This window comes from Meriones unguiculatus, chromosome 18, assembly GCF_030254825.1.
Source record: "Meriones unguiculatus strain TT.TT164.6M chromosome 18, Bangor_MerUng_6.1, whole genome shotgun sequence".
NCBI classification, from domain to species: domain Eukaryota; kingdom Metazoa; phylum Chordata; class Mammalia; order Rodentia; family Muridae; genus Meriones; species Meriones unguiculatus.
The window spans coordinates 55319779-55372121 of record NC_083365.1 but is presented as its reverse complement, the minus strand read 5'-3'; the positions used below and the strand labels follow the sequence as shown (position 1 = coordinate 55372121).

The 52343-nt window shown below is 43.6% G+C and overlaps 1 long non-coding RNA gene across 1 annotated transcript; it reads right to left on the bottom strand.

Annotated features, from left to right (window-relative positions):
* Window positions 1-13710: 13710 nt before the first annotated feature.
* Window positions 13711-45244, bottom strand: LOC132648930 (uncharacterized). Its single transcript, XR_009587323.1, has 2 exons — window positions 44827-45244; window positions 13711-14014 (listed from the first exon to the last, which is right to left on the bottom strand). It is a non-coding gene; the product is annotated as an uncharacterized LOC132648930 (long non-coding RNA).
* Window positions 45245-52343: the final 7099 nt, after the last annotated feature.

The window sequence follows — 52343 nt, the reverse complement described above, 5'->3', positions numbered from 1 at the left end:
CAGGGAGTGTGGGTCTCCCCGGGCGTGCTGGGAGCTGCCCTCAGGAAGAGCAGAGTGTGTCCGTAACCACGGGCCTCTCTACAGCCTCACGGCACTTCATCGTCGCACGTCCGCTCGTCCGCTCCCACAGGTCCACCAGCGTCTGAAAAGGCCAATTACAGTCTCTGCTAATCCTCTCGCTCCTTGGCTCACCTGTTGCTCTCCACATTCTGCGCTTTGCCACCCTTCTTGCTGATTTCACTTCCCGGGAGTCCCAAGGGTCTGCGGCTAGAATGCCTTTATCCAGCGAGGACTTGAGACTTGCTTCCGCTGGGGGAGCAGGTCTTATCTCAGTACAATGCAGGAATCCAAGTTGCCACTCTCTCCTTTCCCCATGGCCCCTGCTTAGACCACTTTGGCTCCGGTGGATGGCAGTTTTAGCTCAGGCAAAATTCTTCTTCCCCTCAGAACATGGAAACAACCCAGATGTCCCTCAGCGGGGGAATGGATACAGAAATTGTGGTATTTTTGCACAGTGGAATACTACTCAGCAATCAAAAAGGAGGAAATCATGAAATTTGCAGGCAAATGGTGGCATCTAGAAAAGATCATTCTGAGTGAAATATCCCAGAAGGAGAAAGACAAACATAGTATATACTCGCTTATATAGTCCTATAAGATATGATAAACATAATGAAATCTATCCACCTAAAGAAGATAAACAAGAAAGAGGACTCCGAGGGGTAAGATGATCAATCTTCACTTAGAAAGACAAATGGGATGGACATTGGAAGTAGAAGAAAACAAGTAACAGGACAGGAGCCTACCACAGAGGCCCCTGATAGACTCTACCTCCCAGTGTATCAAAGCAGATCCTAAGACTCATAACCAAACCTTCGGCAAAGTGCAGGGAATCATATGAAAGAAGGGGAGCTAGTATGACATGGAAAGGATAGGAGCTCCACAAGGACCAAATATATCTGGGCACAGGGGTCTTTTCTGAGACTGACACTCCACCAAGGACCATGTATGGATATAACCTAGAACCTCTGTGTGGATGTAGCCCGTGGTAGCTCAGTAACCAATTGGTTTCCCATAGTAAGGGGAACAGGGACTATTTCTGACAGGAACTCAATGGCAGGCTCTTTGACCTCCCCACCCCCCCCAAGGGAGGAGCAGCCTTGCTAGGCCACAGAGGAGGACTTTGTAGCCAGTCCTGAAGATACCTGATAAAACAGGGTCAGATGAAAGGGGAGAAGGTCCTCCCCAATCAGTGGACTTAGAAAGGGGCAGGGAGGAGATGAGGGAGGAAGGGATGGAGGGTTTGGGAGGGAATGAGGGAGCGGGATACAGCTGGGATACAGAGTTAATAAAATGTAATAATAAAAAAAAGAATTCTTCTTCCCTATTCTTCATCCTCCATGTTTCTATTCAGATTCATCTCTTTTCCTGCCTGGTACTTATTTTAGCAGTCATTATCAGACACATGTCCTTCTTCCATTTAGCCATGTGATTGTTCCCTGTATGTTGTAGGGGGAGGAAAGATACTCCTCCCCCCACCTACACACCTTATCTGTCAAGCACAGGCCTTTGTAGAGGAAGTATCCACCACATAATTAATGATTTGTTAGTTAATATTTAAATAGGGACCTAGGCAAATTAGCATACCTCCTGCCAATTTTCCTCCGGAACCAATGCCCTGTCCTGTGCGGCTTGGCCTTTCCCAATTATCTGAGCTTGTAATTATTGGAAGAGCTTCCTCCCTTCACTCACAAGTGTTTAGTTCATTGTTGGTTCGGCTTTGACCACCACCACTACCTCCAGCCTTTGCCAACAGTGCCTTACAGTGGCTGGACCCACATCCATTTGTTTGTCCTAGTATTCATTACTGTTTGGCTCTCCTCCATCTGCTGCCAATGCAGAACTATTTATATCAACACAGAAGGGCCTCGGCGAGCTTCACTGCGTTAACTCGTATTCTCAGAGTGCCTTTCATCCCAAAAGACTTTGCCCCAGCTCTCCTCCTGGAGCCTCTCCCGGCACTGGCCCAGCGGGCACTCCTGGCTTCCCTGGGGATGTGGCATCCACTGGCCCATCAGCTTGGATGATAAGGTCTTTAAAGGCCTTCCAACTGTGGGCCCTGGCCAGCAGACATACTGTGGAAGTTGCCCAAAGAGGTCATGAGAGCTGAGTCACAGGGAACAGCACGGAGGGAAGGAGAATGCCCCCTGGGAGTGCAGCCAAGATGCTGAGTCATGGTCCTGGGCTCTGCATTCCTTGCTGCGGGTCAAAGCTTCTAGAAGAAGGGACCGTTGCCCTCGGTTGAACACATACCACAGAGTCACATGCCCAAACATTACACAGCACCCAGAAATATGTACAAGTTTGATGTGTCAATTATTAAATATTTGTACATCTGTGTGTGTCTCTGTGCATAGGTCATAGGACAACTTGTGGGAGTCTGTTCTCTCTTTCCACCATGAGGATTCTGGGAGTTGAAGTCAGGTCATCCGGCTTTGTAGCAAACACCTTTACTCACTGAGCCATCTTACTAGCCCAAGTACTGGTTGTTTACAAAAAAATTAGTTGATCAAAAAAGACCATCATTTACCCTCAAAATTTATTTTTTATTGTTATCTTTTTTTATTTAAACAGAAAGAGGAGTTGGAGGACAGTGGTTAGAGTCACTCATCTTCCCACTGCCAGGGTGTGGCTGTGAGTTCTATAGTTCAGAGGCCAACACAGTGACCTTGTGAGAGTAGCTATTGTCAGCATATGGCATTCGGGCTATAAACTTTCCTCAGCTCTAATTCAATCCATATAATTCATTACCTATAGTCAGTGGTACCACTATCAGGCTAATGTGGTTCCGACTCCCAGGAAAGCTGCCTCATCTCTGGCCTCAGGCCTGTGTTCCTAACGGGGAATTTCAACATTGCACCACTGGGTCAGGGTTGACATTCAGTGGGCGGTGAGTTTCTAAACACCAGCCTAGGAACAGCCACAGGGCTGCTCCCAGATTCAGGGTTGGTGGAATACTGGTGCTGTTTTCATGCCTGTGGCAGTTACTTCTCCTGCCACAGAGACGTGAATTCTGTAAGAGCAAGCCTCCCTCTGCTCCTGGCCCATCTTTTTCCTCTGTAGCCCTGCCGCAGCACACTGTCCTTAGTTAAAATTGTCCCTCTGCTCTGAAAGGGTTCTCTCTCTCTCTCTCTCTCTCTCTCTCTCTCTCTCTCTCTTTCTCAAGGTTGACTGAATCAATATGACAGTGTGGACTTTCAGCTCAGAACAAGCACATGTCAGTTGTCCCATTCTTCTCATTTCCAAAGGTAACTAGGTGGGAGTCTGGAGGATCCGACCCAGTGCTTAGAGCAACTGTTCTCAATGGAGCAGTGACCCCAGGGAGAAAAGCAGTCAACAGTGCCTCCATCCTGCTTTTCTTCACTAGTAAACATTTTCAGGGATTCTTTTCATTTAATTTTTACCATGGACTACATTAAAAGGAGGGATAAAAACATGAGCCTTTAAAATCTGATCGCCGACCCTATTTCTTTCTTGCTCTTAAGCCTCCCATGCTGTTTCCTTTCTTAATCATCAACTATTAACCTTCTTTTTCTGAGACCAAACAGTAGGAACTGGGGGGAAAAACCCATGCCTCACCTTCCCCCATGCTCCTGAATCTGTCCCCAGGCACTATGACCTCTCTTCATTGCTCCAAAGAGCAAGGCTTCACCAAATCATGCTGTATCCTGTGCCTTCCTTTACGTGTATACAGGTTCCCCTCAATTCTTCCCTTTACAGCGGCTTCTCCATAAGGAGGAGGCTATTTGCACCACCTTTCACCTACTCCCTTCTACACTCAATCAAGCCAGTTTTCTCTTCTTGCTTCAACTGTATAACAATCAGCCTGGTCACAGTCATCAGTCCCCAAATGCCAACATCAATGTCCAGTGTACAGGTTGAGCTATAATGTCTGTAGCCAGTGGTGTCTTAGCCAAGGCACTCCTATAGGTGACTATGGGCTATCTTTCCTGTTTCTAGGGCTCCTGTCCACACCTGGGTCCTCAGCTCTCTCCATCCTTCTTGCAGCTTTCAATAAATCCAATTGGAGCTGGTGAGATGGCTCAGAGGGCGAAGGCAGAGGCTGCCAAGACTGATGACCTGAGTTCAATCCCTGGGAAACACACACACCACACACACACACACACACACACACACGTGTGCACATGCAGACTCACACACTCGCATGTACACATAGACTCGCATAGATGACACACACACACACACAGACAATGTTCTTCTTGTAATCCCATCTTGTCTTAAGGTAGCCGGAGTTGCCTCTGATGCTTATAGTAAAAAGTTCTTAACCAGTTTACTTCTGGGGGGAGGGGTGGCTGACGGAACTACCAGAGGTGAGGGCCAGCAGCAGTAGTTTCTAAAACATATAAGCAGGCTGAGGGTGTAGCTTAATAACAGAGGACTTGTCCAGCATGTGAAAGGTCATGGGTTCAATTTCCAACACCAAAATAAGTTAATTAAAATAAAATAAAGTAGAGAAGATTCGGGAGAGGTCGCTGGTCCTCTGCCACCAGAAAGAGTTGGAGAATCACTGTCTTTCTGTGGTTAAATAACCATCCCGTGTGCCCAAGCCGTCAGCTCTCCTCTCAGGACTGCTGCCTTCTTGTCATAGGTATATCTGTCAGGCTTGACCACAGTGCTCATTTTGTTCTAATTTGCTCACTCCAAACTGGGACAAACAACCTAAATAGCATAATGGACAGATGCTATGAACACAGATGCTTTCACACTACCAGCAAAGCAAACCACGCACAGGAGTTACAACTCCTTGATGACTAGGAACAAGCAAAATAAATCTCATTCCATTAATGAATTTTAAATCTGGCTCCATCTGACGAGGATGGAGGAATGCCAACACATCTGTCTTGAAGAGGAAGTGAGCAGCATTCAGAAATGGTTGCCACAGCTGAAGAAAACCAGAGGAACCCACACAGAATGTTGTTCAGAGCGACATATACCACCTTCGTTGTTGATAGGGAGAAGCTGGAAACTTCCTAGTACCTACCACTAGGAGACCAGCTACATAAACAGTGCAACCAAGTACCACACAGCAGTGAAAGGGGGACTTCATGGTGCTGGCAGATACACCAGTTTCTTGATCTGAGCAAGCACTGGAACTGTACCTTGGATACCCAGAGCCCACATAAATGCTGGCTGATTATGGCAGCCCAACTGTAATTCAAACCTCAGTAAAAAGGCTAAAGAAACATCCAAGAAGAGGGAATGGAAAGGCTGTTGTCATAGGACCAGAAAGTTGGATTCTAATTCATGTCTTCTAGCTAAGTCAGGGCAGCTACACCCATGAAAGCTCAACAACATGGATGCCTAAACAAGGCCTGGACAATGGCCACACCAGTTGACATCCCAAAGTAGATGGGAGAAATCTCCTAAGGCCCCGCTCCTACATGGTAGCTACAGTAGCTTAGCACTTCTTAGAGAGGGTGAATTAGTCTTCTCTGGGGATGGGGCCCATAGCTGCTTATCCAGCACCAAGTGGTTAACTCTAAAAGCACATATATACAAGAAACATGAGATGGACTCAGCAGGTTGTATTTTGAGAGGCAACAGAGGGGAGGGGGCATAGGAAGGATTAGAGGACAGAGGAGGGAAATGACATAATTATATTTAATTAAAAATAATAACCACGTGTTTAAAAATAATCACATGTTTAAGGGAGGGGGGAGTTTAAGAGTCCCAGAATGAGGGAAGGAGTGAGCAAGTCTGATAATGTCATTAATATTTTATTTAACAAGCTAGATTGTGGACACATCTCACAAAGTAAAGAAATGATTGAAATGAAGGGATTAGGAAAGGGGGTCAGCCGGGGATGTTTGCCCAGTTCCTCAGGGGCGGTAAACTGGTATCCCTACAAATGGTCTTGAGATAAGTATGAGCCCAAATTACCCATTCATACCGCCTAGTTTCCCTGATTCGTGAAATCCAAGTCTGTTGACACTAAGGATTTGCCTTCCACTGTTTATGTTCCATGATCACTGGAGAGAAATGTGATCGGCTATCAATCAGGTTATCTCATTTCACTTCCTGCTTCCTGTTATGGGTGGGACCTACTTAGGATAACAAAACGGGCAGCTGGTTTCTGGCAGTGATTTTTTTCTCTCTGAGTTCCTGGCCTTGTGATCGTAACCTACAACAGATGGCTCCAATTGTCCACTTGGCACAATTGTGAATTACCTGGGTTTTAGTAAGGGATCATCTAGATCACGCGAGGCTACAGGTTTGTTTGCTGGGTGCAGAGGGGAGCAGGTATCTCAATTACGGCAACTAAGGGAGAAAACCACCCCAAGTGGGTTCAGCATTCTCTAAGCAGGAAATCCTGAACTATCTGAGTAAAAGCTGAGCCAAGCACTAGCATGGATACATTAATTTCTTTCGGTTTGATTGTGGATGTGACTCAAATCCCCACAACCCTGACTTCCTGGGAATGGCAGACTGCCACCTACAATTTTGAGCGAAATAAGCCCTTTCCCCTTGATGTTGCTTTGGTCAGGGTACTTCATCACAGCAACAGGAAAAGGAACTAAGACCCTGCTCTTCCCCCCAAAACCCAAAATATCTGAGTGGAGGAGTGTGTAGCTACTGTAGAGTTCATGATGTAAAACTTTGGGGAAATTAGCTCTCTGTTCCCTCCATAGTATAACAATGGTCATTGACATCTCATGCCATGAAGAACTGTCTGCACACGTGGACAGCTGTAACACAAGAACCTCAATAGGACATAGCAGGGACACTAGGAATAAATTAGAATTAGCATATTTGTCAATGTTCCACGAACCCTAATTCAGCCAGTAGGACATTAGCCAAAGCTAATCATTAAGTGTTTTCAAATATTTTTCAAATGTTTCCCTGAATTGTGAAACAAAGGAACAGTTAATGAAAACAGAGATCCTGTGAGGATTATTACACCGTCATATAGGACATACATGAATGTTGATGGCCGAGAGAGAGCTCCATGGAAACAGTTCAACTGGAACAAACAGGATGTGAAGGTTAACGTTTGTTTTACAGACAAGATCTGCTTTTTTATCTTCAAAATTTTAGTGTGTGTGTGTGTGTGTGTGTGTGTGTGTGTGGTGTGTGTGTGTGTGGTGTGTGTGTGTGCATGTACACGATGAGTATGTGAGGCACAAGCCAATGCATGGATGTGGAGAACTGTCGAATGGTTCTCTCCTCCTACCTTTACGGTCTAGGGATTGACTTCGGGTCACCTAGCTTGCACAACACACACCTTTGCCTTTGAGGCTTTCTCACAAGCCCAGGATCCTCTTATGAAGCTCAGGTTGCCTCAAACTTGAAATCTTCCTGTCCCCACCTCCCAAGGGCTGGGATCATAGGAACATATGGCCACAGTTAACCCTTCAGAGTTTTATAGACTAAACAATCTTACCTGTTTAAAATTATGGGGAGAGGTTCTAAAGGAGACCCAAACAGGGTGTTGGGAATGGCCAAGTCCAAAATGCCCCAGGAAAGGAACATACAAATGGTGGGGTCGCGACATCCTCAGAGGCAGAATGTTTCAGAACCCACAAATGTGTGGTGAGGGGCCACCATGTTGGCACTTAGGAGATTCTAGTTTCTCATCCAAAGGGAGGCATCCCCATTCTCATTCAACCTCAGCCTTCAAGGAAGATGCAATTGGATGTGAGGCATGAGCACCTAGCTGCATTATGGGGGCAGGAAGGCTTACCTTGTAACTGGGGTGTAGCCCACCCCTGCTTCTCAGCCCCCCAAACTCTAGTCACCACGGCCCAGAAGACCACTGTGGACCTTTGTTCATTGTGCTTGAAACATTGATGCCTACAACACCTCAGGCACTGAATTCTAAGGTCCCGGAATAGGTAAATGAATTTCAGATAATTTTCCTATTAAAATTTTGCATTAATTATCTATTTATTTACTGTGTGTGCATTATTTCCTCAGGATACAATCTCAAAAAAAAACAGGTATATGAAAAGATACAAAAAGTCTAAAGGTCTTAACTTTTTAAAAATTTACATTTTTATTTAATGTGTGTCTGTGTGTGTACACAAGTGTGCCACGGTGTGTATGTAGAGGTCAGAGGTCAAAGGACAACTTAAGGAGTCAGTTCTCTCCTTCTATTGCCTGGGTTCTGGGAATCAAGTTCAAGTCATCAGATACAGCTGTATACACCCTTACCTGCTGAGCCCTCTCACCAGGACCCAGATCATTCTTAAACCAAGACTGGATAGAGAGTGAATAAGAGCAGCAGCATTCTGCTAAAGGAGGCATGAAAATAGGGTCAAAGCAAAGACAATGCTGCTAAGATGAGGTCCTCTCGCTAATAATGCCTGAGCTTCCCACCAACTGGATATTTTCCTCCCCAAAAGATGAGCGTGGGGAAGACAGCCAGGTTTTGTTTGTTTGTTTTGTTTTTTGTTCTTGTTTGTTTTACTAGGGTTGAAAACCCTATGGCCTATGGGACAACTTAACTGAGGCTTTTGTAAGCAGAGCTTGAAGGCACAAGGCTCATCTGGGTGTCAGTTGAATTCTGTGTTGTCCCGATTCCCCTCTTGAAACCTTTGCCCCCTCACCTCAGAATTAGATCATATTTGAAGGTAGAATTTTTGGAGAAACAATTAATGAAGACTGGGAAATCTGGAGAATGTCGAGCCCCTCATCCACTATTATTGAAGTTCTTGTTAGAAGGAGTCATTTGGGAAACAGCAGACTAGAAACTGCCTCCATAGGATGCAGTGAAGGGGAAGAATCAGAATGCTTAAAAAATGCATTCCAAATAGAGACAGGGCTTCAGAATATACAACAGATTCCTGAAAAGTGTGGAAAAAAGAATGGTCAGCGCATGAGAAAGAAGCCAACCCAAGCATGCTGTCACTGCATGGCACTCAAAGAAGTGTGGGAAGCAGAAAGACAGCCTCCATCACAGACTCCCAGAAAAGAGTGGATTTTAAAATGAGAACTAAAAAGGAATCCACTATATCCATCATGGTTACCAATAAATCCCTAAAACTAATGGGAGAGGGAGAGAAAAAAAAAAGAATAAACAATAATCTAGCCAGAAAAGCAACCTGTGAAGTTACAGAAGACAATAAATGTCTCTCATCTGGTTACCTTTAAGGCAAATGATCTCAACTGACCAATAGACAGACACAGACAATCCAGGCACGGTGGTGCACAACCTTTAACCCCAGCACTTGAGAGGCAGAAGTAGGTGGATCTCTGTGAATTCAAGGCCAGCTTGGTCTGCAAAGTGATTTCCAGGTCAGGGCTGTATAGTCAGACTGAAGACCCTGTCTGAAGGAGGAGGAAAAGGAAGAGGAGGATTAGGAGGAAGGGGAGGACAAGGAGAAGAGAAGGAAGAAGAGAAGGAGGAGGAAGGCACAGATTGACTGGCTAGATTGAAAAAACTAGATCCAAGCTGGGCGTGGTGGCACACACCTTTAATCCCAGCACTGGGGAGGTAGAAGCAGGCGGATCTCTGTGAGTTCCAGGTCAGCCTAGTTGACAAAGTGAGTCCAGGACAGCCAGGGCTTTTATACAGAGAAACCCTCTCTCAGAAAACCAAAATTAAATAAATAATTAATTAAATTTAAATTTGGGGCTGAAGAGATGACTCAGAGTTTAAGAGCACTGGCTCTGCTCTTCTAAAGGTCCTGAGTTCAATTCCCAGCAACCGCATGATGGTTCGCAACCATCTACAATGAGATCTGGTGCCCTCTTCTGGTGCGCAGGTGTACATGAAGGAGTACATGCAGGCAGAACACTATACATAATAAATGAATAAATCTTTAAAAAAAAACTTTATAAAAGGAAAAACTAGATCCAACAAGCTATTTTCTTCAAGCAGTGCACCTGCTGGTGAAGACAGCCAAAGACTGGCAGTCAAAGAATAGAAGTCAGTTTATCAAGGGAATGGAAGTCCAAAACAAGCTCAGTATGATTATCTGCTAAGCTAGACTTCTAACCAAAATTATATAAAAGTTATTAAAAAAACTACTGCATATTAATAAAGGGAACAATCAAGAAGAAGATATTAGTGCAAATATATTCACTGAATATTGAAGCTTCTATTTCATGAAAGAATTAGTAGCATAAAAAGTCCAGTAGATTCTGACAATGATAGTGGATGTCTTCAACACTGAACTCTCATCTTTGATTGGTCATCCATTTCCACATATACGTAACTGAAAAAATTTCAGTCAAGAAGATATAAAACCTTAAATGACGCATAACAAGTGACAACCTTAAGTGGTAAGAAAGTCTGCCCTCCAAGGGCAGTGCAGGACTGGATGGATTCACTGCTGAGTTCTATCAGACCTCATGAAAGCACTGTTGTCAGCACTCTCTAAGCTGTTCCACCAAATTGAAAGGGAAGGCACACCTGCTTCATTCTTTCATGCAACCGGTATTGCATTGATACCAAAACAGTGTAAGAGCACAGCATGAGAAGAAAACAACAGAATAATATCTTTGACAAATGTAGATGCAAATATTTTCAATAAAATTCTTGCAAGTTGATTGAAAAAAAAAACAAATTAAAAAAACCATATGTCACAACCAAGTTGATTTTATCCTAGGGAGGCCAGGTAGCTTCAACAGATACACACACACAAATACATATGATTTATGTATATGATACATGATTTATATATAAAGCATATATATTAAGCATATACACACATACACACATATATACATATATAAATTATACACACACACAACATAAATAGACTCGAGGGTAGAAATTACATTAACATCACCCTTAACAGACTCAGAAAAGGACTTTGACAAAGCTCAGCATCCCTTTATGATAATAGAATTGAGGAAACTAAGAAGAGATGAGGAAAATATCTCAACACAATTCAGGTTATAAACAGCAAATCTATAGTTAACATTAGAACAAATGGGGTAAAACTGAAAATATTTTCCTTGAACTCAGGAAAGAGACACTGACACCCCACACTTAAGCTCTTCTTGTTCAATGCAGTGCTCAAAGTCTTATCTAGAGCAATAAGGAAAGGGAAGAAAACAAAGTTGATGCACAACAGAAGTGCCTATGTTACTGAAAGTGTTCTATAGATGTAATGCAAGCTCCATTGAAATGTCAGTTACGTTTTTTACAGAACCAGAAAAATTAATCATAAAATTCATATAGAAGCCCAAAAAGATTGCAAACAGCCAAATAATCCTAAGCAGAAAGAATGTCACAATCTGTGATCTCAAGTTGTACTATAGAGTCATAGTAACAAGGACAGCACGCTATGGGCACAAAAGGACATGCAAAGCAATGGAAGAGACAAGAAGGCCCTTAAATAAACCATACAGGCATATCTACCTGATTTTAACAAGGTATCAAAAACATACACTAAAAAAGCTAGGAGCTTTACCAAATGGTGCTGCGAAAGTGGATATCCACCTACATAAACATGGAATTAAATTCACATCTCTGACCCTGAACACAGTTTAATCTAAAATGGATCAGAAAACTTACTGTAGAAAATGGAACTTTGAAGCTTCTAGAGAAAAATATAAGATCATTTCAAGATACAGGCATTGGTTACTGAGCTACCAAGGGCTACACCCGAGCAGAGGTTCTAGGTTATATCCATACATGGTCCTTGGTTGAATGTCAGTCTCAGAAAAGACCCTGTGCCCAGATATATTTGGTCCTTGTGGAGCTCCTATCCTTTTCCCATCATACTAACTCCCCTTCTTTCATATGATTCCCTATACTCTGCCAGAGGTGTGATTATAAGTCTTTGTATCTGCTTTGAAAAGGTCTCCCATAGTAAGGGGAACAAGGAGTATTTCTAACAGGAACTCAATGGCTGGCTCTTTGACCTCCCCACCCCCAAGGGAGGAGCAGTCCTGTTAGGCCACAGAGGAGGACTTTGCAGCCAGTCCTGAAGATACCTGATAAAATAGGATCAGATGAATGGGGAGGAGGTCCCCCCCCCTCAGTGGACTTGGAAAGGGGCAGGGTGGAGATAAGGGAGGGAGGGTGGGAGTGGGAGGGAATGAGGGAGCAGGATACAGCTGGGATACAGAGTTAATAAAATGTAACTGATAAGAAAAAAATAAAATTATTATGAAAAAAAGAACTGCATTTGCTAGGTCATTATACGGGAAACTTTCTTTATCTGTTGCTTTTGTATCACAGTGACTAAAATTCTTGCTAGAACAAAAAAGACCTTATTTGGGGTTTCTGATTTTGGAGGATCCTGGTGAAAGTCTCTCAACTCGGTGATTCTGAACTGAAATTATCATATCAGGAGTATGCATTGTAAAAGCTTCTGTACTTCCTCATGAAGAGGAGCCATACAAGAAGAGTTAAGGGAAAAATATGGCCCCTAAGGGTAGGCTTTTCTGTGTTTCTTCCAAATGTCCCTTCTTCTACTGCTCCTACAACTACATTAGGACATGGTGGTCCTAATGATGGCATTATCTACATAATCCATCAAGTAATTAACCCATTTATCATATCCAAGCCATGATGATGTGATCAATACTGGATGTGCCTTCACACACAGAGATGCACTTCACTAATCTCCTGCCATTAATCCAGTGAAGTTCCCAATAAAGACAGACCATCACATTGTCTCAGAAAAAAAAAAAAAAAAAGATACAGGCATTGACAAGGACTTTCTGAAAACTACTTCAATAGCCCAGCAAATACCACTGAGAAACAAAAATTGAATGACAAGATTAAAGCTCTTCTGCACAGCAAAGGAAACAACTACCACAGAGGCAGCTACAGGATGGGAAATCTGCCAAGTATACATCACACAGGGGATTAATATCTAGCATATATAAAGAACTGCAGAAATTAAACACTGCACACAAAAAATCAACAGGTTATCCAGACACAAACAAACAAACAAACAAACAAACAAACAAAATGGGTTAATGAATTTAAGAGTTGTCAGAAGAGGGAAAATAAGTGATCAATAATTATTTGGAAAAATGTGCAATAACCTTACCTATCAAGGTAATGCAAAGTAAAAGTCACAATGGCTGCCATCAACAAATGCTGGCAAAGATGTGGGGAAATAGGAACCCCTAAACACTGTTGGTGAGGGTGTGAACCAGGGTGATCATGATGGAAATCAGTGTGCAGGAGCCTCCGAAAAGTGAAATCAGAACCACCATACGACTCAACTCCACCACCCCTGTGTATCCACCTGAAGACCTCTACACTGACATATTATACAGATAACTCACAAAGCATGTTCAATACGACACTATCTGCAACTGCTAAGAAATGAAGACAGCCCAGATATCCATCAGTAGGTAAATGGGTGAAGGGTGAAGATAATTTGGTACACATATGCAATGGAATTTTATTCAGCTATAAAGAAAAATGAAATCATGACATTTTCAGGAAAGGGGATGCAACTGGAGACCTTTATATTAAGTAAAATAAGCTAGATGCAGAAAGACAAACACATGTGCTCTCTTGTATGATGATCCTGAGTGTGTGTGTGTGTGCATGTGTGTGCGTGTATGTGTGTGTGTTTAGGGAGGCTAATCTGGAGTCACCTGTCACACAGGAAGCCTGCTACTGGACACAGTTGTCCATTTTTATGCTCAGGACGCACCATCATACAAAGAACTCATAAAATTGTTTGTAAAAGGAAGGTAGTATCATTTACTCCCTTTAATGTAATGGGGAAATTCATCGTTTATTACAGCAGACAACTGAAGGCCACTCAGAAAGCGTTCTCATCATCCCGAGATTTGGCAGTGTCAGGTTTGTGTCCCGCCGTCTGAAATTCTTGCATCTTTTCCATCTTTGGCAAAGGAAACATCAGGTCATTTAAACAAGGTGTTTGTGGGTTGTTTTTTTGTTTATTTCCTTAAAAACGTCTTGGTTAAATAAAGAAAGCCCTAGGAAGCCAGCTGTATTCTGGGAATGCGGGACAAAGTGCAAATCTCAACATTCTGGGATTTCCTTGTGGAGCTGAAAGAGAATGAATTAAGTGCTAGTTACCACTGCTTGCTTTCTTAGTCATTATTCATACTAACATATACTCTCTCGTTTCCATCAAGGTCCTCAAAGTAGTTTGCAAAGAAAATTGAAACTGTACAGTGACCCACAGGACAGACATTAGGTTTGCTAAGTGTATAACTAAATAGAGCCCAAGAAGAAACATACCAGGGGCCACGTGCCTGCATTACTAGGCTGGTAAGATACCTGCTACATTGCTGGTCCTCACCAGCTAGGTCTGACCAACCAAAGGACAGTTGCTTGAAGAAGCTGCTGGCCATCCTGAGAATATGCTAATGACGTCCTTGCCACAAACACTGGCAACCCCATCCTGCTGTTTTCACTGCTCAGGCCTGAGCCAGAGCATATGCCACTGTTGCTAGGCCACCACACTTCTTCTTTGCCAGGGCAAGGCCAAGGTGACATTGTACCATGTGGCCAATGGCTGCTGAGATGGTTGTCATTCAGACTCTGAGACGGCTCCTGCTGTTGGGCTGCGTGAGTCACCAAGTTTCTCAAGGACAATGGACACCTGCTCCCGGCAAACCCAAGGAACCAAACTGATCCAACAGCAAGAGGATTTGTTAAAGCTGACAAAACAAAAATGTCACCCTGGCCTTGGTAACCTCTGAAGGATTCAAGAGATAAAGTACGGTCACACTTCCAAGAAATGTTTGCCCCAAGTGTAAATACTGCTACCAATGTCCTGTCCCTGTAGAATCAGAGCCAGGGAGAGCATTCAATAAAGTGAGTGATATCCTAGTTCGTTTAGTAGAGTGACTGGCTACCATGTAGGAATCCCTGAGTTCCATCACCAGACCAGCATAAAACTGGACATGCTGGTATGACCCAGAGGTCCCAGCAAGTAGAGGTCCCAGGAAGCAGAGGCAGAAGGGTCAGAAGCTCCATCATTAGTGAGTTCAAGACCAATATGGGCAACATGAGACTGTCTCAAAAGATCATGACTGAAACTCAACATGAGGTGCATGGACCCAGCCCAGGATGCTTAGAGGTCTTCAGCAACCACCTTTTGTTGACAAATGGTGAAAGCTACATGGGAGGCCCCGGAACTATCAATCCACTCAGGCTAGGGTTACTTTTTCTCGTGTCCCTTAAATATCTCCCCAACCCCCCCCCCCCAGCATGTAGTTAAACAACCTCCTCAATATTTATGTTTTGACCCACAGACTAATACAACTCCTAGCCCAGGCCAGAGAAGCCTCTTTTGGTGTTGGGCAGTGGACAGCACTGGGACCTCATCACTGGTCAAAGTGCTGAGAATAAGTGACTTCTGAGCGCTTTGCCTCAAACAAAACAGCTGTGTCTTCACACCCACGGGAACATCTCAGAGGAGGAGGTGAGACGGGCTACAGGGAGCGAAGGATGAGGAGTAGTGCAGAGGACAGTATCTTTTTCATATGTCACGGCCATTGCCATCATGAGCACAGGAGCCGTGACTGCTTTTATAGGACCAGGGAAACAAAAAGAGGGCCAGATGGAAAGAGAGAGGCTGGTAAAATTGGGAGAGGGTGGGAGAGGCTGGATACTGTGTGTGTCGTGGGTGGGGTAAATATGATCACAATGATTTGCACACAAGTGTAACCCTGTCAGGACACACTCACCTATAATCCCAGCACTGAGAGGCAGAGGCAGGAAGGACAGTTCAAGGTCATTGTCAGCTGCACAGTCTGTTCAAAGCTAGCTTGGGCTCTATAATAGCTGGTTTTAATGTCAACTTACCACAAAGCAGAATCACCTGATATATAGGGTGCCTTTGCTCTGGCTCCCTTGACTGATGAGGTCAAACTCACCCCGACTGTGGGCAACACCTCTGGCAGCAGCCTAGAGGAAAGGGCACAGCAGAAGGAATACCGCCCCACCCTATACTTTCTTGTCTTCCCTCTTGTCCCCAGACTACTGATTCATCCTGTTGCTGCTGTTGCTAATCCCTTTGCTGACATCAGAAACAGCATTTCTGGACTTCTGTCATGGATGAAGGACCAGTGGCTCTTCGGGAAACTTGCATGTTTTAGGACCCAGATTGGGACTGCTGGGGTCTCCAGTCTTTGGACTGATCGACTATTGAGTTATTAGTTCCCCAGGGAGGGACAGTGACTGTGGGACCACTCTACTGCCAAGTACCCAGCCTCAAGGACTGAACAACCAACCGGGTCTCAGCCTCTTGAGAATCATTCAGCTGTTGTCACTATTTTATGTTAAATTAATAAGCACACACACACACACAGACACACACACACACATACCATTGGTTCTCTTCTTCAGAGAAACCTGACTAGTACATCTCCATGAGACTCTTTCTCCAATTTTCCCTGAAAATCAACTATTTGCTTTGCTTTTACCCACTAGACTCATGTTCAGTGCAGGAATGTTTTCGCACAGTTGTGCAGCATAGACCTGACTCTTCCTTTATCAAGTCCCAACGTGTTAGTGTTGCTGTCCGCTCCTGACTCCTCCGGGTTTGCTGACAGGTCGTAATTTGGCGCAGAGGAAACACTGCCATTCACTTGCCTTCATTTCCTGTTACAAATACCAACCCTTGCACAGGAAGGGTTTTCCTGTGCAAGCTGTTTTCTGTTTTTTCAAGTACTAACTTAGGAAAATTCCTAGGCTCGTGATGATTGGCCTAGTGGGAATTTGTCTTCTTTGCTCTCGGTGGATTGAAATGAGCTTTCTTTGGAAAATTTCATAATAGCTCTGGAGATCACAGGAAGCATGAGGGCATTGCAGAACAGAGCCTGGTGACCCAGTGGCTGGCACTGAGTGTGCTCAGACCACAGAGTGGCCTTCATGAGCAGGGGTGTTTTAAAGGCACAGACAAAAAAGGAGAGTTCCATCTAAGACAGCAGAGGCACAGCTTGGAAACGGCTAGAAAACATGGTCTCTTACCTTCACAGATTGTCTTCCTGTTGCTGTACAGCACTGTATGAAAACAGAGCTCCCTGTTTTAATACATCTGTAGCGCCTCAGAAAACCTTTTCGACTATCTGCAGGGCTAACAGTTTGATGCATAAGCACACAAACTTCAGAAATGGTTGCTGAGTTGAAGAAAATGCTTCTTCTAGGTGACTTCAATCAGCTTTTCCATTTTCACAGTGGAAAGACAGCACAAACAGGTAACAAGCTGTTGCCATAGAATTTCAGGCATTATCTGCTATTGCGGAATAGCTTCTTCTCTGGGCTGCTGTACTGCCTGCCAAGGGCTTGGACATGTTTAAATGCTCAAAGATATCTATAATGGCATTATGCTCTCTCTCTCTCTCTCTCTCTCTCTCTCTCTGTGTGTGTGTGTGTGTGATTGTACTTCCATGCACATACACACATGCATGTGCTTGCACATGTGTGAGCATGCATGTGGAAGCCAGAAATCAACCTGGAGTATCATTCCTCAGGTGATTTCCACCTTTGAGTTTTTGTTTGTTACTGTTGTTTTGACAGGGTCTCTTGTACCCCAGGCTAGCCTCTAATTCTATATTGCTGCAGAAGATCTTGAACTCTTGAGCCTCCTGCCTCCACTTCCCAACTCATAAGGTAACGGAATGGGCCACTCTGCCTGTTTTCAGACAGAATTTCTCACTGGTATAGAGCTAACAAAGTAGGCAGGGCTGGCTGGCCAGTGAGCCTCAGAGAGATCCACAGGTCTCCATTTGATTTGTGCTCGGATTTTAAAGTGCAAGCCACACACTTGGCTTTTTATAAAACGTAGGTTCTAGTGATTGACCTCAGTCCCTCAGTCCTGTATGACAAGCGACTGTTGTGGATATAAACATGTTTTCGTTTTGGTCCCAGGTGTGGGATGTGGAACTGATTCAGATGGTAGAAGCAGCAGACTATTTGCTTTGTGCGGGCTCTGAGAGGAGCTCTTTGCCAGCTGCAGATAGTTTAAATCTGAGGACTCTGGAGGCAGAAAAAAAAATGCTGGAGCCCAGAGAATGGTGCCAGGAGAAAGAAGACTGCTCCTGCTTTCCCCTTGCTGCTTCTGGTTGCTGTTGTGAGTCAAAAAGATGGAAGGATTGGAAACAAGGATTGGACTGGCTGGAAGGAACCCGACCACCCTGACCAGCAGGAAGCAGCTAAGAAAGAACTGCACCCCCTCTCCCACTAACCCTTTCTCTCTCCTACCTGGTGTTGGGGTGATAGAAGGAACTGGGGTAGAGTAGGGAGAAAAAAGATATAAGAAACATAAATAAAAGAGGGTTTTTTTCTTAAGTATGCCAACAAGGAATCCTTGATTATATGAGAAAACTATTTAAGTAAAAGCCAACCTGCAAGCCAACAATCCTCCTCCTCCTCCTCCTCCATGATTTCTGCTTCACTTCTGTGACTGCGAGTGAGTTCCCTAGTACAGGCAATGTTACATGCAACAGCAAGCAAGGCCTGCCATCAGGCTCCTCTCTTGAGTTCCTGCCCGGACATTCCTCAATGATGGACTGTGAAGCAAGCAAACCCTTCCTCCCTTCAATTGCTTTTGGTTAGAGTGCGTTATCACAGCAATAGAAAGAAGCGCAGGGTGACCGCGAATCCAAAGCCCGTAATCCCAGCATTGGAAAGGCAGAAGGACTACTGAAAGTTTGGGCAATTTGCTAGCACATATCTCAGAAATGTTGAGCTTTATTGTTTGAACTCAGAATCTAAAGCCAGGTTCCAAACAGCAGAGAAACCTAGTTCCCCTGGGGCAGGAAGATGGGAGCCAGGGCTGCACTTGGCTGCTTTAGGGTTATTTTGCTGTGTTCTCAAAACCAGGAAGATAATAGCTCTGAATAGCAAGGTTAGAATTTTTTTTCCTACAAAAGTAAAAATCACTTGAAAATTAAAATACAGAAAGAATTAGTGAGACACTTCTGTTTTTTTAATAATCCTCATTATTTTGCTGATTAAAATAAAGTATATTCTTTATAGAAACTATGAGTCATGTAGAAAATTAAAGCATAATATAAGCTCTTCTGTAGCTCTGCCACATAGCTTCACCCACCTCTAAGGGTGGTAAACCTGAAGTCTCCCTTACAGAGAAAATTTGTTAATCTCTGCTTGATAATCCAGTCTTGGCTTGGTAGTCCTGGCTTGGTAGTCCAAAGCGTTAGGTTCTACAGGCTTGCTGTCACTCAACTTGGGCCTTATGTAATGGGAGCAGCTTTAAACAACACCTAAATGAGTTGGGTATGGCTCAGGCGCACAAAACATTCATAGCTGGCTCACTCCCAAGAAGCATTTATAGCTGGGGAGGGTGGCACAAGCCTTTAATCCTAGCACTTGGGAGACAAGGTCAGGTTGATCTTTGTAAGTTCCAGGTCAGCCTGGTCTACATTCTATGTCCCAGCCAGGCAACAAAGTGAGGTCCTTTCTCAGCACACACACACATACACACACACACACAGACTAACACACACACACTCAAATAAAACTACTGCATTTACAAAATAGTTACCAGAATTTGGGCTTTTTCAGTTTTTCAACCTTTGTTTTGTAAGGTTTGTTTTAGGGAAGAACAAGCATGTTGTCTCAGAAACTCACCTAACTGGCAAAGACACAAACTGAGCCAAACAATAGAAATCAATCTGTCCAGTGGGTATAAACCCCAAACAAGCTGGTACAGATGTTTTATTTACTGCTGGAATAGACTTCAAGCCAAAAGAAGGCAGAAAAGTCAAGGTCCATTCCATATCAGTAAAGGAAACAATTTATCAAGAAAATAGAACATTTATCGAACCTTTGAACTATAAGAAATTTCCATTCAATGATGTTTTATTCACAGCAGTCTAAATGGACTACACATCTGTGTGTATGTGTGTGTGTGTGTGTGTGTGTTGACACAATGTCTCATGTATCCCAGAATGCCCTATATCTTATAGCCAAGGAACCTCCTCTGGCCTCCATCTCCCCAGGGATGGGATTACAGGTGTATACAGCCATGCCTGGTCTATGGGGTACTGGGGATTGAACCCAGCCAGGTCTTTCTTCATGCCAGCTAATTACTCTGCCAGCAGAACTACACTTCCAGATTGAAATAAAAGCTTTTAAGTGGAGAAAATTGTCTGGGGCCAATAATGGAAAGACAGTAGAAATATACAGAACTAGCAACAGTTGAGTTTGCAGGAACAATGAGTTAGGAGGAGGGCTGGATGATGGTAGCCCTAAATGACAACCTAGGACCGCCGTTTATGCAGTCTGGCTGCTAGGGGCTAGCAAGGTTCTTAGCAGAACCATGACAGTATGCGGATACTCATGCCTTCCTGCTCAGTAAGGCAGAGAAAGCAGTGGCAGGGAGTTCCAGGGGCTTTGGAAGAGCAGGCATTAGTTCAGGTGTATTGGAACAGGCTGCATTGCTTACGTTCCTGCTTGAAACTCTTCATGATTTCATGATTTGCAGGCAAATCGGTGAAACTAGAAAAGATCATCCCAAGTGAGGTAACCCAGAGCCAGACACACATGGTATATACTCACTTATAAGCGTATATTAGCCGTAAAATACTGGATAACCATACCACAATCTACAGACCTAAAGAAGCTAAACAGCAAGGAGGACCCTAGGAAAAATGCTGAATTCTCATTCAGAAGGGCAAATAGAATAGACACCAGAAGTAGTTGAAGAGAGGGAACAGGAGGGAGCCTACCATAGATGTCCTCCGGAAGACTCCACCCAGCAGGGGATCAAAGCAGAACTGAGACTCACAGCCAAACTTTGGGCAGAGCACAGGAAGTCATAGGAAAGAGTGGGGGAACAGAAGGACCCAGAGGGAACAGGAGCTCCATAAGAAGACCAACAGAACCAACAAATCTGGGCCCATGAGGGCCTGCAGAGCTTGATGCACCAACCAAGGACCATGCACGAAGAGGACCTAGACCCCCTGCTCAGAAATAGCTGATAGGCAACTTGGTCTCCATCTGGGTTCCCAAGTAAGGAGAGCAGGGGCTGTCTCTGACATGGACTCTGTTGCCTGCTTTTTCATCACTTTCCTCTGGTACTGGGGCCTTGTCAGGCCACAGAGGAAGAGGATGCAGGTAGTACTGATGAGACTTGTTAGGCTGGGGTCATATGGTAGGGAAGGAGAGCTCCCCCTTTCTGAGAAATAGGGGAGGGGAAGGAAATAGGGGGCAAGAGGAAGGGGGGTGGGACTGCGAGGAGACAAGGGACGGGCTACAATTGGTATGTAAAGTGAATAAATTACAAAAATTAAATTAAAAAAGAAAATCCAAAGGTATTCTGTGGAAAAAAAAAAGAAAAAGAAAAGAAAAGGAAAGAAAAAAAGAAAAGAAAAAGAAAAGAAAACTCTTCTTTTGCTTCCCACGGCCCGGAAGATCCAAGCTCGTGCTGTAAAAGGCCCACGCGTGTTCTGACCCCTGTCGAGCTCTACCTCCTGGTGTCAATATGCTCTGAGGCGCCTTCCCTCAACTCAGGCTGTCTGAGCTGTCTCACGTCTTAGACTGTATGCTGGCTATCTCCCATACCTGGCATCAGAGACGGGTCTCCCCCCAATCTCTAGGCGTGGGTAGTCCTACTTTTCATTCAGATCTTTATGTAACAGATTTTCCTGGGGAGATGTCCCAGAACCTCTGACTGGGTGGTCTTCCTGCTCTTCAATCCCAGGGCACTCTGCAGTTCTCCTGTGACATGTATGAGTTGTCTATAGTTGTCATTGTTTGATCACTGTCTGTGGCCCTGGGAAAATAGGAACTTCCATACCTTCTGCCTGGACCCTGAGTACTTGGCTGTCATATAAACTTGATTACTAATAGACATGGTGGTTGGTAATTAGAGCTTAATTGGATCTTGTTGTCTTTTTAGTTTATTATGTGTGCACATGTGTTTATGTATGTAGATCACATGTGCCACAGCACACATGTGGAGGTCAGAGGGCAGTTTGAGTCAGTTCTCTTCTTCCACCAAGTGGGTCCCAGCGATCAAGATCAGATCGTTAGGCTTGCTGGCAAGTGCTGGTATCTGCGGAGCCATCTTGAGGAGCAGGATCTTGTTTTTGAATCCAGCCAGCTATTCCATGTGTCTTTACAGGTGAGCTGAGGCCATTTGCACTTAAAGTTACTATTGTGAGATGTTTATTAATTTCTTTAATTTTCCTGGTTATCCTTCTGGTTGATCAGATTACTTTTGATCTGGTTACTTGTTCTTTTCTTTCTTCTATACTAGAAGTAGGGGTTTTCTGTTTTAATGTGTTGAACATATAGATTCCTTACTAGTTCTCTTTTGTTTATATACTCCTTTCTCTTATGGTGAAACTGTCAGACTTCATCCTATGTGCATACTGTTCCTTTAAGTATCTGTGCCAGTGCCAGCTTGCTGCCCATGGACAGCCTTGGTTTGTGTTTATCTTGAAATGTCCTTATTTCTCCATTGATGTTAAAAGACAGCTTTGCTGTATGTGACAATCTCTGTCAGCAGCTCTGTACTCTCAGGCGATTCCCTCCCATGCTCTTCTGGCTGTTAGGGTTGCTGGTGATGGGTCTGTCGTATTTGCCTTGGTAGATAAATGTATGTTCATCTTTTATGGCTTTTAATATTGCATCTTTGCTTTGTATTTTTTTATATTTATCTTGTGTGGTGGTTTGAGTAAGATAGTCTCAAGCATTTGACTATTTGGTACCCAGCTGATGGCCCTGTTTGGATAGATCAAGGAGGTTATGTTCTTGCTGGAGAAAATATGTGACTTGGGGTTGGTTTTGAGGCTTAGACCCATGTACCATTCCCAGTTCACCCTACCTGTGCTTGCACTTCCAGATCTGAGCTCTCAGCTGCTGTTTCTCCTGCAAAGCCTATCCACCTAGAGAGAGACTCTTATTCCTTGAAAATATTAAGCCCAAATAATCTCTTTCTCTTATAAATTGCCTTGTTCATGGTGTTTTGTTGAAATAAAAAAAAAAATCAGCTAATATATCTTAGCTACACTGTATCATTCTTCCCTGTCAATTTTTACAAGTGACTAGTTCTTGGATATCCATTTTTGTTCTTCAGAATTGGGGAAAATTCTGTTATACTTTCACCAAATAGATTCTCCGTATTCCCTATATGTGTTTATCTCAGCCGAATGTTGAAATTGTTAATATTTCATATTGATTTATCTTTTAGTTAAACAGTAATTATTCCTAAACCAGCTGTATACACAAATCACCACATAGAAACTAGGATTTACTTAATTAACCTAGAACACAATGCTGGGCAACAATTACTCCATCCTAAACATCCAAGCCTGCATAGCTTCCTCCCACTCAGATTTCCCACATTATACTTGCTTTTTGGTCATACTTAGGTTTGGTTCATTTCTCCTGACGTTCCCTGTCCTCTCCTCTTGTATCTCTCCTCCTACTCCTTTCTCCTCCCCTCCGGACCAGGACGTCCCACCCTAGTCTCTCCATTGCTCAGCATTGGTCGGTTGTTTTATTGACAATACAGAGAAGACATGGTGGTATGTTTACATAGACTTGAGGCAGGTGATGCTTACAATAAGCATTACAGTGCAATGTCCAGATTGAAAGCAGACAGTGAGGTAGAAAAATCAGCATTTGAATGAACAAGGGTAAATTGTATACATTCCACAAGAACATTATTCCAAGAGCCATAGGTTCTTTTTTTTTCTTTTCTTCTTTTTGTGTGGCTGTGGGTGGGATTCAAGGAGGGTGTGTACATTTGGAGGACAAAAGTTAACATCAAGGTTGAGTATCTTCTGTTACTCTCCACATTATTGCTGTTGCTATTATTAACATTATCATCATCAACATCAGTACTTGGAACTGAATTTAAGGCCTCATACATGTGAGGCGAGCTACATATGCCACCACTAAGCTACATCCCCAGCTATTCATCTTATTTTTTGAGGCAGGGTTTCTCACTAAACCTGGAGTCACACACAAGACAGGCTTCTCAGTGAGCTCCAGAATCCCCGCCACAACTCCACCCCCCCATTTCCATCCATTCTGTTTCTATGGTGATCTATGGTATTTCTATGGTATTTCACTATCAAGATTAGTTATCACAGGGGCCTTCAGCCTTCAAGCCATTGCATCCAGCCTTGACCCGGAAGGTCCATGTCCTTCTCACAATGCAAAAGTATCATTCTGTCTTTAAGATTAACCATTGCAGCATTGATCAAAAGTTCAAGTCCAGCTATGAGTGGAGTGGTGGTGTATTCCTGTAATTGCAGCAATGAAGAGAAGGAAGAAGGGATTTAAGTATCTAAGTTCAAGGCTAGCATTGGCTACATAGTGAGTTTCAGGTCAGCTGGGCTACAGGATGAGAGCCTCCCCATCCCCCCCACCCCGTCAAAAAAAATTGCAGAGCTTGAAAGATAAAAACTATAGGATGAAGAGGTGAGGTGAAGGAGGAAGTTGTTACAAACTTCCCAGATAACCCTAGGGTCCTCGTCATTTAGGTCTGTGGATTGTAGTATGGGCTGGATGTTCTTAGTCCATGCAGCTGCTCTGTTGGTCTTCCTTTGCATTCTGCTTAAAGGTTTTTCTGGATAATTCACCTGTTGCTGGAACTTCTACCCTCCTGGGGACTTCACTGCAGCTTCAGCTTCATTTTCACAACTCCATCCTGTATCACCTCGTTAGGAGTTACCTTACAGGGACTTCAACACTATAGCACACCGCCTGGCTTCCCAACCTTTCTCTGAGATCTTGGTGGCAGCTGCCATGACCCAGTAACTCCCACATTCTGCCTTTCTGTAAAAGCAGCACCGCACGGAAGACGCGAAGGTCTGTCGGCAGCATGAGCTGAGCCTGCACCTGCCTGTGCCATGGCTGCTTTGCAATCTATCTGACTTCAGTTAGGAAAACCTTGCAGCCAGCAGTTCTGGCTATGAAATGTTTATAGACTCTTGAATGACACGTGCGCCACAGCTGAGACAAGCTGGTGGAGTTTCAGATGGGCTCAGAGCAATGCTGTGTGAGCGCTGTGGGAAATTCAACACACGTAAGGGTTCTCTGGTCTTGCCCTCAACTGTTGTCTTTAGAATTCAATATGTTTCCTGTGGCCTATCCTCTCCCCACTTCATTCCATGGCTTTTTTCCTGTTTTCCCTCCACTCTCTTGAGATCACCCCATTGCACCTGATGAGATCTTGGGCTTCTAGAAAAAGTGATCCTGGAAACACCATCTGGCTAACCATTAGATGTGTCCAGACAGACACTCTGCAGATTATCTCCAGGAAGGAAGAAAAATAGATGAGAGTCTCAGAACTATTTATACAACCATCCTGCAGGCTTTGGCCTGGAAAACAAGAAACTGGGACTTTCAGGTTTTTGATTGCTTTCCTCCCCCCACCCATATTTCGTGAAGTTTAAATTATAACCATCTGTTTCAGAAGATATAAAAATCTTGAATTCTGTCTTCCTCCACGTTAACAGAATACTAACCCTTTGGGAAATCTTGTACTGACGGAGGTGCTCTGCTAATTGTGGTGAACCCAGAATGTCATAGCTCATTGTCTGCGGCCCTCATTGGCTTCCTCAGTCTAGTCATGAGCACCCGGCTCTGAAGCGCTTCAGTTTCAGAGTGTTTCCTGTTTGCTGATGGAGGGTGATGATGCTGAGAGCCCTTTCTCTTACAAGTCTTACTCAGTTATCAGTTTCTGCTTACTCTTTTGCTCATCTTTCATTCTTCAAATATCCCAGGAGCATGCTTGCCTCAACAGCCAGCATGCTTAAGTTGGCGCACTGTGGAGAATATTAGCATGGCCTCTGTGTGAATGACATGCAAATCCGTGGAGTGGTTTCTATTTAAAGAAAAAAAAATCTCCAAGATAGTTTCTGGCAACTTTAAAAGCTGTTCACACTTGTTCACACTTGTTTTCATTCCTACAGCCTAAAGGGGATGTGGGAGTGAAAAACACTACTCTAAAATTCATCATCTGCATTCTCATCCCATTTTCTACCCAGCCCCCACTCCATCACTGTGCTATATTCAGTGCCTTTTCCAAAAGTCAGAGGGTACAGAAGATATCCCGGGAGGCTCTCTGCATTGTCTGTGTAATTTTTTTAAGATCACAATGCACTTCTTTCTCTCTGTCTTCTTTCAGAAACAATGTTTTTCCATCCTACTGATAAGCGTTTATTGAGCACCATCTGTTTCCTACTAATAAGTTCTTACTGAGCACCAACCTTTTTCTCAGCACTGTGCTGAATGCTGAAGATATAGATACAAGCTGAGAACAAGCCCCACAAAGCACTACCTACCACACAGTGAAATAAGAGTATTCCAAAGCAGAGTTTAGGGATTGGAGGGGAGGTGGGACTATTCATAAAGCAGAGAACCGTGCATTCTTCCACAGTGTATCTGATAGTTAATTCCTTCCTGGTATTTGATAGTTAATTCCTTCTTATTTTATGACCTCATCCTCTTTTAAAATCTCTATATGTTCAAAATGTATGTTTTTCATCTTCTCTTACTCTGCCTGTCTTACAGCGTGTCTCACAGATAAATATAGGCCCTCCTTGCACCAGCTGGATGTGTTGGAGATGTAGAAGTCAGGGGAAAGGGAAGATCTGGAGTTAGTGGTGCTGGGGCTGGCTGAGCTAACAGTCTGAGCAGAGCGTGGAGATGGAACAGGCAAGACAGTGTCACACTTGCCTGGCAAATATGCCTCAGGCTCTCAGGAGAAAGGAACAGCAAAATGAGTCAGGATAAAAAAAGAGAAACCTCCCCCTCCAGCTTTAAAGAAAAAAGATTGGGGAGGCCTGGAAAGGTAGGTCCCCTTAATAGGACTTCCCACAGGGTCTTTTCTGAGACTGACATTCAACCAAGGACCATGTATGGATATAACCTAGAACCTCCACTCAGATGTAGCCTGTGGTAGCTCAGTAACCAATTGGTTTCCCAAAGTGAGGGGAACAGGGACTATTTCTAACAGGAACTCAGTGACTGGCTCTTTGGTCTCCCCACCCCCGAAGGGAGGAGCAGTCCTGTTAGGCCACAGAGGAGGGCTTTGCAGCCAGTCCTGAAGATACCTGATAAAACAGGATCAGATGAATGGGGAGGAGGTCCCCCCATCAGTGGACTTGGAAAGGGGCATGGTGGAGATGAGGGAGGGAGGGAGGGACTGGGAGGGAATGAGGAATGGGGACATGGCTAGGATACAGAGTTAATAAAATGTAACTCATAATAAAAAAGAAAAAAAAATAGGACTTCCCAACCACAGGGACCTCAGGACACCATGGTTGTGTTTGATCCCACAGATGGCAGAAGTAAAAGTGTAAAGGGGAGAAATGGGAAGATGGTTACTGAGTGAAAAAAAAATGTGACTTCCATTTTGAACTATGACTTAAAAGAAGCAAGTTCCACAAATAGCACTCTAATTTGTGTTTAATTTTGAACTTTATTGCACTGTAATTTTAAAATATTTCCATTACTTTTCAACTGCAAAATTTATTGAAAGATACTTAATGTATTTTATTAAAGCTTTTTGTGTGACGGTTTTAAAACAAGATGCACCACTGAGTTTTATACCAAAGCAATCAATCTAGTTCATTGCTTTATCCTTAGCATCAAAATTATTCTGGCACCATAAGAAGCATTTAGTGGGTATTTGTAAAATTAATGAATAAATTTACTGACACACAAAACTATAACTTTGCCTGAATGTCTCGGAGAGAGCGTAATTGAAATGCATTATGTATGTATTTAAAGAATATGTGTCATATTAGTGGGAAGTTAAATTTATTTTCTTTCAGACTGTGCCCAGTAAAAGATTAAGTGTGGTTCAGGGCTTAATATGTACTACAGGGAAAAACAGCATGTTTTCACATTGTGATAAGTTGCTAACATGATATCTCAACTAATACTACACAGGAAGTTATTACTTTGGGCCAGGAGGTGCGGGGACACACATCCATCAGAGTGGAAGTGCAGTTGGACTCAGAGGGCTGCTGGTACAGAGACTGGTACTAGAAGTGGGGTTGTTGCTGCTGGATACCAGCAAAGGATAGACACTAATCATTGTGCTGCCTCAGTTTATTTGCTATTTAAATATCCATTACTGAGCCCTGCACTGGCACTGAGGTTGTGGAACAGAAAATGAATTGCTAGACACACTCAAAGGCCTCCTCATAATTCATCAAACAAGCAGATCTGTGGTGGCCTGATGCACTGAGACTGTGGACAGATACTGACTCAAGTATTAAGTGGGGCTAGCCAGCTCAGCCTGAAGAGCAGTAAGAAACTTACCTGTGCTTGAGCTGACCCACCAGAGAAGCAGAGCTGGCTTTCAAGGGACACGTGGTACAACAGTCATCTGAGAGAGGATTCGGTGAGAGGTTTTATATTCATTTCTCAGAGCTGCTGAAGCAAAACATCTCAGACGGGGTGGCCGAACAACAGAAACAGACTTTCTCACAAGATGTCCAAGGGTGAGATGCTGTGAGGGCTGGTTTTCTCCGAGGCCTTTCCTCAACTCCTGGGCAGCGGCTATCTTGCTGTCTCTTCCTTCTTCACCCTGGCCTTGTATCAGCGTGTTGTTTTCTGTGTGTAATGCTGTGGCCTAGAGCATGACAGGCGAGTACTCCGCCACTGAGCTATGTATGTCCCTAGCCATGTTCCTACCTTTTATTTTGAGGCCAAATCTCACTAAGTTGTCCAAACTAGCCTTGAGGTCACTCTGTAGTCCTGGCAAGCCTTGACTTTATAGTCCTGCTTTGGTCCCTCAATTTCTGGGCTGGCATTTCTGTGCCATAATACCTGGCTTCCTTTTTTTTTTAATGTAGAATGTGAATATTTTATATTCAAGTTATGGGTCTGCATGTGCCATATTTACTATGACAATCTGAGGAGAACATTGAAAGGTTTCCAAGTAAGAGAGCCAGGCATTGTACTAGCAGTATTTCTATAAACTAGGTATTCTTGTCAACATGACGCAAAAGGAAATGCAGGAAGCATCTCGGTGTTTCACATTACTTTATCCATTCAAGGAAGCTTAATATATATTTCATATATTCTTGTTTTCTTTTCTCTTTTTATTAAATAAACTATGGGTTATAAATGACAAACTTTCACCAAAATGTCTAATATATTTCTTTGATATGCTTTGAACTGTTCCAGGGGGATAAAGAAGAATCTATAAAAATGAATTAATTAAAAAAACTATACAAATAAAATAATTCACAGACAGTTATTAACAATGACAAGACTACATCAGCCACTCTCAGCACACAGAGAAAATTTCTACAAAGCCTGCGGTTGGGCGTGTTTCAGGGTCCCTAAGGATAAACTAGTACTTTTTAGTGTACGTCTCTGATGTTTCTGATGCTACAGTTATCATGGGAAGTGTGCTGTACCGAAAGAACATAACTAGGAGTTACTGTCCTGGGTCCTTGGCCCTTTGTATGGCTTGACAGCTCTGGCAAAGGTTTCGCATCCATCAGTATTCGGTGGGAACTATAAACCTTTTAAGGTTTAACATGCGTAGCAACTTTTCCATATGGAATAAAGCACCCGCTGCACATGGTCAGTTCCAAATGGAAGAGGGTGCAGTGCTCAAGGCACAAGTGAAAAAACGCATTGAAAATAAAGACCTTCTTTAAAGACAAAAACAAACGGGTGGCTAATAGAGGCATAAAGGAGGGGTTTGCGTGGCCTTTCATGTTTTGTTTGTTTGGCTGATTGGTTGTTTTCGTTGATGTTGTTTCTCTGTGTAACAACCCTGGCTCTCCTGGAACTCATTTTGTAGATCAGGTTGGCCTCAAACTCACAGAGATCCCCCTGACTCTGCCTCCCAACTGCTGGGTGTAAAGGCATGTGCCACCACCACCCGGCCTCTTTGGTTTTGTTTTTAACCTTAAAGCAGGCTGCCACCCTAACCCCCCTCAGATTTCATTGTGCATGTTGGCATAGCCAAAAAAAACCTCATGAGCAAGGCATAGCTCCTTATTACTCAATACGTTTAGATACGGTAAGGCAGATCTGAAGTTACCAATTTAAAAACAAAACAATGACAACAAAACGGCCAGAGAGGGAAAAGAAGCCCGTGATTACTTGAGGTGTAGAGAAGATCACAGTGTGCCACACATCTGTCTCAGCAGCTCCTCTCCATGTCTCCGATCAAAGCAGTACGACGAATGGAGCTATATTAAGGTGGCTGCACTTTGCTCGACTTTTATTTCTCCTTTTATTTTTTAAAAGATTTATTTATCGTCTATACAACGTTCTGTATGCTCACATGCCAGATGAAGGCTCAAGACCTCACTATAGATGGTTGTGAGCCACCATGTGGTTGCTGGGAATTGAACTCCAGACTTCTGGAAGAGCAGCCAGTGCTCTTAACCTCCGAGCCAACTCTCCAGCCCTTATTTCTCTTTTTAAATCACCGAAGAAACAATACTGCACGAAAATATCACATTACCATAAGATCAGTAATAAAACCATAGGAATTAAAACAATAAATTTTAGAAATTAAAGCATTTTGTTTGTTTGTTTGTTTTTGTGGTTTTTATAGACTTTTGGATATAGCACAGTCTAGGATCTGGTGGCAATGCAACTATTATGTGTTTTACAGTGAAGAAATTCTCTCTCTTTCTTTCTTTCTTTCTCTCTCTCTCTCTCTGTACACACCCCCCACACACAATGAATTGACAGTGTACATCTTAATTAATTCCTCCACTCATTTTCCTATACACTCCGCCTCCAGGTCTACCAGCACCGCCCCCCACCCCCACCGATGTACAATTCCAGATTGGTTGCTTTTTATTTGTTTGCTATTACTTTTTTTTTCAGTGCTAGAAATTGAAGCCGAGGTCTCGCTTATACCAGGCAAGCACTCTACCACTGATCTTCACCCTTAGTCCTGTTTTAACTTTTACATTTATTTTTATTACATTTATTTAATCATTTATTTATTTGGGGTTGTACACATGTGGCATGTCACACATGTGGAGGCCAGAAAACAATTTGAGGGAATTATTTTTCACCTACCGCCATTTGGATTCCACCAACCAAACTCAGGTCATCAGGACTGGTGGTAAGTACCTTCCCCTACAAAACTATCTTGCCATGAATGTTTATTACTTTTTATATGCATAATAATGGGTTTGTTATGACACAGATGCACAGGCTCTGATGCTGTCTTGTCTCCTTCTCACTCCCTACAGCCTTCATCTTTCCAAATAGCGGCACTTCTACTTTCATATATGTCATATGTGTGCGTGTGTGTGAGAAATATGAACATATATATAAATATATGAATTGTATATAATGTTTGGTGACCCAGCAAATTTCATTAGGGCTGCTTATGGGGTGTGGGAGGGCTTGGCTTACAGGAGCCTGGCCACCTTACCAGTGGTTACACCATTGATGGACAGGTCTTTTTCTCCACCCCCACCCCTAGCAACCATCAACAGCACATACATCCTTAGAGAGGGATAAGCCCTCCCTATGAGCTTTCCCTTCCATGACAGGATGCTGACAGGCCCAGTAGCCAGGTCATGCCTGGAAGTAAGCATTCCACACCATTCCTTTTCTTTCCTCAGGCTCTAAGCTGGCAGCCAGCCAGCCCTGAGAGATTTGTCTGTCTCTGCCTTCTCAGCTCTGGATCACAAACATGTTCTGTTTGTTTTTTAAAACAGAAGAAAAAACCCAAATGTTTTAATTAAATTAAATTAAACAAATTAAACACCATAGGGCTTCATACTGAATAAACAGGGCTAATTAGACCTGGAGGCAAGTCTGAGTCACCAGTTTGTCCCAGGCTCAGGTTAGGACGTGTATGACCCAAGGACTTCTATATCATCTCACTTAATAGTAGTAATTCTAATGTGTGGTCTGCACAGCTTCAGTATCCCCATACATTTTCTCTCCTTCTGACTGAAAGGGTTTTCGTTGCTGGAAGGTGTGTGGAGGCGGCGGGGGTCCAGCGGCCTGGCAAAGGCACCACTCACTGAGGTTGCTCACCAGAAGGGACAGAGTGCTGGATCAAATCCTGGTTGGGTCCTGCATAGGGGACAAAGGGTCTCTCCCTGGAGTTCTCACTGATGAGTAGCCAAGGGCTCCTGGAGAAGGCAGTGAACCGTCATTACTTCCTCAGAGAGCTTGGGTGAGTGTGGGATTTGTCACAGCCTCAAATCTTTCAGTAGTAGGATTTGTCACTGGTGTGGACATGAGAGTGTTTCTTTCGGTCACTGCTACTGACAAGCTTCCTGTCACAGTCATCACATTCCCTTTTGAAAGGCTTTTCTCTCTTGTGGATCCACACCTGAAGAATCCTCTCAGAAGCAGACATGGTTGCTCTGCTCCAGCCCACATGATGAATGCTCCCCAGCTCATGCACAGTTTTAAAGCAGGGCTTGACATTACTGGCCAGAGGTGGGCATATAAGGACAACAGTTGGAGTGGAAAAGGGACCACTGTAAGGGTCTCTTTTAACTACTTACCCTATTAGAGGCTCTTTCTCTAAATATTGTTGCACTATGAGAAGATTTTACAGATGAGATTTGTATGATATGATGAATGTGGCTTTTGAGGAAGTGAATCAATGCGTGGACCTGCAGAAGTCAATAATCAGTGATCCATACAAGATATGCAGTTCTATCTGGGCAGGGATAAAATATCCACTCACATGGCAAGGCTGGCCCTTGAGTTAGTGTTACCAAGAGGGCAAAATTAGACTTCTACAGTTTCAGATTCCACATTTCAACTAAACTTAAGGAATTGCTCCTGTTCTGCTTTTGACAAGATTTCAAATGTATGAAATATGTAGGAAAGATGGGAAAATTTTCCTCTTTTCCAAACACATCATCTAGATGAGATAATTTTCCCACGCTTAAACTGGAACAATATATTACAACAAATGACTTTTTAAGAACCCATGGTTACATCAGTAAACCTGATGTTAAAGAGACCTGAAAAAAAAAAGCTATTTTCATGAAAATACATTACTCTTAACTGATTTAATAAACATTTATTGTAAATTTATAATGCAGGGGCTGGGGAATATAGCTCAGTTGGGAGAGTGCTTACATGGCAGGTGCAAACGCTGAATTTGAGTGCTAGCACATGCACCAGCTGCGATGGGGCACACTCGTAATCTAGCACTCAGGAGGCAGAAGCAGAAGTTTCTGCTCAGGGTTGTCCTCGGCTCTGTGGTGAGTTTGTGAGCAGCGTATGCTACGTTAGAGCCTTCCTCATATATATATGAAACAAATAAGTTTATAATAGGAGAGACAATGATTGAACTATGTAACCCAAACAGATGAGTGTGGAGAGCTGCTTGTTTTCACCCTGGCCTTCACCTGGAGACGGGGATAGGCAGGGTGTTTTGCCAAGTCGAGGTAAACACCTTTGACTTCCCCATGAACCCCTTCGTTGTATCGAGGTGCTTTGCTCTGACTCTAAAAAGGGATTGTAGAACGAACCGGTGTGTGACAGTTTCTACTGGCAGCCCTCTAGAAGAGATCTCATGTGTGGTGTGTTATTTTTATTTTCTCTCCATCCTCACTCCCCACTCAGGAACTGTTCCACTCTGCCACCAGCAGGCTCCGGCAAGTGAGGAATTATTTTCAGGAGTATAAAGAGGTTTGAGCACCACTTCTTTAAAAAACAAACAAACAAACAAAAAAAAAAAAAAAAAAAACAAAAAAAACCCAAAACCACTTTTGTCCATAAAGCACACTACGGAACATGTCAAAAGGGAGCAGATGGTTACCCGAGCTGTAAACGTTGAACTGAGCGAAGGATGAAGAAGGGTTGCCTGCAGCCATGACACATCTCCTGTTCTGCCCCCTTGTTTCGCCCCAACATAAGGGCCTTTTCAGATACATTTGCCACTTTTTAAAAGTTGTTTTTTTTTTTTTTTCTTTTTAGTTAACCAGTGTTTGGTGAAGTTATAAGCCCATGCGTGTGGGTGTGCAGAGACTTGAGAAGAGGGCTTCAGAGCCTTTGGGGCTTTATTTTTTTTGGAGCTTTGCAGGAGCTTGCAAGCCACCTGACACGGGTGTTTGGAATAAGACTTGGGTCCCCTGTAAGAGTAGCATGTCTCTCAACCACTGACCATCATCTCTTCACCCTGAATTAGCTGTTTTGAAACAGCAGCAGTACCACATAGAAACAACAGCATACATCGAATAAATTGGGTGCACCGTGCCCTCATTCCTTGATTTCAGAGGGTCTCTGGTTTCAAGACCACCAAGGGTAGCAAACATCTGTGACCAGTCCAGACCTTTATATAAAAAGTATGGTATTGCATATAGCTGTCACTCATCTTCTCATAGGTTTCGGTTAATAACAAGTTCTATAGAAATGTGCATAGATATTATGCTGTGTTATTTAGAGAATAAGGAAAAGGAATAAAAGAATATAAATAGTCAATACAGATGTAATGATTGTCTAATATATTTCCCTGTGCGTGTGCATGTGGTATGCATGCATGGGTACATGTGTGTGGAACCCCAAAGTTGATGTTAGTGTTCAAGTCAAGATCTACTTTATTTACTGAGACATTGCGTGCTTGCTGAACCTGAAGGCCGACAATTTAAGCAGTCTAGCTTGCCTGCTTGCCTGAGAGCTTTCTGTCTCTGCCTCCCAAGTGTTGGATTACTAGTGGCTGCCGCATCGGCTGGGCTTTTACTTGGATTGTGGAGATCGGAACCTCTGTCTCTCCGCCTGCCTAGCAAGCACTTTACCCACTAGTCCATCTCCCCAGTCCTCATGAATGCTTCTAATCCTGGGTTACCGTGTCTCATGGCTGTGGAGCTCAAGGACTTGAAGAGACTTAAAATCTATGTCACTGGAGTAAAAAGAGATGGCCCTGCATATGAATTCCATGACGAGGCTTGGTCACTGATGTCTCATGCTTAGGATGTCTCAGTGCCTAGTTTGCAATAGAATTTTGTTGCATAAAATGAAAGAACAAAGAACGTCATGCTTTTGTGCACCGTGATTAATAAATGGCCATGAAATATTTATTGTGTGGTCATAACTGTCCTACAAAATATGAACTATGTGTTCAGATCATAACATACGACCTGATGCTGAGGTGTTTAGAGCAGGCACACAGAAACTTTGGGTGTTGAAAAGGGTTGTAGCGACACGTGCCACGGTGCTCGAGAAGTTGAGATTTTTAGCCAGGATAAAAATTAGAGACAGGAAAAAACTCCAAGATCTACATATTGAGAAGTGAGAAATAGAGATGAAGTGTGAAAGAGGTTAGAGAATAAAGGCTGGCTAGTGATTCTGATGCAGTCTGTAGTCCTAGAACTCTGGGAATTGGAGCAGGGAGACTGAAAGTTCAAGCTCAGCCTCGGACACATAGAGAGTCCTAGACCAGTATAGACCACACAGTGAAACTCCACCTCGAAATTAAACTAATAAAAATTTAAAGGTAAATAGAATAACATGAAATTATAAACAACCTAATAACTTGAATTAATTTTAAATATTTTGAGTTAGGAGGGAAATGCAGTAGAATCTAATCTCATTGTACAATTTTAGAGATGAGAAAAGCCAAGCCTCAGAATCACATGACTTACCTCAGGACAGATGTCAGTTTCCAGCACAGAAGATTCAGTTTCCATGAAGAAACAATCTGTTACTTATTTCTTTTTGGACAAGGTCTCTCTACATGGCCTAGGCTCTCCTCAGTCTTTCAGTCTTCCTGCCTTAGCCTCCCAAGTGTTAAGATTATAGGATGTGTCACCACATCTGTCCAGTATTTTTTTTAACTTATTATGTTTTTTTATTCTTTTGAGGTAGGCTCTAGGTAGACCAGGCTGGCCTGAACTCACGGAGATACTGCCTCTGTCAAGTGGTAGGGCTACAGGTGTGCACCATCACATCTGGAAGTTCTCGTTTAACATACATGATTTCCAGGGCTGGAAAGCTGGCTCAGCACCTAAGAATATAGATTGCTCTTGCAGAGGACTAGATTTCCCAGTACTGGAGTTGGGCTACCTGTAATTCCAGCTTCAGAGGAATTTGATGCCTCTGACCTCTGAAGGGCATCTTCACTTAGGTGTATATCCCTACTTGAAGACATACATGTACATAAGTGAAATAAAAATAAATATTCAATTATTTGTATGACTTATAAATGTCATACCTGATTTTTAAAGAGAGCTAATTACTTGAAAATTTTAGTTACATGGAAATATGAGATTTTGTCTAGGAATTCTGCTTACAGATTTGTGTTTTGAGAGTAATTATTATGAATGCAGCAGAAGCATTTGTTTGCAGCTCCCAGCTTGCTTATTCTGTTCCACTCTATTAGCATGCATCTAGGCATTCAGAACTGCCCATGGAGCTAGGCATGGTCGTGCATACCTTTGGTCTGAGCACCCAGGACTCAGCACAGGATGACTAATTGATGAAGGTCAGCCTTGGCAAAGTAGTGAGTCCCAGGTTAGCCAGCGCTCCATGACAATCCCTGCTCTCAAAACGGAGGTCTGTAATTAAAAATTAATAATGAAGTAGGCTCACACAGTGAGTGTCTGGTATGTGGCAAGCACACTTCTGGGCTCTGGAGCAAGAAACATAAAAGCTCCTGGACTGTCCACTGTACCCAATGGGCCAGAGATAGAGAAAACTATTGGGTGAGAAAGTGGGGAGCAAAATGAGAATATTCCAATTTTCAAGTTATTGCTCATCTAAGAGGCAAAGAGGTAAATATTAAAAATATGAGTTCTCGTCCTTTCTTTTTTTCTTTCTTTCTTTTTCAATAGGATCTTGCTCTATAGCTCAGGGTAGCCTCAAACTTTCAATACCTCTGCCTTCTTGTCTCCCAAGAGCTAGAATGAAAAGTGTATATAACCATACCAGGCTAAGAATATGATTTTTCTTTAATTTTAAAAGACAGTCTTATCATCACCACTAACAAAAGCTTTACAAACAACTTAAAAATGTTATTTCTGAGCTGGGCATGGTGGCACATGCCTTTAACCCCAGCACTTGGGCTGCAGAGGCAGGAGGATCTCTGTGAGTTCAAGGCCAGGCTGGTCTACAACGTGAGTCTAGGACAGCTGGAGCTCTGTTACACAGAGAAACCCTGTCTCAAAAAACAAACAAACAAAAAACAAAACAAAACAAAACAAAAAGTTATTTCTGATTTACTGGTTTCTGAGGCATCACCAGCCCAACATGGGATGATAGACTATCCGCGTGTGAAACAACAGTTCCCATAGCCGCATGTGGCTCTAGCCTTCTATTCCAGCCTTCCTTCATGACATCCAGCCAGGGAAGCTGCCCCTGGCCGAGCAGTTTGGGAGGAAGAAAGGCCAATGTTTTAGTGTCCAGTGAAGCACATTCTCATCAGTCCTTAATGCTATAGTTATTGTTATCCTATGTATCCATAGCTGAAAATTCGGGGGGGAGGGGAATCAAAGTTCAAGGTAGTTGTACTGCCACCCCCTTGAGAAATGCATGTCAGTAGTATTTTTACATAAGCTCCAAATATATGTAGCTACATATATGTGTGTATGTAATGATAAATCACTACAGCAGTATTAGCAACATATTTCCACAAAAAAATATATCACTAAATACTAGCTGTATGAGTACTATCTCATGAGTTCTTAGTTTTCACTGTTGTAAATGTTTTACTGTTTCAAGACACTATGTTGACATGTGTGTGTGTGTGTGTGTGTGTGTGTGTGTGCCTGCCTTTATGGAAGTGGTTAATGTGTGGGACAAAATATAGAAGCAGAATTCCTGAATCAGAGTTTCTGTACCTGTTTAAACTTCGGGGTAGAAATCACAGGTTCTGGGCCAGAAATCCCGACTGTGCATTTGCTCTTCTTCTAGCTGGGACTGAGCAAGCCTCTCCCGCAAGTTCTCACCATGATGCTGCTGTCCTTAGGAGAATTTGGCTTTCTCTCTATTTTTCACTCATTGCCCTCGGAATGAGCTTCCTAACATTTTGATAAACCGTGGAGTCCCCTCCAAACTCTTCCCTTTGAGAGCCGGCCTCCCTCCAATACCGACTGACACCTCTCTATCTACCTGCACCCAGGGGATCGATAGTTCTGTCCTGGATCCTTCATTGCTCAAGACCTAACAGGCGAGTGGGAGGAGTCTGTAAACGGGCTGACAGATTTTCCTCCGCAGTTACCCAGCACTCCCCATGTGCCTGGCTGTGCTGCCCAGCTCTAAGGAAGGTTTGTAAATGCCACCCAGGAGCCGATCAGAGAGCGATGGGGGCAGGGCTGGTCTTGCTGGTTTCCCATGGCACCCGTGGCTTCTGGCGCTTGTACCGGAAGCCAGCGCCCAGCCCAGGGCACCACACCATAACCCATTCCTGCGTGGGGCTCACTGCTCAGGAAACCGTTCCAGGAAGCACGCTGAGCCCCTCTGTCCCCAGAGCAAATGTGTTTCAAATGTGAGACGCTGGGTGGGGTCAGCAGCAGAACCGGCATCGTCTCCTACCCCATCTGCCAGGGCTGCAGCAGTTGGATGGAGGAACTTCCCGTCACAGCTAAAACACTTGCTTCGTCCCCTTTGAGTTCTCTGATCTTTTTTTTTTTTTTTTTTTTTCCGGGAGAAATTTTGACTGTCTAATTAAAATTGAATGCATTTTGAAGAATGTTAGGGTGCAAACACAGTCACCTCAAAAGGAGACTGGCTGCCGCAATCCCACCTAAGGCAGGGAGCTAGGCGGTGGTTGAACGGTTTCCTCTTACGGGGACTCCAGAGGTTTGCCGTGAAACGCAAATGAGACTGGACCAGAAAAAGAAAGGCGCACATTGTAAAGCACTCACCCCCAGGCGGCCGTGAAATGGTCCTGTTGCCAGCACAAGACCTCTGAGACCAGCTAATCCCAGCCTGGTCCCCACTGTACGCTGAGGACCCAGGCCTCAAGAACAGCGCCCCCCACCCCCGCTCCCATGCAGCTATTCTGTTCCCAGGGGGCTGCTGGCTGGACCTGGAGCAAGAATCGGTTTCCTCACCGTAGGTTCGAGTCCCATGTCCTGGCTGAGCTGAGTGGGCCCAAGAACATGACTATTCTTTGAAGAGTGGGGCCCGTCTTATAAAGAAAGGCAAACCGCCTGTGGTTGAGGAGCGAAACACTGGGAGGTTTCCTGTCAGATTCGTGCCTCCAGTCTGTGGACTGGTGTCACGGTGGCGGGTAGCTAATTGGAGCAGAGTTCGTTTTTTGCCTTTTACATACAGACCATGCCCCACCTGCTGGAGTTCAAGAACCTGTCAGGGCTAGCTCCTCTGTCCGCCCACACAGCCTGCTGAGAAGCCCTGCTGGTCCTCCCTCCACAACAGGCCACACCATCTGTCCTGTTCAAGTCAAGCTCTGTCCCTGCACCGCATGAAACCTTGTGTCCCCGAGGCTTAGAGGCCGTCACAGCATCAGGACAGCAAGAGCCACTCAGGAGGACAATCCTGAAGGAAAGATCCATGCCCTGGAGTGAGCTGGAGGCCATTTCATCGAAAGTCCGAGTCTCTGTGCCAATAGCAAGCAGGGCCTCGTGCCCTGTGGACCCCGTCTCTGTCCTACCTCAACCCACGTTGGTCTCCAAAGAAATGCTGCTGAGTGACCTTGAGATTTAGTCCTAAAGGTGCTTACTGCCAAGGGACAGCCTGGGTTCAATCCCTCTGACCCAGAAGGAGAGAACTGTCATCAACACAAGCTCCAAAGTGCATGTGCGTGTGCACACTCGCACTCACACATACACACCCACACCCATGTGCATGGAAGAAAAAGGGAGGAGAGTAAAATAACAGCAAAAACGTCTGGAAAAGTCATGAGGAACCATACTATTCACTGTCTACCTAAAAATACTTACAATACAGTTAAGTCAGTATATAAACACACACACACACATACAGTTTAAAGGAAAATGTCCCATCTGGGCTGACAATGTTCCCTCTAAGAGCCAAAGATCATCAGACAAAAAAAAAAAAACAAAAAAACAAAACTCAGTATCAGTTATGAGAATCCCTCTTTTAAGTTGTTGGTCACAGTTGATCAAGAGACTCCCAAAATGTACAATCAACTGCTTTTACCTTTGGTTACTTCCCAGGGGTGGAGGCTTTGTCTCTCTTGTTGAAGAAACCACAGGCTTCAGAATAAGTCCCTGTTGTTTATAAAAATGAAAATCCCAACTGTTCTGTTTTACCAACGAAGACTCAGGTGCCAGATGATGGGGTGATAACATGCTAACTCAGAGAGGTAGAGAAAGAACCCAGATGACCTTCCTACACAGCCGAGGTCTAGATGGAAAAACCCAAAAAGCTCACTAGCTCAACTGACAACCCCCGAGCAAAAGACCAAAAACCCAAGGCTGAAGGCTTGCTAGCTCTAAGCCCCAAAATCCAGGGAGTCGAGTTGCTGAAGTCTAAGCTAAGACCAGAGCTTGAGCTAAAAGCTTTTTCTACTTCTTCATGCTGTTTTAAATACCCCTCAACTCAAAGTCCCTCCTACTCTTTAATGCCTGTTGGCTTCTTGCTCAGCTTCTTGACATAGAGTTAAGTTTATTAAATCCTGTTTACAGAAAGCTTTTTGATGAAAGGCGTGTGCTGGGGCTGGGTGAACCACACCATAATCACCTGTTTACAATAAAAAGTTCTTGGATTAAGGGTATGTGGTAGGGCTCAACCACATCAAACAAGAAACAGTGATTTACAGTTCACGGTTTGGGGGTTCACAATGGGATCAAATATCCTGCAGCAGGTCTCAGAGATCCCTGAGTTGGAGCTGGTCTGGAAGGCTCCTCCCTGAGGACTAGCTTTCATAGGACCAGAAGGCACCATGCAGGCTTTCAATGGAGGGAAGCAACCACTAACCTACTCAGATGTGACTCGTAGGAATGACAACAGTGACCAACATGGCACAAAAATCTTAGGAGCACAATAGTGGCACAAATACCTTGATGGTAACCAACACCTCTCTAACTGTCCTTAAGATCTGCTCAGCAAGAGGAAAAGCACGCCTGGTTCTGGAAATCTAGCTAACTACCCGAGGTTATCGAAGGTCTTGAAAGAGAACTTACAACCACCACATTACTAAACCAGCATAATCCCTGACAAGAATCTCTAAACATCTGGCTTTATACCCTCAGATAAGTGTAGTCTTCACTCTTCCTGAACAAAACTTCTTTGCAGCAGATGGAGGCCATTGCAGAAAACTGCAACCAACCAAAATGCAGAATTGTAGAGCCCACTCCCAGTGGGTACATCTACAAAACATGCCCGTACCTAAAGGCATAGGGAACATTGCTGAAGAGGAAATGGAAAGATTGTAAGAGCCAGAGGATTGGGGAGTTTGCTGTGAGATTGTGTCTCCTAGGAATGTTAGAAGCTACATCCATAAAATCTTATTAACATGACTGCCCAAATGAGAGCTGCACAAGGATGACGACAAAGACATGCTGAAGTGGACGGGGAAAGCCTGTGAGCTCTCAGCCCTACACAAAGAACTACAGGCGGCTAGGAAACAACGAGAACTAGAGAAATAGTCTTTCTCAGGGAAAACACAGCAATTGGCTAACTACTACCAAATGGTTATCCCTGATAATATACATACAAGTAGCATAATATGGACTAAGCAAGCACTTATGCATTTAGGTGTGTGTGAGAGAAAGAGAAAGAGAAATGATTAGAGTCTCAAAAATATACAAAGTATTTTAAGGCCACAAGAAGACACACTTCATAATCACTAAGATGGCTCCCATTAAGGAGAATGGGAGATGTCAAGTGCTGTCAAAGGCATGGGGAAAAGGAGCCCCCTAGACATTCCTGGTATGGATGGAAAATGATTTAACTACTCTGCAAAAACAAACAAACAAAAAACAAACAACATTTACAATTCTTCAGAAAGGTCAACATAGGATTCCAACAGAGCCAGCTTCCCAGAAATACACACCAAAATCACTGAAATAGCTGCTTTAGTTCTTGCACACAAATGTTCACAGTGGCACTACTGACAATAGCCAAAGGATAAAATAGCTCACATGATCATGAACAGAGTAAATGAATAAACCAAATGTGGTTTCTGCAGTCAATTACCAGCTTGATGATGGCTGATAAAACACTGTGCGTATACATGTTCATGTAGATACGCGCACACACACACACACACACACACACACACACACACATGCAGGCCAGAGGTCAATGTTGAATGTCTTCGTCAATTGCTCTTCGTTGTTTTTTTTCTTCTTCTTGAGATAAACTATCATGAAAATGGAGTTTGCTCATTTGGTTAGACTGGCTGAACAGCAGGCTCTGTCTCTCTCTGCCTTCCCAGTACTAGGATTACAGATGTGTGTTCATGACTGGCTTGTTATACAAATCTAGGGGGACTGAATTTAGATCTTCATGCTTACCTGGAAATCGCTTTACTGAACAATCACTCTAGCCACTGATTTAGGATTTTTGACTCTAGTGTGAAAGCCTTCTGTGAGCTTCTATGAACGTCTGTGAACTCTTGTGTTCTGAGGCTTATATGCAGGCAGATCATCTCTTAAGTTTCTGGGTGGTGGCAGCAAGTCACAGCTCTTTAGTCAGTTTCATGGTAACAACAGATGCTCCATGTCATAACGTGTAGCCGAGCTATGAAGTTATGTGTAATACAAAACTCACTTTCAATTGACAAAAGCCTTACCTCGTGATGGATGTACTGGGGCAGAGCCCAGCTAGATCTGAGATGTATACCTGTATAACACTGGAATGCCAAAACCTCAGTGTCCGATGCATCACTTGGAATGTGAGTGAACCTCAAAAAACATGTCAAGTGAGAGAAGGCAAACCTAAGATGTCACCAAATGTAGAATTCTATTTGTATAGTCTGTCAAGAATAGATGAATCCACTAAAAACAACAACAACAACAACAGATCCAGCTTGTGGTTGGCAGGAGCTCGGGTGGGTGGAGTAGGGACCAGCTCCCGAGTGGGGACTGGTTTCCTTTAGAAGAGATGTCAGTGTTTTAGAGGTAGGTGAACATATCATATCAAGTTGTTGCGCTACACAGGGTGTGTACTAAAATGCCACTCAATTCTACGCTTTAAATAGTTGCTTTCATGCTGTGCAATTTTTACTTCTATAAAACAAAACAATGGGAAGAAACACTGTGACAGTATGCGCCAGGTCCTTGACCGCCTCCAAGTATTGAGCTTTGGATGTAAGCCCAGCATGGAGCCTCCTCTACAGAATGGCCTACCATTTCACAAGCTCTCAGTAGAGTCCTTCAAGTCTAAGCTATGTCTGAGTGTGCAGGAGGCCTGGCCTTGTCCTGCCATTTACTGCGGCTTAGGAAGAGATGACACACTTGTCTCTCTTTTCACCTTCTCCAACCTTCCGTTAATAGGACATCATACCCAGTGTGGGTTATGAAATTTGGAGAGTCCCATAGAAGATGAAATTATGAGACTCTCTCTTAAAAGATATTAATTGCTCTGCCTGATTTTGTGCCTGTGCCATACTGTTTTTATAACCACAGCTCTGTAATTTATCTTGAAATCTTAAACAGCCATCCTTCCAGCATTGTTCTTTTTCCTCAGGATTGCTTTCACTACCTGCAGTCTTTTGTGGTGCTCTGTAAGTTTTAGGGTTTTCTCCCTGGTTTTTATTCTATAAATAATGTTGTAGGGGAGGGATTTTGACAGGGACTATATTGAATCCATACATTGGTTTTGGTAGATCGGTCATTGTCATAATACTGATTCTACCAACCCATAAGCATGGAAGGTGGTTCCATTTTCTAGTGCCTTTCTCAGTGTTTTTCTTTAGGTCTCTCAGAGAGTTAAAGTTTTCTTTCTGGAGACATTTCACTTCTTTGGTTAGGCCGATTCCTATCTTATTTTCTTAGAGGCTATCTTGAATGGGAGTGTGTCCGTTGTCTCTTTCACAGCACGTTCGTTGTTGGTGTATAGAAAAGCTACTGGTTTTCGTAAACTGGCTTACAAGGCTCAAACGTAAGTATACACAGCTGCAGGTGCATGGGGTTTGACAAAGATGCCAAAAAATATACACGGGAGACAAGACAAACTGCACTGCGAAAACTGAATGTCCATATGTAGAAGAATGAAATTACAGCTGTATCTATCACCCTGCCCCAAAATTGACTCTCACTGGGTCAAAGAACTCATGAGAAACCTAAAAACTTGAAACTGCTAGAAGAAGATATATTTTATGCAGTGCCCTATATAATACAGGTGTGGGGAAGGGCACTCTGAGCAGGAACCCTCTGCCTGGTAAGTAAGGCCAATAACTGACAAGTGGGACCTCCTAAAACTAAAACTGTCTGGCCTACTATGGAAAGAATCAATCAAAGTAAAGAGGAAGCCCACGGGGCTGGAGAGAGCCTTTGCCAGCTAGACATACATACATGATTAATATCCAGAATATAGAAAAAAGAAAGACTCAAGAAAACAAAAGACCCTATTTAAACTGCGCTCTGCAGGCATTGCACAGGGATTGAGAACTTCGAACACTCAGCTCTAAAGGGGAGACAAATCCTTCCCCTCGGGAGTTCAGCAAAATTCAGTGAGCCTGCGGGGGAGGAGCAGACAGAGTGGGTGGAGCACCCTGAGAGAGCAAAGCCCTCTAAATCAATGGTGCTCAACCTTCCTAATGCTGAGGCCCTTTAATACAGTTCCTCATGTGGTGACCTCCCAACCAGAAAAAATATTTCCACTGTTACTTCATAACTGTAATTTTGCTAACTGTTATGAATCACAATGTAAATATCTGTGTTGTCTGGTGGTCTTAGGCGATCCCTGTGAAAGGGTTACAGCCCACAGGTCGAGAAACACCGATCTAGAAGCTTTGTCAGCAACTGGGGCTGTTCTTAGGTCAGGGTCCTGTGTGCACTGCCCCCATGCCCTGTGCACCTCACCTCGGTTTCTTGGTCCTCACTCCGTTGCTGCATATCCTCTGTTGACCTGCCTGCCATCCAGGGCACCTCTGAGCCAGGCAGGCAGTGTGGCCCAACCTTTCCCTCTCGGGCTTCCCTCTTGTTGTCCCAGGGATTCGGTTTACATGAGTTCCTCTGCAACTCTGGTGGCCAGATGTGAACACGAGCCAATAGGACAGGGCCAGGGACATGCTCCAGGCTCCTGCTCCCTAAGTCCCTCCTGAAGCCTCATGCCTTAATGCCCCGTGCTTCATCAAGTGGACACAGGCTGTTCTTTTTCCTTTTTCAGATGAGTTAACAAGGTCAGGCAGCTCGTTCATTTCCAGTACTCTTATCACTTCGGGAAGTTTGATTTCTGATAATGCCAGCTCTTAAACTCCTACCTGCTGGCACTCTGAGGATCAGGATTTTGTTTTCACTGTGCTGTTGGCTGAGATTCGGTTTCCTTTCCTGTCCTTCCTATCAGTTAAGTTTCAGTTCTGTTTCTCAGTATATTCTCTTTCCCTTTCCTGATAGCTCCCATTTGCTGTCATTGTTCTTTTCTGCTTTTTAACCTGATTAAAATAAACAAGTTATTTCAAGGCAGATGTTCCCAAACAGGAACTTTCAACATATTGAAAGCTCAGTACCGTGCCTATCTATTCTAGATCAAGCAAAATCCATTTACTTTATTAGATTATGTACCTGTTTGTGGACACACTGGCTTGGTCCTGGGAAATTCCACGGAGTAAATACATCACCAAGAATTTCCAGCACTCCAGTGAATTTAAGGGACCCACACTCAGCATTTCTGCCTTTGCCTGAACAAAGGACTGAGTGAGAATTCCCTGAGCTGAACAGTGCTCTGGTCATGAGATGGAGAAGGATCTGTAATTTCATTCCTTCTCTGGGTTAACTGTTACCTCATGCCCTGTAGAAATACAACATGTATCAGGCTTCTGTTTTTCAAGTTACACAACGTTCTCTCATAGTGGATGTATCTGCCCAAATGTTATTTTTGCACATTACTGTAAAGATAATTCTACCACAAATATGTTTTCATAAGAAGAATATTTTTGTTTCCTTTTTTTTTTTTCTGATTTAGGATTATTTCCTCAATGTGAAATCATAGCTACAGAAACTTACACAGAACTTTTAAAATTTTGGCTTTTACATTTTTCAATGGAGTGTGTGCACCATGGTGTATATATGGAGGTCAGAGAACAATTTGTGGGAATTGGTTCTCTCTTCCTACATGTGAGTCCCAGGGATAAAACACACATCATCAGGTTTGGCAGGAGGCAGCTTTAGCCAGTGAGCTACCTCACCAGCCCTCATTATGGCACCTTCATACATAGATATCATTATATTTTGCCTCACCTGTATCCCTCCACCATCTGCACCTCTCCTCCCTACATGTCACTTTTAAGGCTCTTGATACCTATTGTCATTACTTTACAAAATAGATCCAGCAGCATACAGCCTAAAACAACCATTCAATGTTAACGTCCCTGGCAAAATCAGCTGCTTCTTCCTCTTCTTCTTCTTCTTCTTCTTCTTCTTCTTCTTCTTCTTCTTCTTCTTCTTCTTCTCCTCCTCCTCCTCCTCCTCCTCCTCCTCCTCCTCCTCCCCCTCCTCCTCCCCCTCCTCCTCCTCCTCTTCCTCCTCCTCCTTCTCCTCCTCCTCCTCTTCCTGCTTCTTCTTCTTCTTTTGTCCAAAAGTATTTTCTTAAAAGCAGTTTGCATGTTTAATTTGTCCAGAAACTCCTCAACCTCACACATCGCCATCTTTGAATTTAAAACTCAAGCTTTAATCAGCATGTCTATTTAACACAGAGGCATATGAGAGTAAAAGTATATACTCTGGGAATAAATGAGAATTCCACACAATAAGAGGAAGCAGAGTTGCTACACTGAGTGACAAATGTTATGATAGCTCAGAAGAAGAAAAACTCCATGGACTGGGATGTTTTGGGGACATAGGTTAATTCCTTCTGAAAAGAGCAGGACCTGACATTAGAGAATGACAGGCCTCTGCTAGAGCTACTGGGATGAAGGAGGTCTTCCATTCGTGGAGGGCAGTGTTCACAAAGCCACTAGGGCAGAGAAGTTGAGATTTGCACATGACTGTGCATATACTAAATTCAGATGCTCCATTTCCTGAAACCAAAGAAGTCAGCACATATATAATGCAATGTAAATTCCACATAGTTTTAAAACTACAAGACCCTAACACCTATTCAGCTAAGTGTCTCCTACCTCATTCATTTCACAGAAGAAGGAAGACAATATAAACGAAGGGTTAAAAGTCTTATGTCTATCCCAAGGACATTGTTCCTCTGCTGGTGCCTTAGTAGAGGTGTCTCTGCTTCCCTGTCTCTCTCTCTTTTTCTGTCTATCTCTGCCTCTCTGTCTCTATCTCTTCCTTTCTGTCTCTGTCTCTGCCTGTCTCTCTGTCTGTGTCTCCCTCCACACACACACTCACATACAGGCACACACACCAAGAGAGAAAGAAAATTCTTAAGAGAACCAGAAAAATAATGGTCACTGGGTAAGAGTGCCAACCAAGAATGACCATGCAGGTTTGGAAAGACATCTGAGTTTTGAATAGCTTCAAAGGTTACTTCCATGTCTCTACTAGGTTATTTCATGTACAATGATGAAACAATAGAACTAAAAATTGGAATTATTTCCATTTGTATATTCATAGAAAATTTATAAACGTAAGCATCATGTCCACTCCATCTTTCCTTGAGCTTTTTTTTTCCTTTACATAAGTCACCCTGCTAAATGTTATGTGGAATTAATAAACAGTAAGGGCACAGATGTACCACTAAGCAACACAGTTTATTTACGAGTGCAGAAAAGAAACTGGTACAGACATCTTTAATGTAACTGCGGCAACCTAACTCCAGTGAGCAGCCAGCACATATTTGCTAGCATTTGGGAGGCTGAGGCATGAAGATCATCGCACACTCAAGGCCAGCATGGGCTACAGAGTAAGATCCTGTTTCAAAATTTTACATATATGTATATTATGTAAAATTTATTACATACATTTTATAAAATTTACATAAATGATAGGGGAGGTCTTCCTCTCCTTCCTTCTGATCCTAGTCTATCAGGTCTCATCAAGAGTGGCTGTATTGTCTTGCTCTGTGGCCTGGTAAGGCTGCTCCCCCCTCAGAGGGAGGTGATCAAAGAGCAGGCCAATCAGTTCATGTCAGAGACAGTCCCTGTTCCCATTACTATGGAACCCACTTGGACACTGAACTACCATGGGCTACATCTGTGCAGGGATTCTATGTTATCTCCATGCATGGTCCTTGGTTGGGGTATCAGTCTCAGGAAAGATGCCTGTGCCCAGATTTTTTTGGATAAGAAGGATCAGAAGGAAAGAGAGGAAGACCTCCCCTATCAGCAGACTTGGAGAGGGGCATTCGTGGAGAAGGGAGAGGGAGAGTGGGATTGGGAGGGGAGGAGGGAGGAAGCTACAGGGGGATACAAAGTGAATAAACTGTAACTAATAAAAATAAAAATAAATACAAAAATTTACATAAATGAACAAGAACAACCAAAAAGACTGGACCATTTTCAGATGGGTGGTCAGTGCGGAGATGCTGCATGGGTAGTGGTCAAAGCAAGTCTGCAAGGGCGATTCGGGTTTAGAACATGGAGGAGATAAGAAGTATCCCAGACAATGAATAAAACAAGAGCCTTAGTGCCTATTCTTGGCAAGTTAGATAAACATGTTCTCTAGTTGCTAAAAATTAACTTTCCAAAATAGACAAATGTGGTAGAGCCAGCACATAGCATAAATAGCATTTCCATCGCATAATATTAACACACATACATAACATAACATAAAATTAGCTGTATACCTCACCGGGAGATGTTAGGGCAAGAGAGAAGACGTATTCCAAAAGGTGACATGTAACTTATTATCTATCCTCTAAAAATCATCAACTCTGCTCAGACACCCCACCTTAAAAACTGTGCCCCAACTATAATGTAATATACTAGAATAGTCAGGACACGCACACTTCTGAGAGATGGTGGTGACTAATGGTCACAAGCTGTGAAACCCCACAATTGGAGGGGTGCCCTCTTTCTCCCTCTGTAGAAGGAGGGTAAGTTCTGTGTGTGTGATCGTACGAGGGAAAGGTGTTTTCTGTGTGTGTGGGTTAGGCTGTCTTTACACGATGCCGCCTTTACCACAAATAACCATGTGCATACTTCACACAACGAGAGGACTAGACCCGTTACTGTGAGCGCCCTCCACAGAGCACCGGAACTCCAAATTTCAAGAAAAGACCGTACTCTCCACAGATGCGGAACACATGCACAGTACTTTTATTAGAACTTTCTTTCTCTCCTGAAGGCATTCCTGCTTTTGAATAAAGCCAGGCTCCATGAATATTTAACCCAAATCCTAGAAGTTGTTTGTGGATGTGTAAGATATGTGATAACTGTAGCATAAAGGACGGGAGGTGGGCACGTTTCACCGCAAACGTTTTCATCGTTGAGGGTTTACATTTTGCATGAAGCAGAAACATTAGCTACACTATGAAAAGCTTGGAGAGATACATTTGTGAAGAAACTAACTTTTCGGTATGTGTACATGCGTGTGTACACAGCTACATATGTGGGCATGCATGTGGAGGCCAGAGGTAAGTCTTAGGCATGGTTCCTAAAGAGCCGTCCTTGAAATGTCTTGGTTTTGTGTGTCTGTGTTGGTGTACGGTCACATTTCCACAGCACGAGAGTGTACGGGGCCAGAGGGCACCTTGCGGGGTTAGGCTCTCTGGTACTGAACACTGGCTTGACGCTGGCTTTTTGTTTTTAGGGATTTGTAAAAACCTTTTGAGATTGTCACTATAACATTTCTCCCTTGCCCTTCCTCCCTCCAAACCCTCTCATATACCCTCCTTGTTCTCCTACAGATTCATTTCTTGGAGAAGACCACGCCTCTCACTCCCAGCACTCCTCATAAGGCTGAGAATTCTTGGGCTTTTTTCCCCTGTCCACTTGGGGCATGTCCCATGTCTGTTGCTACCATCCTTGTCAGCGCACATTTAGGCAGACACCCTGGTGAGACTTTATAGCATCTTCTGGCTCCTGTAATTTTTCTTTCCCATCTTCTGCAATGTTTCCTGAGCCTGAGGTGCAAGAGTGCTTTGTAGATGCATTCAAATGGAGTCGACTTCACAGCTCTGCGTTTGGATTGGTTGTAGGGATTTTTTTTTTTTTTTTGTAGTGGTCTTTGTTGCAGAGAGAAGTTTCCTTGATGAAGGGTGAAGATTATGTTTATCTAAAGGTTTAAGAACATTTATGGATTACTCTTAGTGATAATGCTGGTATAGTAAGTTAGTGGTAGTAGATTCTCCTCCAACAACCATGGATTCACTAGCATTGAGAAGTTAGCTGGGTTTCCAGTACCAGACATGTTTTTTGTCTTATTAAGTGGGTCTTAAGTCCAATTAGAGAGCTGATGGTTGTCACCAAGGTACATGTGCCACCCCTTATGGTCTGGGCTGACTGATTCAAGAGTCAAGGTCCTCTTAACAGAAACCATAATACCAGATACAAGAAGCACTCTTCTGAGTCCATGGCTATCCAAGAAACTCCCAAAACAGACAGACAGAAATTAAGCTGCTGCCCTTGGTTGCCACCCAGGGATGGAGAGTAAATCTCTATTGCTAAAGACAGCACAAGCTTTAGACACAGAACCAGAGACTCCTGAGATGGAACTGAGCTGAGAGCCTCCTCTCTGAATATCAGCTCTTGTGGTATCAGGAGGCACCACACAAGCTTCCTAAGATGGGATGCAACTGACAGTCCTAACCAGTTCTGATGCCTATTAACCACATCAATTACCAAGGTTAAATATATTTTTTAAGACGGGCTCTCACTGGGACCTGGGGCTTGCTGATTAAACAAGGCTGGCTGGTCAGTGAGCACCACCGATCGCCTCTTTCCAGCACTAGCCTTACTAGTGCTGGGACTACAGATGTATGCTGTCGTGCCCAGTTTTTCCTATGGGTGCTAGAAATCAGACTTGGGTCTTCATACTTACAGAGCAAGGACTTACTGACTGAGCTATCTCCCAGCCTGCAGAAACTGTTTTTAAGGCAAGTGCACAGACAAATGGCAATTCTTTTCTCCAAGAAGTATAAAATGGATAGGATTATCAGAAACAACCATCGTAATACCCCTGTAAATTGACCACAGTCATACAACAGATTTAAAAAGGATGTCTTCAAGAGAAAAGATTGAACTTTAGTGAGATCAGTGGAAGTTTCTGGTGTTGTAACCAGGAGCTGCTACCATCTGTCCCTCCCCGTGGCTCCAGCACGTGGCAGCTCTGTGGGGGAAGAGTAGGTCATGAGTTGTACCAGAAAGGTCCGATGTCATTGTGAGCAGACCAACCAACCAAAACAACCAACCAACCAAAACAACAACCAAACAAACGAAAAAAGAAGCAAAACAGCCAACCGAAACAAAAGCAAACAAATGAAGAGCCAACCCATATCCAGGAACATTGACCAAAACAACAGAGTCCAGTGTCATACAATCAGGCAAACCCTTGCAGCTGGCCTAAGACTACGTCATTGTTTGGGGTAAGCAAGATACTGTAAGACCAAAGAGAAATTAAGCAGTGTGATGTGGGGACCACATCGGCTATGCAGGCCCTGATAAACTCTTGAATTTTCCTGCAGGTCTGAAGACTGCCTATATGTACACGGTGGTACACAGCTCAGAAGAGGCCAGAGTGGGCCTTATGTAGTTCTGAAGCTAGCTGAAGATATGGCCTTATGACACAGGAAGTGTGAACTTCCTGCACATTCCATGAGTTTCGACTCAAAACAAACCAACCCATAAAGGGCAGAAGCTTCATTAGATCAGTATGCTGAAGTGCAGCTCTGATCACTTGTACGCTGGCTACCAGGCTATCCAATCCAGGGTAACTGAGGGCGCCAGGCTTACAGCAACAATACAGACAACAACAGTTTTAAAACCGAGCACAAACAGCAGCTGCTATATGTTTTCAGAAAGCCAGCCTCCTCAGTCAGGTAAATCATTAAAGAAATGAGTAAAAGAACCTGAGCCAACAGCCACAGTCACAGGTGTTAGAACTTAATGCTGTAATAGACTCTCTAAGTGTTCAGACTTCAAGAAAATCATCACGAGACTTACAAAAAAGCAGTATGACTCAAACATAGAAGAGAAAGAGCTGGTTACACAGATAATCTTTGAGGGGCCTCAGATGTTGGTGACAGTGAACAAAGTCTAAGTGATAGGTATTCTCTGCCGAAGAAATGAGCTAATTCAAGCCAAATTAAAGTATATAGGCAGCTTCCCTGGGGGCAGTTCCTGGGTTGGGTCACTGGTCCCAAGGAACCGGGTCAAGGAAGTTGCCATGCAGACAGGGAGACAGAGAAGGGGGAAAGAAGAAAGAACATGAGTATGTGAAGAGAAAGAGAGGAAATGCAGGGAGTGGGAGAGACAGGGAGAGAGAGA